The sequence below is a fragment of the Coregonus lavaretus genome, assembly GCF_964263955.1.
Source record: "Coregonus lavaretus genome assembly, chromosome: 24".
NCBI classification, from domain to species: Eukaryota; Metazoa; Chordata; class Actinopteri; order Salmoniformes; family Salmonidae; genus Coregonus; species Coregonus lavaretus.
The window spans coordinates 15,195,149-15,248,955 of NC_140011.1; the positions used below are offsets into that span (position 1 = coordinate 15,195,149).

The 53,807-nt window shown below is 42.9% G+C and overlaps 1 protein-coding gene across 5 annotated transcripts; it reads right to left on the reverse strand.

Moving 5' to 3' along the window:
* Positions 1-3,579: 3,579 nt before the first annotated feature.
* LOC311100108 (phosphatidylserine decarboxylase proenzyme, mitochondrial-like) lies at positions 3,580-47,574 on the reverse strand (the record flags this gene model as incomplete). Of its 5 annotated transcripts, XR_014609797.1 has the most annotated exons (9): positions 3,580-5,149; positions 5,238-5,976; positions 7,223-7,383; positions 15,178-15,327; positions 15,618-15,765; positions 21,560-21,796; positions 44,021-44,196; positions 45,049-45,119; positions 46,060-46,438. XR_014609797.1 is itself a non-coding variant. In XM_084140861.1 (8 exons), the coding sequence occupies 8 exons, from the start codon at positions 47,502-47,504 to the stop codon at positions 5,752-5,754; spliced, it is 1,272 nt and encodes a 423-aa protein (XP_083996987.1). In that variant the 3' UTR covers positions 3,580-5,751. The 5 variants fall into 5 exon arrangements, 4 of the variants coding, with proteins under 4 accessions (XP_083996987.1, XP_083996988.1, XP_083996989.1 ...); XM_084140861.1 differs by lacking the exon at positions 46,060-46,438 and adding an exon at positions 47,401-47,574 and having other exon boundaries at positions 3,580-5,976; XM_084140862.1 differs by having other exon boundaries at positions 3,580-5,976.
* Positions 47,575-53,807: the final 6,233 nt, after the last annotated feature.

Genomic DNA, 53,807 nt, shown 5'->3' on the forward strand with positions numbered 1-53,807 from the left:
ATAATCACAGGTACAGTATGTCGTTTGTTATTATTAGTCTCTAGTCTTGTGTTTGTTGTATTTGAGACTTGTTGGGTTGCAGGGAGTGTTCTATAAACACCACTCAAGTTAAAACCATGATACTACAGTTAACTTGAACAGGATTGCCGACATAGCTACCGGTATGGGTATTGTTGAATTTAGGTTTAGTTCCAGTGTTACATTTACCTGGTTCCATTTACCTATTTCTTCTACTTTCACCCAGAACCTTTACATTTGTATGCTCAACAAACATTCCTCTTAGCAATGTTTGTTAAATGAATCAAAGTGAACACACACATGCAAATACACACAGTCTTGTCTAACTAACCTTGTGGGGAGACAACTCAGTGCCATTCAAAATCCTATTTTCCCTAACCCAAAAACCTAACCCTAGCTCCTAACCCGAACCCTAAAACTAACCCTAGCTCCTAACCCTAATTCTAACCTTAACCCCCTAGAAATAGCATTTGACCTTGTGGGTCAAATATCCTCAGTTGGTCCCCCACATTCTTTTACTATTCTTGTGGGGACTTCTGGTCCCCACAAGTATAGTTAAACACGACCGCACACACACACACGTGTCATGATTTTGTAAGATAACAATTCTATGGCCCTTTGTTTCCCTCAAGTGGTTTTACTGGTCAATGCTTTTCACTTTACAGCAACTAAGGTTTGGTACTTTTTTTGTGCATTTATGCTATTGAGTATGTTAGTCTACATATATTTCAGTTTTTCACTTTCAGAATTGGTCTCAAATTCTGGGAGCTACACTACAAGTATGTGGACACCTGCTCATCAAACATCTCATTCCAAAATCATGGGCATTAATATGGAGTTGGGCAATTAGGCCTAGCTCGCAGTCTTAGATCCAATTCATCCCAAAGGTGTTCGATGGGATTGAGGTCAGGGCTCTGTGCAGGCCAGTCAAGTTCTTCCACACCGATCGACAAAGCATTTTTGTATGGACCTCGCTTTGTGCACGGGGGCATTGTCATGCTGAAACAGGAAAGGGCCTTCCCCAAACTGTTGCCACAAAGTTGAAAGCACAGAATCGTCTAGAATGCCATTGTATGCTGTAGCTTTAAGATTTCCCTTCAATGGAATTAAGGGGCCTAGCCCAAACCATGAAAAACAGCCCCAGACCATTATTCCACCTCCAAACTTTAGTTGGCACTATGCATTGGGGCAGGCTACGCGCTTCAGCACTTTGCGTTCCCGTTCTGTGAGCTTCTGTGGCCTACCATTTCACGGCTGAGCAGTTGTTGCTTCTAGACATTTCTACTTCAAAATAATAGCACTTACAGTTGACCGGGGCAGTTCTAGCAGGGCAGAAATTTGACTGACTTGTTGGAAAGGTGGCATCCTATGACGGTGCAATGTTGAAAGTCACTTAGCTCTTCAGTAAGGCCATTCTGCTGCCAATGTTTGTCTATGGAGATTGCATGGCTGTGTGCTCGATTTTATACACTGGTCAGCAACAGGTGTGGCTGAAATAGCCGAATTCACTAATTTGAAGGAAGGGGGATCCACACTTGATCCGGGTGTTCACACTTGGTCCCTTTCTGCAAATTTGTGTACTCTGTGCAGTTCACTGAATTTTTTGTGCAGTGTGACCTCTCCAAAGACCCCTAAAAAGAGTGCCCGAAGGGAACCGAACTGAGACCATCTTGAGGTGATCAGAGTTCAGCTTGCTTGAATTCTGCAGTCTGGTTCCCTTTTTTAGCACACTGAACAAAGCTCCCCAGGTTCTCGTCATTATTCCCGCACCACACACTAGACTACTGCAACACTGTTTCCCCTGCCATAAACCCTCACACTAGACTACTGCAACACTGTTTCCCCTGCCATAAACCCTCACACTAGACTACTGCAACACTGTTTCCCCTGCCATAAACCCTCACACTAGACTACTGCAACACTGTTTCCCCTGCCATAAACCCACACACTAGACTACTGCAACACTGTTTCCCCTGCCATAACCCCTCACACTAGACTACTGCAACACTGTTTCCCCTGCCATAACCCCTCACACTAGACTACTGCAACACTGTTTCCCCTGCCATAAACCCTCACACTAGACTACTGCAACACTGTTTCCCCTGCCATAAACCCTCACACTAGACTACTGCAACACTGTTTCCCCTGCCATAACCCCTCACACTAGACTACTGCAACACTGTTTCCCCTGCCATAACCCCTCACACTAGACTACTGCAACACCGTTTCCCCTGCCATAAACCCTCACACTCGTGCCACAAGAGAGAGATGTGCAGGTTCACAGAAAAAAAGTGTGCAGTTTTGGGATATTGATTAGCGATTGGAGTTTTTAGTTCAGATTATTTATTTGCAATATGTGATCTATAGGCTAAAAGCTTCATAGGCTGCTTATTCGATAGTGGGGTTTGAATTGTGTGAGAAGACACAATATTTGGTGAGAATCACAACATAGGTACAAAATCAATTCTAGCTCAGTTGGTAGAGCATGGCGCTTGCAACGCCAGGGTTGTGGGTTCGTTTCCCACAGGGGGCCAGTATGAAAAATGTATGCACTAACTGTAAGTCGCTCTGGATAAGAGCGTCTGCTAAATGACTAAAATGTAAAAATGGAAGTAGCCTACATTGGGTGTACAACTTTCAATTACATAATTATTTAAATCTGTAGTTATTATTCTGCTATTTATTCTGTTATCAATAATATTTACATGTTAACAGTATCTTATTACAATTATGTCTCACCTTTTAAGTAAATGCAATCGATTAGCTTTACAATTTAAGTAGGTATATCAAGCTGTCCGTTAACACGATCTGATGGAATGGCTTATCTTGCACTTTGTAAAAACCCAGAGTGCATTGAGTGAATGTTGGAAAAAGACCTTGGTTCCTTTCTAAACATAGCAATGTGAATACAAAGGGGACTCGGACCACTAAATCGGTGAAGTGAACTGGCAAAAGAGTTGAGTCCTCATTCAAAAGCAAGGGCAGTGTGAATACAAAGAGAACAGAGTTATTTTTCTGTTTTACCCCAGAGTTCACTTTAAAGAGGACTGAGATCAGTTCTTTTAAAAGAGGACTGTGAAAACACCCTCACAAACACCGCTCAAGCTCAGATAGCTCAGCCGCCGTTAATCGCACAGGCTAATGGTTGGTATCAGCGGGTGCAGAAGAAATAGAAGAATACATTGCAAAAAAGAAGTCTGTAGCTCAAACACAATGTTTAAAAGGGGTTGGAAGCACTAAAACACACTGGTGTGCCCAGGAGAGCTTAGTGCAAGTTGTTTCACCACACTATTAGTCAGATATTTCTTGATCCTTCTTACTATCAACATTAGGATAGGGGAATCTGATCCTAAACCTGTGGTTTAGGGTAACTTCTACCTCAAGCTAATTTACATACCAGACCATTGCTCCCATTACCCAAACATTTTTCCTTGTTGTTCTCCAATCAAATCACTCCTCTAACATTAATATCGAGCGGGGGTTAGCTCCAGAGATCAACTCTAATCCTGTAATGTGTGAAGTAAATTTTCTCATCACACGCCTACACACATACAAAAACAATTTTTTTAAGAATACGCAAAAATTTATTAGACATGTTTTCTTGCTTCTAAAAAAAATGTGAGATTAAAATCTATGTAGTGTTGAATGAGTCACATGATTCAATTATATTACAATGTACATATAAAAACAAGTATGCAACAGGCAGTGGCCAGGCCAGACCCTGGCATTTTGGTTTCTGTATGCGACACTATTTGTGGAACGATGACGTAGCCAAGGGGTTTGGTGTCACAGGCATCTCCCCGGTCCATCATGTCTGTGACCCCCGCTCGCCATACGCTAGAGGTCAAAGTTCCTTTACCGAGGGGTCAGAGTCAGAGGAGGTCTCTACCCCCTCAAACAGAGCAATAAATAGTTCAGCAGCAGAAACACAAAGCGCCAGAAAGTCCACATTTGTTCAAAGCATTTTTTTTTGAATACATCGAAAAACAATAACCAAAAAACACTGCATTTTTGGCACTACTAGAAAATCTAAACAGAAATACAGAAAAAAATATAGCTTTAAATAGCTCAGCCCTGGGCATCTGAATGTTCCGCCAAGGGTGTCACAGTCGTTAGTATTGATATCAGCATACGTTTTACAGTCTTAACAAAATATTTTAGCCCAACTTATTTTAATATTATCACTGGCAGATACCTTCTAGTTTAACAACTTATTCCAATTCAACCGAACAGCAGAAGACAAAAAGTACCAGTTTGCACATTCTCTCCCATGATCCTACCACCCGTGCTGCACGTAGGCATGGGTTTGTTTTTGTAACGATGGTCAGATAAAAGGTATGGCTCCATTCAGAGGAATACATCAGGATTTAGTCCATTCATGAATTGGGTTAGATTAACACACGTTATAAATCATCATCATCTTCATAGAAATCACTGTAGTCATCACTTCATTATCATATGTTAAACAATGTCTAATCTAAATGTGACATACCCCTTTTAGCAGTCATTTAGGGTTACAGGAGCAGTAAATTGGCAGCAGGCAGCACTACTAGCTACCACTAATGATGATTAATAATGCATGGCTGGGATGGCAGAGATCATACACCATGAGCTTAATACAACAGGGTTGCATTCATTAGGGCACACCGTAGCAAAACGTGTTTTTTTTTTACCAGATACCAAAAATAAGCAGTTCCTATTGGCCCAAGTCCAGGTACTCCTGCCTGGTTTCAGACAGTTTTCTTCTGGCGGGTGCCTAATGAATACGACCCAGACACATTTGACTGGGAGGAATCGTAACAGTATTTACCTCCATGACAGGGAGGGGGGAGGGGAGGTCCACATAATCATCCCAACACAAGCACCTTCTCTGGGGATGGCAGAAGAGGGAGAGCCAGCAGTGCGGACGGAGAGTGTGTGTGAGAGACAGAAGGCATTCAGTATCAGAGTGAAGGAGGGAGGGAAAGAGGAGGAGAAGGAAGGGGGTAGCTGTGTATATCGTCTCTGGTACATTCCTTCGTGGTGTGTTTACTGTAGGTGTGTATATTGTATAGGGAAGCCTGTCCACATGATAGTGGCTGTGTGTGACAGGGGTTACCCTGTGTGTGGCTGTGTCTCGCGGCTCTCTAGCCTGGTCCCAGATCTGTTTGGGATGTATGGCCAACGGTTATAGGAGTTGGGCTACACGGCACTAAGCAGATCTGGGACCAGGCTAGTGCTGCTCGTGTCTGAAACCTCAGAGGAACTCCCCATTGATGAGGAGACCCCTGACAAAAGGCAATATGGGTCAAATGTATCTAAAAAATAATTTTAAAAAATAGGTTAATAAAATGTAACTAATTGCTGTAAACTATCTTGCTTTTGCTGGTCTATCTTACTGTTGTTGGTCTAGGTACTGGTTCTAATCAATTGTCAAAATAAGTAAATAGTTAATTGAAATTAGTCGATGGAATGGGGAGACCCCCTTGTTGGTAAAGCAACAGTGGTGGCTTGTGAGTTTTCGCTGTGAGTCAGTCAGTGCATCGTATGGATAGCCGTACGTCTTTCAATTTCAATGTACAGTACAGTGCATGTACTGAATGTCAGTGTATGAATGAGTACGTGTGTGTCAGTCAGTTTGCAAGTTAGCCTGTACGCTTCCCCTCAGATCTGTACACACACGTTAGCGTGTCCATCAGTTTCTTTTAGTTTAGCCGTTTCCCCCAGAAAGTGTCTCTGGTTAGCCATCTTGGCTCACATAGTCCCCAGGGGTTCTCCGTAGCGGATCTTCTGGCCAGCCTTCAGGTTGAAGGTGAAGTCGTGCGGAGCCTCGAAGAGCAAGACGATGGTGGAGCCCAGGTTGAACTCTCCCAGGTGCTCCCCTTTCCTCATGCTCACGCCCTCCTGGTTGTTGTTGGACAAGTAGCTGAAGTCGTTGTACGAGCCTTTGCTGTAGCGCGGGCTGTTGGTCCGCAGCTCCTGGTGGGGGGGGGGGGGAGATCAGTTTAGTAAATATTTGAGGAGAATAGTTTAATTGGACTAATCCCCATTAGACTATGAGCAGTGCAGCTGAATGAGGTCATATCCTCCTGTTGTGTTGTTGACTACGCCCAGGTTGAAACAGCTTGTATAACTGGCCTCCTCCTCGCTCTTCATCTCATCGTCCCTTCTCATCTCGTCTTGCCTCTCCTTCCCTCCCAATCCCCCCTCCTCTACTTTTTACTCCCTTCCCACCTGGTCAAGGAAAAATGTAGGGCCTAATCCTATACCAACTGAATCTGGAATCCTATGACTAGGGTCCAAAAACTAGGGAGTTTTTCCTGGTCATGTCACAATGTCACATGATAAGGAGAAACTCCTGACCCCATCTATTTCAGATGAAACAGGAGACAGCAGGCTGCGCCAGCAAGCAGAACGTCCGTTTATTGCCCTCCTCTCTGTTTACTGTCACAGGGAGGCAGCCCAGTGGAGGGTTGAGCCAGAGGACCAATCGCATTAGCCTGTCTGCAACCGAAGCGGAGATCCTATTGACCTCTAACCCCTACAGTAGGGAAGTGTGAGGGTGGGCTTTTAAAATGTCCACGTCATCCTAAGCCTCTGGTCTAATCAATGGGAGTCTACGGGACATCAGTCAGTTTAAACACAGTGAGTGGGAAGATTAAATAGGCCTACCGGTGTGTGTGTCGGCAGCTTAGGGAAATGGCCTGACGTAAAGGTATGTGAGACAGGAAGCAGAGGGAGCTGAAGGGAGTGAAAAGAAGTGGAACATGGCTCAGAGAGACAAGGGGTCAGTAACCCTGAGTCAGGCTGGCCCACTCGCAGATTTATGTCACACTGACTTTGTACTGCATGTACTGTTATGTCCTAATGGGTTAAGCAGGTGACCTTTGTCTCTGTCCTCACATTATCAGAGAAAGAGGTCACCATAAGTAGTACATCTAACGCCAGTTAAAAACATGTGTACGTACACTATAACTACACTGCTTGTCAATAGTATATAATTGTGGTGTAAATACATGTTTAAGAAACAATAGTGGGACCACTAACTTCGTTGCTCTCATTCAGAACTTCCTCTATGTATGGACAATGTCAAGGTCCCTAAATACTATGACGTGGAGAGACATTGATGCTGCACTATGCACCAGCCGGCGCAAAATGGATGAGTGAGTGAGTAAATACTAAGGCAGTACCAGAATAGGTTCAGACCAGTAAACAGCCAACCAACCTTGTCAAAGTAGATGCGTATGGAGCCCACGTTGGTGGCTCCTACGGCGGTGAGGGAGAAGAAGCCGTGCGTCCACTCTCCGCTCAGCACCACCCTCTCGTTATGGCAGAACAGTTCTTTGATCCAGCGAGCCACGCCAGGGTTCACTGACATCAGAGAGCCTGGGAGGGACACAGAGAGGGAGCAGGAGGTAAATACACAGGTATACCGACACAGATACAAAACATGAGGTATAATACAAACACCGCAAGCAGCACTGTACATCCAGTGGCCAGTTTATTAGGTACACAACCCGGTTACGGAAATGGTTCGCTGCTACAGAACATGAGTCACGTGGCTGTGGCTTGCTATATAAAGCAGGCAGACAGGCATCGAGGCATTCAGTTACTGTTAGATTGAATGTTAGAATGGGAAAAACAAGTGACCTAAGTGACTTTGAACGCGATATGATTGTTGGTGCCATGCGCGCCGGTTCCAGTATCTCAGAAACGGCTGGCATCCTGGGCTTTTCACACACGACAGTGTCTAAGGTTTACTGAGAATGGTGCGACAAACAAAAAACATCCCGTCAGCGGCAGTCCTGTGGGCAAAAACAGCTCATTGATGAGAGGTCGAAGGAGAATGGCAAGAATCGTGCCAGCTAACAGACAGGCCAAAAAGATGCAAATAACGGCGCATTACAACAGTGGTGAGCAGAATGGCATCTTGGAACGCATGACTCGTTGGTCCTTGTCACGGATGGGTTATTGCAGCAGACGACCACACCGTGTTCCACTCCTATCAGCTAAAAAAAAAAAAAGCAGCTCCAGTGGGCACACAATCACCAACACTGGACAATTGAGGAGTGGAAAAACATGGCCTGGTTCGATGAATCCCGGGTCCTGTCAGGGTCAGGATTTGGCGTACGCAACATGAGTCCATGGCCCCATCCTGCCTGGTGTCAACGATACAGGCTGGTGGCAGTGGTGTAATGATGTGGGGAATGTTTTCCTGGCAACGTTTCCATGCCCCGAAGAATTAAGGCTGTTCTGGAGGCAAAGGGGGTCCGACCGAGTACTAGATGGGTGTAATTTATAAACTGGCCACTGAGTACAAAATATGATTTTAGGACTGTGCCATTTCAGATCAGATAGGAGTGAGTGGTAGGTGAATGCATGGCGAGTGAGTATGTAGAAGGATTATGATCAGAGGCGTCATGCACGTGCCCCCTCAGATTTGTCCTGTTAATATTTAATTTAGGTTGTTTCTCTGTAATACTACTAGGCACCTAATTTTATGAAGTTGGCTTTAGCTAGCCCAGATTGGGAACCTATCGCCCAACATCGTAACTACCTACCAAGAAGCCATTTCAGCCTATCTATCAATCAAGTTAGTTTGTCTTGATTTTGAATTTTAAAAGACCCCTAAAAAGGTATATCATTTATTTTAGATATAGAGATATATATATATATACACTGCTCAAAAAAATTAAGGGAACACTTAAACAACACATCCTAGATCTGAATGAATTAAATAATCTTATTAAATACTTTATTCTTTACATAGTTAACTGTGCTGACAACAAAATCACACAAAAATTATCAATGGAAATCAAATTTATCAACCCATGGAGGTCTGGATTTGGAGTCACCCTCAAAATTAAAGTGGAAAACCACACTACAGGCTGATCCAACTTTGATGTAATGTCCTTAAAACAAGTCAAAATGAGGCTCAGTAGTGTGTGTGGCCTCCACGTGCCTGTATGACCATTTTTTGAGCAATATATATATATATATATATATATATATATATATATATATATATATATATATATATATATATATATATATATATATATACTGCTCAAAAAATTAAGGGAACACTTAAACAACACAATATAACTCCAAGTCAATCACACTTCTGTGAAATCAAACTGTCCACTTAGGAAGCAACACTGATTGACAATAAATTGAACATGCTGTTGTGTAAATGGAATAGACAACAGGTGGAAATTATAGGCAATTATACCTTCAATGCTGCAGACATTTTTTGGTACCCTTCCTCATATCTGTGCCTCGACACAATCCTGTCTAGGAGCTATGGACAATTCCTTCGACCTCATGGCTTGGTTTTCGCTCTAACATGCACTGTCAACTCTTGGACCTTATATAGACAGGTATGTGTCTTTCAAAATCATGTCCAATCAATTGAATTTACCACAAGTGGACTCCAATCAAGTTGTAGAAACATCAAGGATGATCAATGGAAACAGGATGCACCTGAGCTCAATTTCAAGTCTCATAGAAAAGGGTCTGAATACTTTTCTGGGGGGGGTTTTCTCCAGAAATTTGCAAACATTAACAAAAATCTGTTTTTCGCTTTCTCATTAAGGGGTATTGTTTGTAGATTGATGAGAATAAAAAAATTTTTTTGAATAAGGCTGTAATGTAACATTTGGAAAAAGGGAAGCGGTCTGAATACTTTCTGAAGTGTGTGTGTGTACAGTGGGGAAACAAAGTATTTAGTCAGCCACCAATTGTGCAAGTTCTCCCACTTAAAAAGATGAGGCCTGTAATTTTCATCATAGTTACACGTCAACTATGACAGACAAAATGAGAAAAAGAAATCCAGAAAATCACATTGTAGGATTTTTAATGAATTTATTTGCAAATTATGGTGGAAAATAAGTATTTGGTCACCTACAAACAAGCAAGATTTCTGGCTCTCACAGACCTGTAACTTCTTCTTTAAGAGGCTCCTCTGTCCTCCACTCGTTACCTGTATTAATGGGACCTGTTTGAACTTATCAGTATAAAAGACACCTGTCCACAACCTCAAAACAGTCACACTCCAAACTCCACTATGGCCAAGACCAAAGAGCTGTCAAAGGACACCAGAAACAAAATTGTAGACCTGCACCAGGCTGGGAAGACTGAATCTGCAATAGGTAAGCAGCTTGGTTTGAAGAAATCAACTGTGGGAGCAATTATTAGGAAATGGAAGACATGGAAGACATACAAGACCACTGATAATCTCCCTCGATCTGGGGCTCCACGCAAGATCTCACCCCGTGGGGTCAAAATGATCACAAGAACGGTGAGCAAAAATCCCAGAACCACACGGGGGGACCTAGTGAATGACCTGCAGAGAGCTGGGACCAAAGTAACAAAGCCTACCATCAGTAACACACTACGCCGCCAGGGACTCAAATCCTGCAGTGCCAGACGTGTCCCCCTGCTTAAGCCAGTACATGTCCAGGCCCGTCAGAAGTTTGCTAGAGTGCATTTGGATGATCCAGAAGAGGATTGGGAGAATGTCATATGGTCAGATGAAACCAAAATATAACTTTTTGGTAAAAAGTCAACTCGTTGTGTTTGGAGGACAAATAATGCTGAGTTGCATCCAAAGAACACCATACCTACTGTGAAGCATGGGGGTGGAAACATCATGCTTTGGGGCTGTTTTTCTGCAAAGGGACCAGGACAACTGATCTGTGTAAAGGAAAGAATGAATGGGGCCATGTATCGTGAGATTGATTGAAAACCTCCTTCAATCAGCAAGGGCATTGAAGATGAAACGTGGCTGGGTCTTTCAGCATGACAATGATCCCAAACACACCGCCCGGGCAACGAAGGAGTGGCTTCGTAAGAAGCATTTCAAGGTCCTGGAGTGGCCTAGCCAGTCTCCAGATCTCAACCCCATAGAAAGTCTTTGGAGGGAGTTGAAAGTCCGTGTTGCCCAGCGACAGCCCCAAAACATGACTGCTCTAGAGGAGATCTGCATGGAGGAATGGGCCAAAATACCAGCAACAGTGTGTGAAAACCTTGTGAAGACTTACAGAAAACGTTTGACCTGTGTCATTGCCAACAAAGGGTATATAACAAAGTATTGAGAAACTTTTGTTGTTGACCAAATACTTATTTTCCACCATAATTTGCAAATAAATTCATTAAAAAAATTCTGGATTTCTTTTTCTCATTTTGTCTGTCATAGTTGACGTGTACCTATGATGAAAATTACAGGCCTCTCATCTTTTTAAGTGGGAGAACTTGCACAATTGGTGGCTGACTAAATACTTTTCCCCCCCACTGTATATATACATACATTACCAGTCAAACGTTTGGACACACCTACTCATTCAAGGGTTTTCCTTATTTTTACATTGTAGAATAATAGTGAAGACATCAAAACTATGAAATAACACATATGGAATCATGTAGTAACCAAAAAAGTGTTAAAACAAAATATATTTTAGATTTTAGATTCTTAAAATAGCCACCCTTTGCCTTGATGACAGCTTTGCACACTCTTGGCATTCTCTCAACCAGCTTCACGAGGTAAGCACCTGGAATGCATTTCAATTAACAGGTGTACCTTCGTTAAAGTTAATTTGTGGAATTTATTTCCTTCTTAATGCGTTTGAGCCAATCAGTTGTGTTGTGACAAGGTAGGGGTGGGGTGGTATACAGAAGATAGCCCTATTTGGTAAAAGACCAAGTCCATATTATGGCAAGAACAGCTCAAATAAGCAAAGAGAAACAGTCCATCATTACTTTAAGACATGAAGATTAGTCAATACGGAACATTTCAAGAACTTTGAAAGTTTCTTCAAGTGCAGTCGCAAAAACCATCAAGCGCTATGATGAAACTGGCTCTCATGAGGACCGCCACAGGAATGGAAGACCCAGAGTTACCTCTGCTGCAGAGGATAAGTTCATTAGAGTTACCAGCCTCAGAAATTGCAGCCCAAATAAATGCTTCAGAGTTCAAGTAACAGACACATATCAACATCAACTGTTCAGAGGAGACTGTGTGAAATCAGGCCTTCATGGTCGAATTGCTGCAAAGAAACCACTACTAAAGGACACCAATAAGAAGAAGAGACCTGCTTGGGCCAATAAACACGAGTAATTGACATTAGACCGGTGGAAATTTGTCCTTTGGTCTGGAGTCCAAATTGGAGATTTTTGGTTCTAACTGCCGTGGCTTTGTGAGACATGGTGTGAGTAAATGGATTATCTTCAAGACCGTTGGAAAAGCATTCCAGGTGAAGCTGGTTGAGAGAATGCCAAGAGTGTGCAAAGCTGTCATCAAGGCAAACGGTGGCTATTTGATTACTACATGATTCCATGTGTTATTTCATAGTTAGAATGTAGAAAATAGTAAAAATAAAGAAAAGGCCTGAAATGATTAGGTGTCCAAACTTTTGACTGGACAAACACACACACACACACACACACACAACCGTTCAAAAGTTTGGGGTCACATAGAAATTCTTGTTTTCGAAAGAAAACTCAACATTTTCTGTCCATTAAAATAACATCAAATTGATCAGAAATACAGTGTAGACATTGTTAATGTTGTAAATGGCTATTGTAGCCGGAAACGGCAGATTTTTTATGGAATCTCTACATAGGCGTACAGAGGCCCATTATCAGCAACCATCAGTCCTGTGTTCCAATGGCACGTTGTTTGCTAATTCAAGTTTATCATTTTAAAAGGCTAATTGATCATTAGAAAACCCTTTTGCAATTATGTTAGCACAGCTGAAAACTGTTGTGCTGATTAAAGAAGCAATAAAACGTCCCTTCTTGAGACTAGTTGAGTATCTGGAGCGTCAGCAATTGTGGGTTCGATTACAGGCTCAAAATGGCCAGAAACAAATAACTTTCTTCTGAAACTCGTCAGGCTATTCCATTGCGAGAAATTGCCAAGAAACTGAAGATCTCGTACAACGCTCTGTACTACTCCCTTCACAGAACAGCGCAAACTGGCTCTAACCATAATAGAAAGAGGAGTGGGAGGCCCCGGTGCACAACTGAGCAGGAGGACAAATACATTAGTGTCTAGTTTGAGAAACAGGCGCCTCACAGGTCCTCAACTGGCAGCTTCATTAAATAGTACCCGCAAAACACCAGTCTCAACGTCAACAGTGAAGAGGCGACTCCGGGATGCTGACCTTGGCAGAGTTGCAAAGAAGAAGTCCAGTGTGTGTTCTTTTGCCTATCTTTATATTTTCTTTTTATTGGCCAGTCTGAGATATGGCTTTTTCTTTGCAACTCTGCCTAGAAGGTCAGCATCCCGAAGTCGCCTCTTCACTGTTGACGTTGAGACGGGTGTTTTGCGGGTACTATTTAATGAAGCTGCCAGTTGATTTCCTGTGAGGCGCCTGTTTCTCAAACTAGACACTAATGCATTTGTCCTATTGAAATGTTTTGTGCACCGGGCCTCACAGGTCCTCAACTGGCAGCTTCATTAAATAGTACCCGCAAAACACCAATCTAAGATGGGAAAAAGAACACAGACACTAGACAGAGGAAGATTGGAAAAAAAGTGTTATGGACAGACAAATCGAAGTTTGAGGTGTTCAGATCACAAAGAAGAACATTTGTGAGACGCAGACCAAATGAAAAGATGCAGGAGGAGTAATTGATGCCATCTGTCAAGCATGGTGGAGGCAATGTGATGGTGTAGGGGTGCTTTGGTGGTGGTAAAGTTGGAGATTTGTACAGGGTAAAAGGGATCTTGAAGAAGGAAGGCTATCACTCCATTTCCCAACGCCATACCCTGTGAACGGCGCTTGATTGGAGGCAATTTCCTCCTACAACAGGACAATGACCTAAAGCACAGCTCCAAACTATGCAATAACTATTTAGGGAAGACGCAATCAGCTGGTATTCTGTCTATAATGGAGTGGCCAGCACAGTCACCGGATCTCAACCCTATTGAGCTGTTGTGGGAGCAGCTTGACCGTATGGTACGTAAGAAGTGCCCATCAAGCCAATCCAACTTGTGGGAGGTGCTTCAGGAAGCATGGGGTGAAATCTCTTCAGATTACCTCAACAAATTGACAACTAGAATGCCAAAGGTCTGCAAGGCTGTAATTGCTGCAAATGGAGGATTCTTTGACGAACGCAAAGTTTGAAGGACAATTATTATTTCAATTAAAAATCATTATCTCTAACCTTGTCAATGACTACATTTCCTATTCATTTTGCTATATATTTCTATTCAAACTCATTTCATGTATGTTTTCATGGAAAACAAGGACATTTCTAAGTGACCCCAAAGTTCTGAACGGTAGAGTGTGTGTGTATATATATTCTGAAGTGTTATTTTTTGTTGTTGTTGATGTTTTAGACACTAAAACTATCTCCATATATACTTCCATAAATTGTTCTAACTGGTACCGGGGGGACCTTCAGACGAGTCTTGTGAGGCGTCCTAGAACAAAACAACCGACATTTATGTGTTTCGTAAGAGGGGTCATATTAGTGTGTAGCCCAACAGACAGAAGTTGGCAGAAGAGGCCGTACCAAATTCAGACGAGTCCCGTGATGCTTGTGGGGGTCATAATAGTTTTTAGGCCAAACCATTTGGACACTACAGACGTTTTCGCGAGAAGACAGATTTTCGGGATGTCTCATGATCTGACAAACACCGCTCTAGCTCTGCCACCTTTCACCGCAGATGCGGAAGGGCGATATCGGCGGACGTGGTGGATTGAAACGCAACCCATGCAAAAAAACATATTTTAGACGGATTTTGATGGGCATTTTTTTATCATGTTAGATTTCTGCGTGGCCGCGGAAATTGTAAGAGAAGGGTAAAAAAAATAACCACCAGTCAGAATGATAGACAACAAGAGGTAGTCTTAGATATGCAGAAAAAAGTACTTTAAATAAAAACAAATTACATAGAATTAACCATAATGATTATGGCTATAGATTGCAGGAAAAAGCTGTTTCAGGTTTTTGAAAAATAATATATTCTCCAATTTACCACCCCCAGCCATCCTCACATACTTTGTGCCTCCACAGGTTTTTCGGGTGCATGACGCCCCTGATTACGATGTGTGAGTGTGTGTGTCCTGAACGTCCTGGGATTGTCCTAGCGTAGCGGAGTAATTCTGGTGTTTATATAGGGCAATTACAATGTCGAATGTATGAGCAGGACAGTCCTAATAGTGCACTGACCAGGGAAGTGTCTTCTGTGGGCCACCCTCCAGTCTGTGGGGGAGTGGAAGCAGTGGTAGTCTCCTGGAGCCAGGTACACCACACAGTGGAACAGCTCATTCCCCTCCTTAGTCACCAGCAGATCCTGGAATGAGCTGGGGTCCTCTTCATCTGGGAAAACGCACATCATTGTCAGCAGGCAGGGTGGTAAGGTGCGTCATACAAACCAATCCTAAATCCATAGCCTCTGATCTAGACAAACCAGGATTAGATGGGTCTAATTCTGCTAAAATGAATAAAAATTATTGGGGGCAAGGTGGGTCTATTAGGCCTAAAGTATCAGTTATACAGTATTTACCTACCCAATCCTTTGAGATCAACAAATCTCAAGGGGATTAAGGGTTGAATTAGGATTGGGCATTAGATCCCATTAGACATTAGGAAAGGGAAGAGGTACTCACTTGATGGCTTGATGGTACTGTTGATGGCCTCAGCCCAGGTGTGGGGTCCCAGGAAGGTCTCCAAAGAGTAGGTGACTCCTTTGACTTGCTCCACCTCACAGTTCCGCACCCGCCCAAAGTGCAGGATCTTCCCATCTGCTGGGCTGATCTGAAAAAAGTACTCAGATATTTATGGCTTCAGCCAGGGATCTACTCCTCTATGTCTATAATATACAGTCCCTTCAGAAAGTATTCATACCCCTTGACTTACATTTTACATTTTTTATATTTTAGTAATTTAGCAGACGCTCTTATCCAGAGCGACTTACAGTTAGTGAGTGCATACATTATTATGTTTTTTTTGTTTTTTTTCCCCATACCCCCCGTGGGAATCGAACCCACAACCCTGGCGTTGCAAACGCCATGCTCTACCAACTGAGCTACATCCCTGCCAGCCATTCCCTCCCCTACCCTGGACGATGCTGGGACAATTGTGCGCCGCCCCATGGGTCTCCCGGTCGCGGCCGGCTACGACAGAGCCTGTATTCGAACCAGGATCTCTAGTGGCACAGCTAGCACTGCAATGCAGTGCCTTAGACCACTGCGCCACTCGGGAGGAGTGGCGCAGACTTATTCCACATTTTATCTTGGCCAGGTCGCAGTTGTAAATGAGAACTTGTTCTCAACTGGTTTACCTGGTTAAATAAAGGTGAAATAAAATAAAATAATTTTTTTTGTTGAGTTACAGCTTGAACTCAAAATAGATTAAATATTGTTATCTCACTCATTTACACACAATACCCCATAATGACAAAGTGAAAACATGTTTTTAGAAATGTTTGCAAATTTATTGAAAATGAAATAGATCTCATTTACATAAGTATTCACACCCCGGAATCATTACATGTTAGAATCAATCACCTTTGGCAGCGATTAAAGCTGTGCGTCTTTCTGGGTATGTCTCTAAAAACACTGCACACCTGGATTGTACAATATCTGCACATTATTATTTTTACAATTCTTCAAGCTTTGTCAAGTTGGTTGTTAATCATTGCTAGACAGCCATTTAAGTCTTGGCATAGATTTTCAAGCAGATTTAAGTCAAAACTGTAACTAGGCCACTCAGGAACATTCAATGTCTTCTTGGTAAGCTACTCCACTGTATATTTGGCCTTGTGTGTTAGGTTATTGTCCTGCTGAAAGGTGAATTTGTCTCCCAGTGTCTGTTGGAAAGCAGACAACCAGGTTTTCCTGTAGGATTTTGCCTGTGCTTAGCTCTATTGCATTTCTTTTCATCCTAAAAAAACTCCCTAGTCCTTGCCGATGACAAGCTTAAGCACATTTTTACTCCTGAACTTATTTAGACTTGCCATAACAAAAAGGGGTTGAATACTTATTGACTCAAGACATTTCAGCTTTTCATTTTTTATAAATTTGTTAATGTTTCTAAAAACATAATTCCACTTTCACATTATGGGGTATTGTGTGTAGGCCAGTGACACACAAACAAAATTGAATCCATTTTAAATTCAGGCTGTAACAATTGTTTTGGGGGAAAGGTCAAGGGGTGTGAATACTTTGAAGGCACTGTACCTTTCACACCAAGACGTTTTTCAGCCAACTTTACCAATGCCGCCAACTTTTCGCAGCCTTTTCTTTATATCTGCTGGTAACAAAGCCTGTACTTTTATTTCCACCATCATGATTGCTTTATTGTATTTAAAAGTCCTGCCAACCCCTCAGTATAAACATTGCCTTTCATATTACAGTCTGACACGCATTAAATCATGAACATTCTATTGTTGTCTGACATCAAACTTGTCATTGTCAATCAGAAAGCGTCACAGAAATGCTTTTAATGCATTTATTCTCTCCATTTAAATGTATGTAGTTCTATCCTTGAGCTGTTCTTGTCCATTGTCACATAAATACTTTGGCATTTAGCCTGGCACACACTGCCATTTCATTTATTTATTTATTGACTTTGACAGATAAACATATAAAGGGCCGTATATTTAGCAAATAAATGATGGGTTACTACGCATATGTTTCTAACTTAGCCTACTAGCGATTTGTAGTTTCTGTCTTTAGTCAAAATAACTGTTGGAAAGAGCAGATTCTATAGCAAAAAAATTAGGACATGGGCTCACAAAAATGAGGCTCCATTTCAAAATAAAACGTTTGTTATATGACAGTGGTTCCACACGTTCTAAATATCATTTCTATTTTATTCTGTTATATTCCATTATATTAAATCTTACTATAAATTATAGGCCCTGTGTGTTGACTGATCAGGGCATGGGAAAGTAAAGTGTGTCTCTTGTCTGTTTAATTAACAAAATAAGAACTATTTTGCAGTCTTTCCAGTTTGCAGTCTTTGCTAGTTTGCAGTCTTTCCAGCTTCAGTTTGAAGTGACTGTGTTAGCTGTGTTGTTGTCTAGCTCCTCTGAACAACAGTGTCCTGACAAGTGAGCACATTTTCTATGCCAGGCGAAATCGCACCTCATTAGCGCATTGTTATGGATGTCTCCAAATAAATGTCACTAGAAAACAGCTTAAACAAATGCAAATGCAGCTACTTTCCTGTTATTCTGGCTGCACTTTTTGACGTGACTGTAAGTTAGCCGTAGTTGGCTAGCTAGCAAGCAAGGGATAAGAACGTTGCCAGCCAGTATGGAGCAATTCCATAGTAAGGTCAACCTGAGCATGAAAAAAACAAAATAGCTTATTTCCTAATTAAACTACTTTCATATTTACCTTGAATGTGTGTATTTTGAAGTAATGACTACATTTGGCCTTTATATTTGCCAAATTGAACGTTATTGTTACTACAAAGTAGGATACAAAGTCTCAAAATAAGTATTTTCAGTCAATTTCATAGCTTTTGGCAATGGCTTACAGAACTTGTTTTGGTACTCACATCAGTCTCCCTGTGTTTCTGACCAAGTCAGAAGGTAAATTAAACTTTTTTGTCCATTGAGTGCTAGTATAGAATTCTACAATCTAGTGGAGATAGAATGCTGATTTGAACAAGCAGTGTCACATCAGTAATGTTTTTGAGGAAAGGTTGTTATTGTGGAGGCGTTTTCGAGTATGATTGTATGCAAACTTTCTGTGCAAAGCTAACTTTCATCAAGGGCTTAGGTGATGTATAATTGGTTTCCTTTCTTTGTCAGTACTCATTTTAAGCGTAACGGATGTGACCGTTACGGACGCTTCATAACATGATCAATGACTCACTTTACTTCCTTGAGTAAGTACGGGTACCCCCCCCAGTGACAATATTGGTCTGTATCTGTCTAGTTTGGCCTGCGCAAGGTGATTTACGATCTGACAAGAAATGTCTACGAAAGTGCAAACCCTGTAACACTGGTAAGTTAAAATTCAATGAAACTTTTTTTTAAAAACAATTTCATGTAACGAAAATGAAGTTGAACCCTTCATAGGAAAGACATCAACATAATGACATGTCAATACATAGTAGAGATGAGTGAGGAATGAGTCCAGCTAGCTCAAATAAAAAAGGGAATGAAATGGGTGTATCAATCCCTGAGTCTAGGGTTAGAGGTATACACTGAGTCTACAAAACATTAAGTGACATACATGACATGCTGTACATTCTATGACATACACTGACGAGGTGAAAGCTATTATCCCTTATTGATATCACTTGTTAAATCCACTTCAAATCAGTGTAGATGAAGGGGAGGAGACAGGTTTAAGGATTTTTAAGCCCTGAGCCAATTGAGACATGGATTGTGTATGTGTGCCATTCAGAGAGTGAATGGGCAAGACAAAAAATATAAATCCCTTTGAATGGGGTACGGTAGTAGGTGCCAGGCGCACCGGTGTGTGTCAAGAACTCCAACGCTGCTGGGTTTTTCACGCTCAACAGTTTCCCGTGTGTATCAAGAACAGTCCACCTCCCAAAGGACATCCAGCAAACTTGACAACTGTGGGAAACATTGGAGTCAACATGGGCCAGCATCCCTGTGGAACGCTTTCGACACCTAGAGAGTCCATGCCACAACGAATTGAGGCTTTACGCTGCTGCTACTCTGTTTATTATTTATGCATAGTCACTTTAACTCTACCCACATGTACATATTACCTCAATTACCTTGACTAACCAGTGCCCCCGAACATTGACTCTGTACCGGTACCCCCTGTATATAGCCTCCTTACTGTTCTTATATTTTACTGCTGCTCTTTAATTATTTGCTTTTAATTTTTTACTTATCTATTTCTTACTTAACACTTTCATTTTCTTAAAAACTGCATTGTTGGTTAAGGGCTTTTAAGTAAGCATTTCACTGTAATGTCTACACCTGTTGTATTTGGCGCAGGTGGCAAATAACATTTGATTTGATCTGGCTAGTGTGGCTTGACCGGACTGGGTTATGTGTTGTGAAGCTAGCCACAATAAGGATTAGCCACAAGTGGAATTTGCGCGTCACCTTCAAAATAAAAGTCCCTATTTGAAAGTGATGCAAATGGTTACAATATCATATTTAGACTAGATAATGTTAAACACGGTTGGAGTGTTGGAATGTGGAGCAATGGAATTAGGTATCAGTCTACTCGGTGACACCCACAGAACACAACTGTGAAGAGTTTACACAAATATTAGCATAGTAACGCTTATTGCGGGAGTTTGACTGTGGGAAATCACCTCCCCAGTCAGCCTAATGTGCGTATTGACATTCATATTGCACTGTACAGCCTTACCTATGGATTGGGGATAAATGAAATGGGGTATCAGTCTACTCCGTACACAAGTGCTTTTTTCCCTCCAAAGTCCTCCCCGGAGTTATGAGACTCCAAAACATCCACATATTGTTTTCCTCTGGAATAGTGTTCAATACACATAGTAGGTTGCCTGGTATAATAATTGTTGCTCATTTCAGTGGTTTCAGAGTCCTGCAATAAGAGCTATGATGCGAATGAGCAGACTGATACCCCATGTCATTGATCCACAATCCATAGGTAAGGCTGTACAGTGAAATAAGTATGCCCCAATGCAATTCTAAAGTTTAATACATCAACAGTGTGATTTCAACAGATTGTCAAATTAACAAAGTATTTGGTTGAATTTATATAACATTTCAACATCGTTTAGCACTATCTATTCCATTATGGCATGATTCCACTATTTGTGTTCATTTGCATCACTTTCAATTAGATACTTATTTTGAAGGCGAACCAAATTCCACTATTGTGGCTAGCTTCACATAGGTGGGTCAGACCATCATTAAGCAAATACGAACTGTCTTATAAATCAGGGGTATTTTAGATGACACCTAGCTAGACATTTAGCTACTGAAACAGATTACGTAGTTTTGGGTATGCTCATAATCATTAAGGACTTGGGAGTTTTTCAGGATGAAAAATAAACTTAGTGGAGCTAAGCACAGGCAAAATCTTAGAGGAAAACATGGTTCAGTCTGCTTTCCACCAGACACTAGGAGAGTATTTCACCTTTCTGCAGGACAATAACCTAAAACAAGGCAAATCCACACTGGAGTTGCTTACCAAGAAGACAGTGAATGTTCCTGAGTGGCAGAGTTACAGTTTTGACTTAAATCTACTTGTAAATCTATTTGAGAATCTATGGCAAGACCTGAAAATGGTTGTATAGCAATGATCAACAACCAATTTGACAGAGCTTGAAGAATTCAAAAAATAATAAAATGTGCAAATGTTGCACAATCCAGGTGTGGAAAGCTCTTAGAGACTTACCCAGAAAGACTCGCAGCTGTAATCGCTGCCAAAGGTGCTTCTACAAAGTATTGACTCAGGGGTCTCCGCATTTCATTTTCAATACATTTGCAAACATTTCTAAAAACATGTTTTCACTTTGTCATTATGGGGTATTGTGTGTAGATGGGTGAATTCTGAAACAAAATGTGGAATAAGTCAAGGGGTATGAATACTTTGAAGGCCCTGTACACACGCACACTCACCACGCAGTGCGAGTCGCACACGGGCCGGACAGCCGGTTTGAGTTTCCGTCTAAAGAACTCTCCCAGGTTCCTGTATTGAATTAGGTCTTCCACAGCTGCCTCCTGCATGTTGACGCCAAACGTCCAGATATACAGACTGTAAACTGGCTTCCTCAGCCAGGTCGGTAGCTCCACCTGGTTCAGGCGACCCCAGGCCCGAGACAGCAGCCGTGTTGGGATGGTCTTGTACAGAGCAACCTGGGCCAGGGAGGGAGAGACGGTTGGGTTAATCTACACATAGCTACACTGCATCCTGGCTTCTCCCAGACCTGTTTGTGCTGTCTGGCCAAGTCCTATGCTCATTGTTGCGCAAAACAACTATAGGAGTTGGCCAGACTACACAAACAGATTTAAGACCAGGCTAACTGCTTCTCTACTGGGAGAACTCTACCAGGAGAAGCTAGTACCCTGGCAGTCGAGGCTATAGAGTTGCCTAGATCACTAAGCTTGACAAGAGTATTACAAGTATTTGCCACCCACATCACTACGTCAACTGCATCAAGGCCATGTGCAGGATATGTAGCAAGCGAGAGGTGGACAGGGTTTTAACGCGCCTGAATAGATCAAACTTTTGCACACCTGAAGTACTGTCTTCATTTACAGGTGCCTTGTAGAAGCCAAACGTGAACGTTAGAACTCGCACAGACCATGTACATTTGCAAATTAAACTCTTCCAGAGATGCAAAGTTTAAGTCGCATAGAAAGCCATCTAGTCACAGCTTTACAGACACAAACTGCACTCACCAAAACAAGGCCAAGTCTGAGCAGCAGCGTCGGTTTGAGAAGCAGCATCAAAAAAACGAAACTTAATTGAGTAGCCAATTAAATCCTGTTCTATCCGAGTTATCTTCATATCCATGAGATGTGACCAGTAGCTGAAGGAGGCGCTTGTCGCTTGACTTCTCTGCATCGTGGCGGCAGGCAGCGGCCACATGTGTAGAAGAACCTCCATCTGCTACTCCGAGATGCTTACAATGCGAAGCAAGAAATTCAGTGTGCAAGGATGTGAATGAAGTATGACAGAGCTGTCTGATGATCTCACCTCGCACCTCTCCTAGCACCTGCAAGCAGTCAGGTCTCTTTAGAATCTCCATCTACAGAGCTCCAGATGGTTTGCCGCTTGATTTGCGACTGCTGCTCGCTGGCATCATGGATGGCTTCTGCATAGTTAAGTGGATTAGTCAGCTTCTGGACCAGCTTAGCTAACCCCCCCTTTAAAAATGTTGCGAATCGGACCCGTACATGTCCTACAAGAACTCATCTGATATTATGAACTGGGTGGTTTGAGCCCTGAATGCTGATTGGCTGAAAGCCGTGGTACACCACGGTATGACAAAACATGTATTTTTACTGCTCTAATTACATTGGTAACCAGTTTATAATAGCAATAAGGCACCTTGAGGGTTTGTAGTATATAGCCTATATACCACGGCTAAGGGCTGTATCCAGGCACTCTGCGTTACGTTGTGCATAAGAACAGCCCTTAGCCGTGGTATATTGGCCATATATCACACCCCCTCAGGACTTACTGCTTTAATATAGTTGGGGTTTAATATGCACAACTTGTTTAATTTAATACAACGCCAATACTGACATATGTGGAAGCGAGCCTTGTGTTAATTCTAACTTGCTGACTGTGCACTTTAGGGATCGGCCGCCTAGGGGATCTCCCACCCCTTATCCCTGCCGAACAGCTGAAGCCCTTAACAATATTCCATCTCAAATCCAACGCGGCTACGAATAGACCGCCGGCACATTAAAAGATGCAATAAAATAGCTATTTCTTTACATGGCCTCAGATACGAGGTCAGGATAATACACATAGAACATCAGATTTCAAATAAACCTGCAATAGAATAGGATTTTAACAGGTAGGTAGGAGGGGGTCTAGAAAAGCCATTTGACCCAAATTGTTGACGGCAGGATTAAAAACCTTCAAGCTGATCCGAGTTCAGACTGTAAACAGAAAAACAAAAACGGAGAAATACAGGAGCTTAACATTGCCGATAGAAATAAAATGTATAGATCGAGCTGACAAACTGATTCAATGTGCATGATATACTTGTGTCTGTTCTACAACATTTCTATCCGAATGTTCTGGAACGTTGCGCACCCTCCTGAATTAAAGCCACACACAGGTGTTGCCTGCGGAGTCTGGATCCGCCCCACATAACTCATAGGCAGTTAGGTCCTGTAGCTCTAGAGATAGATCACAGATCTTGTCCAAACTGCAGAAAATAGATCCGCTGAGAATATTGGTGGCAGACAAGTTCTAGCTCCATGATTAAGTCCCATTTGATTAATGGTCCAAGGGAGGTGGAATAGATCAACATTTTATTAACATTAAATGCTTATTGGCTGATAAGTGAGAAACCACATCCACTCACTCGCCCCTTGACCGTGACAGCGTGAGCGAGCAGAGCAGGAGAACAAAACATTCCTCTGTTATTGTGTGGACCACACAAAGGGCCTTTGATAGGCGTTATGATAGAGTCTGTACAGAGATCAGAGCTCTGCAGGTCCATATGGGTCTGGCCATCTGTGACGGTGGAGGAGGGGGGTGCACCTCACATCAGAGCACCTCTAGCCGAGAACACCTAGGGCCACGACGCAGGGGAAACAAATTATGTTTGGTAGGAACTAACGACCATAGGGGTTATTCGAGTGGATTTGAATAGTGCCTTTTCAAGTGTTCAAGCTGTGCTTTACCTTGTACGGGAGGAACTGGTATCCTACTCCACTAGCATTATATGACTTGGTACCTCTGGATGCTGAGATTGACTTTCACACACACAAACCCACAGACAAATGCTGTTGCAGCTTGTTAGTAGGGAAGTACTCACCCTGCTTGTTGGTCTCCAGCCAACCTTGGCCAGGGGCTTGAGTGCGTCGAAGGTCAGGAAGTAGTAGAGGAAGCTGAGCGGCCATGAGCGCAGCCGCAAGATGGGCCGGGACATGCAGCTCAACTGGCCAAGACGACGCCGCAAGGCCAACTGAGGGAACTGCAACCTGCGCAACCATACAAAGCCCTGGGTTGGCACAGGTATGGCAGTGTACACAGACAGAGTCTCAGACTCACGCAAACACTGACAGACAGGACAGACTCACATTCAGACACCCACAGACTCTCTCAACCACGCACACCCACAAAGCACGTGAAAAATGACAGAATGCACATGCTTGTGTCTACGCAAGGACACGACATAAAGACGTGGGTAAATACACGTATAATGGGAAAAACTCAATGACACAACCGCACAAACAGAAATAGCTGACAGCTCCCTCTTACTTTATACTGTTCAAACACAATCACACAACACATTCCTATCGGGAAAGAGGCTACTGTACGTTCACACGTTGACTGCACATCCTCCCCAAACTCTCCTCAACCATGCAGATGATACTCTTCGACAGTATCGCATCTAAACCCCCACATGGATAGTTTCCTAAAAATTCATCATGTATTAATATTTCATACAGAATCCACTCTACTCTTCAGACTGCTTTAAGTCAAGTTAACTGTCTCCTTAAAATATCCTCATTTCTAACTCCCATCCATCCAGATCTCAATATGCCATGTTAGAATTGCTCAAAGATAAATCCATCACTTTATTCTCTTAGCCGTAGCCGATAAATGCGGAGAGGGATTTTAATGACAAACTCTGTGCTCTCGAAGTGTGGGTGGCAAACACACAGCTAAAAATGCATAGAAACAGCATATCCACCCAACAGCCAAATCCATCATCTGTGCATGACTATGCCTGGCTGCACTGTATAAGTCTATTAAAATAGGCTTCAGTGGTGGTTGTATTGTCCTGACTCTGTACAACAGGAACAACTAGGGCAGCAGTGATGCAGAGGTGGACTGGACTCTAAGGGGGAGGCCAATGTTACCTCAACAAGGGGGTCAAACAAACGTGTTGTTTAAACAGTATGGGCTAGATTAATTTTTAAAATGTCCGTTTGTCGCATTGAAGTCAAAAGGCCTGGATAACAGTTGAGTATAGAAAATATGCTATGTAAAAACAATTACTCTTTTATTTGGAAATAGGAGTTACAAACGGACAATAGCCTACAACGCAAGTGATAGCTATCGGTGTTCTAGCTAGGTTAACTAAAAATTATGCCAAAAGAATTCAGTGTGTATGGCAGGTATAGCCAAGTGACACGGAGGTGCTCCGCAAAGTCCAGAATTGAGAGAAGAGAAAGAGGTATAATACAGGCTAGCTGTATAGCCTCTGTGGGGCTATCTATAGGCCTAAAGAACACCTGTCCACTCTAATCAGGATAAAGGCAAAGCATGAGGCCAAAGCCATGCATGGTTTAGCCAATGACACCCTAACGGACATCCGTCAGTCAGCAGCACCTTAACACTAATCACTGGCACACACACACACATGCTGCCAGCTCGAGAGGACCCGTAGGCCAACAACCCTAATGACAACAATGGAGTAGGGCTGGAAACGTTCAATTGTCAAACAGTTGACCCCGACGATCTCTCACGCATGCACACACAGAAGCACACAGTCCAGAGACACACTGACATGACACACACTCAAGAGAAATACACACGCAACAACAAAAAATGGTCTAGTGACTGGCAAACAGCAGTCAGCTCCTGTCGCTCTGCTGTGTCGTCTATATTCATCCCTGTGTTATCATAGACCTGTTTGGCCTCTGTGTTGAATCAGATCAATTGAATGGTGCTTCACGGGCTGGTGTTGATGCCCCCTTTGTGAAACTGCAGCCAGTGCTGAGTGATCGTCTCCCAGCACAACCATTCACAGACACAACACTGCCAATATTGTTCCACTATCTGAATACACATGTATCTGAGGATGGCCTTCAGATCCGGAGCAGTGTGTGGAGCTGTGCGGTTCAGTGGGTCCGCACAGACAGCCGCACACACATCCCCATCACCACATTTTACTGTCTAATTTCTCAAGGGTTTGATCACCACAACACGCCAGTCATTAAAGAAAAGGCTATCATTAACACATCTGAATGATCCACAGCAAGAGATTTAAGATACGCCCGATTCTGAAAATCTGGAATGAAAATTCCTGATTCATCAGGGAAAATCCCATCTCTGATGACTTTGGCTACACGGATAGCCGGGTACGGGATGACTTCCACTGAGGCATGCTGCTGATGTGGCTGTAGGGTGCTGTGCGTAGTGTACTGGAGATCGACTGCTCTCCTCAGTCACCGCTGGCTGGCAGGCCTAGTTTGGACTGCAGAGCGTTAGACTGGGCCACTCATCCTCGCTAAGCTCTAAACAGGACAGCAAGGTTTACTACACAGCCTGGGACAACAGCCTATAATTAGATTTGTGCTAATGGAGCTAATATAGCTTTAGGGCAATTCCACAGTAACGGAATTGCGCCGAGACTCCGATTTTTCACTTAAAATGTATGCCAAACAAAAACCATGCACAATGACTACTTTTAACAATTGACACAGAACATTTTACAAAAACACATTTAAAATGGAAGAACTGTGCAGATGCCAATTTAGGTCAAACACGTTTTTTTTTTTTTATGTGTCCACGGTTTCCAAAAACTCTTAAATATCTGCTCCAAATTAAGATTCAAAAAGATGTCTGCAGAAAGAATGGGGTGTAAGCTATGACATGACACATTGACTTTGAAAAAAATAATTGCTTTTGGTTATTGAACTACTGTAAGTGAAGTGAATTTACACCCGGTAACAGAATTGCATCGTGGGTCCCTGAACTGTATAACACAGAAATGCATAATTATGGATATGAATGTAACTCTTTATAGCGATGTATACTAAATTAGGTACAAAAAGGGTAGAAATATTATTCTACACACAAACAAGACAACATTTAAATAATCAGACATGTATGTTTCACAAGGTTGGACATCAAAGTACAGCAGAGTATAGTTCAGTACAACTCTAGTGAGTTCTACTATACTGTACAAAACTATACGCTGCTTTTCTTTACTGTACTCTGCTGTACTATACTCCACTTTTCTTTACTGTACTCTGCTGTACTATACTCCACTTTTCTTTACAGTATTGTACTGTCCAAACTTGTGAACCCAACTGTTTGTGACTACTAGGATTTTCTATTGTAGCCAATTCAATTGCAGAAATTCCATTACCGTTTTTTTCCTGAAATTCCGTTAAAGATTTGGTAACAGAATTGAGTTTTAATCACTTAATAATTAAAATCAACAAAATTGATATCAGTAAAAACACAAACTAATTGATAGACCTAACTTTACTTGTTACTTCTGTGAACTTTCATTATCCTCCCTCATGAGGGAGAGAAATTAGAAAATATCTTAAAGATACACTATATACACAAAGGTATGTGGACACCCCTTCAAATTAGTGGATTCGGCTATTTCAGCAACACAAGTTGCTGACAGGTGTATAAAATAGAGCATACAGCCATGCAATCGCTATAGACAGACTAAATATGTGTTGATATTAGTAGGCAGGGGTCTTTCCTTTAAATTGATGGTGTTTTTATGTATTTCTAATACCTTAAGACTTTTTGGTAGATGCTTTCTAAGACCACTTTTCCATCTGTTTGACCAGAAATCAAAGCCTTTGCTTATTCCTAATAATTAGGATGGAAAATGGTTGAAAAAATAAAATACTTTAACTTCCCAAAAAAGCTTTAATTTGACACCCAATCTGACATGCTTCTATGAAATTCACTTTGGTGCTCATGGGTCCTTTTACGTGGAAATGAACCTTAAAGTCGTTCATTTGATGTAATTGAATCTCAATTCTCATACAAGTCTACCAGGGCAGAATAATTTAAATATGATTTACCGTAGCCTGTCATATGCCTTGGTTTCAGCAATCGTAAAGTATAGCTTAAAAACAACCCAGCCAACCGGATTAATGCAATAAAAACCAACACGTAAAGAATACACTTCTATAATTGTTTTATTTCCCGGCTGTACTGTCTCCCTCCACAACACAAAACGCACACTCCAGCAGCACCCCCCCCCCTCTTCCTCAATGCAGACACATATTAGCCAATCACTGGCTGCATAGCATTCTCTCTCTCCTGCCTCTAACGGCTCGCTCTATCTACATTAGCAGAATCTCTCAGCCTCCACAAAGCTCTCTAAAACTCCATCTATCCCTCACTGCTTTCAGGCCCACTTCCGAGGTAAGCCTGGCTAAATGGCTGCAAAGGGCTGGCCCTGGCACAGATACATCGTTCCCCCTTAGACTGGCCTGCCTGGACGGGGCTTATGGGCATTACGCTGCAATTAGGCCAAACAGAGGCTTTGTGCTGCCTGGGACATAGAGGGAAAAAGAGAAAAGGATCGAGAAAAAGAGAGCAAGAGAGAAAGCCCGGGCTTTGGGAGAGTGGACCGACTGTGCCCACTCAATATTTCACCCCCTCGGCTCACGGTTGTCCCCCTGCTCATGTAGCAGCCAGGCCACAGCTCAACAACGTACACACAACCCCCCACTCACAAACCATAACTGCTAGAGCTTCAATCTCACAGCAGAACATCACATTAATAATCCCCTCTATGCTCGCTCTATTCATCCCTCTCTCACTTGCCTTTAATCCATCTCCCTCTCTTACGTACTGTAAACAATCACTCTATAGGCTAAGTATCATCGATTCTCTCTCCGCGTCCGTCCTGTCTTTGTCACGTCCAGCAGGCATGTTATACACATGCTAAGGCATCCTGTGGTCATTAATCTCTTGTTCTCGCTCTCATTCTCTCCCAGCATACCTGAATCGGTTCCTGTGGCTGAGTGCCCGGGCCCCCTGGCCTGAGATGTTTCCGGCGTTGCCTCCCCCCTGCTCCCCGGCAGCTCCTGCGGAGCTGATTGTCCGGAGCCGACGCACATCAACCCTAACTCTGTGGAGATTGTAGCAAGACGGAGGGCTGTGCAAAGACCTGCAGCATCTCACCATTTCCCTGAGCTCTGCGCTGCTGCACGCCACAGGCTCCTGTTCTGACACATGATCACTGAAGGCGTGGGGGGGGATTACAGACGCTTCTCTCTCACTGGGGCTGCCGCTCTCTCGCTCGGTGTGCGCACTTCTGTGCTCTTGCTGGATCTCGTTCTCTCGCTCCACTACTCTCAAGCCCAGCCCCCTTCTCTGGTAGGACGGATGTGACGTGGGGGGGAGGGGGTAGGGGGGAATTGGTTCGCTCCTCTTCTCTCTCGGTCTTCTCGCTCTCAGGGGCCTCTGGCAGTTATTTTGTACTAGAGAATGGGCACCTTCTGGGTGGGGTGACTTTTTCACGGCTGATCTGAGAGGAGCTGCAGCAGACTGGTGAGAGACTGAAGGAGGACTGTTCTGCCTGGGGGGAGGGGCAGCTTGATGATAGAGAGAAATAATACAATACCTTTTGTAGCAATTCCTAGGTTGTTGATGTAATTAATATTTGTTGGTCCATGGTGTGTAATGAGGAGCAACCAGACGCTGCACTTGACACATTTATGAAATTGCTTACCCCCCTTACTAATAAGCATGCACCCATTAAGAAAATGACTTTAAAAACTGTTAAATCCCTGTGGATTGATGAGGAATTCAACAACTGTATGGTTGAGCGGGATGAGGCAAAATAAATGGCAAATAAGTCTGGCTGTACAACCGATTGGCAAACGTACAGCAAATTGAAAATCATGTGACTAAACGGAATAAAAGGAAGAAACTACACTATGAAACAAAGATAAATGACAATGAGTCAAAAGCTTCGGGGCACCTTAAATGAAATTTTGGGTAAAAATGCAAACTCTGCTCCATCATTCATTGAATCAGATGGCTCATTCATCACAAAACCCACCGATATTGCCAACTACTTTAATTATTTTTTTAATTGGCAAGACTAGCAAACTTAGGCATGACATGCCAGCAACAAACACTGACACTACACACCCAAGTATATCTGACCAAATTATGAAAGACAAGCATTGTAGTTTTGAATTCAGTAAAGTAAGTGTGGAAGATGTGATGTACAGTTGAAGTCGGAAGTTTACATACACCTTAGCCAAATACATTTAAACTCAGTTTCACACAATTCCTGACATTTAATCCTAGTAAACATTCCCTGTCTTAGGTCAGTTAGGATCACCACTTTATTTTAAGAATGTGAAATGTCAGAATAACAGTAGAGAGAATGATTTATTTCAGCTTTTATTTATTTCATCACATTCCCAGTGGGTCAGAAGTTTACATACACTCAATTAGTATTTGGTAGCATTGCCTTTAAATTGTTTAACTTGGGTCAAATGTTTTAGGTAGCCTTCCACAAGCTTCCCACAATAGGTTGGGTGAATTTTGGCCCATTCCTCCTGACAGAGCTGGTGTAACTGAGTCAGGTTTGTAGGCCTCCTTGCTTGCACACACACTTTCAGAAATTGCTTCCATGGATGAACCAGACTTGTGGAGGTCTACAGTCTTTTTTCTGAGGTCTTGGCTGATTTCTTTTGATTTTCCTGTGATGTCAAGCAAAGAGGCACTGAGTTTGAAGGTAGGCCTTGAAATACATCCACAGGTATACCTCCAATTGACTCAAATGATGTCAATTAGCCTATCAGAAGCGTCTAAAGCTGTTTTAAGGCACAGTCAACTTAGTGTATGTAAACTTCTGACCTACTGGAATTGTGATAGTGAATTATAAGTGAATGAATCTGTCTGTCAATTTAAAAAAAACTGATAAAAATACACCTTATGGAACAGCGGGGACTGTGAAGCAACACAAACATAGGCACAGACACACATGGATGCGTTGTGGTTATGTGGTAGTAGAGTAGGGGCCTGAGTACACACACTTAATATGTAGTGAAACCTGTTGTGAATGTATAGTAACATTTTTATGTATAACTGCCTTAATTTTGCTGGACCCCAGGAAGAGTAGCTGCTGCCTTGGTAAGAGTTCAGTTCCTACTCTATTAGTCTCTCAACCAACTTGTCTTGACCAAAGAGGGAGGCGGTCCCTAAAAGCAGGAAACAGGAACCACTTCCTTCCTTATCTGAAACACTGACGCTACAGACTACGTATCCTGTGAGATGACTTATAATAAGTTACTGTAAAGACATAGGAACTGTCCAAATAAAACTTCATTCTGTTTATCCCTAAATTCACTTAGGTTTTTGACCACTGTTTACTGTAACAGTTCCCTATTAAACATTCTCTCTTCTGTTTACCTAGATTACATTGAACAATTTCCATAGTTACGTATTTCAGATAATGCTTTATACACAGTTAATCTGAAAGTATTGAGTTTTTCCTTATTTAAAAAAAGAAACTCAGAACCTTACCTTCTCTTTGTGTTTTTTTGTCTGAAGTGCGAATACAATTGACAAAGAGGAAGTCTCTCACTGGGGAAGGGGAAGTCTCTCACTGCGTGCTAGTTAAAGGTGAAGGCTAGTCAGGTCCCTCTACTCTCTCACAACAAAGTGCTGCATACTGGTTGAACACAAGCCCTTTAAGAGAGGGTGGGCGGGCAGATATCACATTCAAAAGACTATCATTGCTGGGTGATGTCATCAGAAAAAGTAGCCTGGTTGTCCAAACGCACAAATCTACTGTAGGTGTACAATATCTCATCAAGTTTACAGCGAGGCTAACTTAAAAGCTACAATCTTTAATTGATACAATAAAGTGTTCTGCTGTGGATACAAGGACTGACCATCCATGATATCAAATGTATAGATTTAACCATGTTGAGGCTATACAGAGTTTGTTTACATTTACGTTGTTTCCAAACATTGGAGTAAAACAGCTTATATTTTGAGTTCTGATGGGGTATGACAGTTGAACTAACCTCATGAAGCATTTATAAAAGTTATATTCTTCAAGAATTAATGGGTATATATATATATATCTCATTAATTTATCAGTACAAAATGGATACAGCAACTAAGGATTCTTTAACAATTTGGGGTGATGAACTGTGTACCGACATGCATATTGATATAGGCTGAGCAGAGATGGAAAGCACCACAATTAGCCTATTTAAATATATTTATATATTTGGTCATTTTATTTGGATAGTCTGGATTTTTCATCTATAGATCATACTACTAACAAACTATCTGTTGATAAGCAACTGCTTGCCGGTTAGGTTTAAAATAACGGGTAGGGTAAGGGTTAATGTTAAGTTTAGGGATAGGATAAGGATAGAGCTAGGGTTAGTAGATATAGTTGAAACGTTACTGATAGTCTGTAAAGCATCTACAGATGGACTATCCAAATAAAAAGTGTTAAGAAATATTTAAAATATTCTAAATGTATCCATCCACATTTATCCATACTACATGCAAATGTAAAATAAGTTATACAAATACCTCAGTGGCACTATCTTTACAGCCAGATTTAGCAGTTCCTCTTTGGGTAGAGACTAGAGAGTGAGACAGACAGTGAATGCTCCTATCCATGTAGCTGGCTCAGAATGCTGCGTGTCTTTGGCTTGTCGGAGGGAAAATAGAGGGCCCCTCGCCAGTCTGCTCATTACCATTCCATTCACGTCTCAGCCCAAATTCACCCGGAGAAAAACTCAGGCCATTGTTAGGAGGGGATGTGCATTCGTGTCTTAGGAAAGCATGGGCCAAACTCTCTGTATGTATTTGTTCCAATGTGTTGTGTCATGATGAGTGTGTTTACTAGGGCTGGGCGATAAACTGTATTTAAAAAAAAATAATAATAATTTCTATAACGATATATTAATGTTTTATTTGTCACATTTAATAATTGGCAATCATTAATTTGTATCGCAATCAGAGATGGGCAAAATATGCATCAAATTGTATTTTGTTACAAATACAAGATACTCTAAAGACCAACGAATCAAAACAAAAACACTTTTACAAAGTATTGTATTATATAGAAGCAAACCGGATGGACATCATGAAAATGATCGGAGAGGTTGAGAGTAGAAGTAGTTCAGGAGAAAGAACAAAACAAAAATGTAATTACTGTAAAATTGACTGTGTCCATAAAATGTAGATGGTGGGTATGGGCTGGAAGTAGAGGCCTAGGTGTTGTTGTTCACTAGTTTACTCCAAGTGGGGAAAGGGTGGCGGGGTTGGAAAGTAATAAAGGGGAATATACTGTATATATATTTTTAAGGATATGCATGTATGTATGCATGCATGCATGTATGTATGCGTGTATATATATATATATATACATATACATACACACACACACACACACATGGGGGATTGGAAGTGATGCTGACAATTACATTGATGGAAGTTACAATCTGCAATATTAAGCTGCCCCCCCCCCAAAAAAAAGTATTGTTTTAAGATCAAATAAAACCATAAAAACATATATATACACACACACACAGTGGGGAGAACAAGTATTTTATACACTGCCGATTTTGCAGGTTTTCCTACTTACAAAGCATGTAGAGGTCTGTCATTTTTATCATAGGTACACTTCAACTGTGAGAGACGGAATCTAAAACAAAAATCCAGAAAATCACATTGTATGATTTTTAAGTAATTAATTTGCATTTTATTGCATGACATAAGTATTTGATACATCAGAAAAGCAGAACTTAATATTTGGTACAGAAACCTTTGTTTGCAATTACAGAGATCATACATTTCCTGTAGGTCTTGACCAGGTTTGCACACACTGCAGCAGGGAATTTGGCCCACTCCTCCATACAGACCTTCTCCAGATCCTTCAGGTTTCGGGGCTGTCGCTGGGCAATACGGACTTTCAGCTCCCTCCAAAGATTTTCTATTGGGTTCAGGTCTGGAGACTGGCTAGGCCACTCCAGGACCTTGAGATGCTTCTTACGGAGCCACTCCTTAGTTGCCCTGGCTGTGTGTTTCGGGTCGTTGTCATGCTGGAAGACCCAGCCACGACCCATCTTCAATGCTCTTACTGAGGGAAGGTGGTTGTTGGCCAAGATCTCGCGATACATGGCCCCATCCATCCTCCCCTCAATACGGTGCAGTCGTCCTGTCCCCTTTGCAGAAAAGCATCCCCAAAGAATGATGTTTCCACCTCCATGCTTCACGGTTGGGATGGTGTTCTTGGGGTTGTACTCATCCTTCTTCTTCCTCCAAACACGGCGAGTGAAGTTTAGACCAAAAAGCTCTATTTTTGTCTCATCAGACCACATTAACTTCTCCCATTCCTCCTCTGGATCATCCAGATGGTCATTGGCAAACTTCAGACGGGCCTGGACATGCGCTGGCTTGAGCAGGGGGACCTTGCGTGCGCTGCAGGATTTTAATCCATGACGGCGTAGTGTGTTACTAATGGTGTTCTTTGAGACTGTGGTCCCAGCTCTCTTCAGGTCATTGACCAGGTCCTGCTGTGTAGTTCTGGGCTGATCCCTCACCTTCCTCATGATCATTGATGCCCCACGAGGTGAGATCTTACATGGAGCCCCAGACCGAGGGTGATTGACCGTCATCTTGAACTTCTTCAATTTTCTAATAATTGCGCCAACAGTTGTTGCCTTCTCACCAAGCTGCTTGCCTATTGTCCTGTAGCCCATCCCAGCCTTGTGCAGGTCTACAATTTTATCCCTGAGGTCCTTACACAGCTCTCTGGTCTTGGCCATTGTGGAGAGGTTGGAGTCTGTTTGATTGAGTGTGTGGAGAGGTGTCTTTTATACAGGTAACGAGTTCAAACAGGTGCAGTTAATACAGGTAATGAGTGGAGAACAGGAGGGCTTCTTAAAGAAAAACTAACAGGTCTGTGAGAGCCGGAATTCTTACTGGTTGGTAGGTGATCAAATACTTATGTCATGCAATAAAATGCAAATTAATTACTTAAAAATCATACAATGTGATTTTCTGGATTTTTGTTGTAGATTCCGTCTCACAGTTGAAGTGTGCCTATGATAAAAATTACAGACCTCTTCATGCTTTGTAAGTAGGAAAACCTGCAAAATCGGCAGTGTATCAAATACTTGTTCTCCCCACTGTATATACACACACACACACACACACACACACACACACACACGTATACACACACAGCTGTGGAAAAAAATTAAGAGACCACTGCAAATGTTTCTTAAATAAGCATCTCTACATATATGACAGCCATTCCATTCCAGTGTCTGTTGAATTCCAATACAGGCACACCTCATTCTTCTGAATTAGGTACTGATTAGGTGATCACATGAACCAAATCTTATTTAACGAGGAAAAGTATAAAAAACACTGCTGTGGTCATCACTAGCCTCTTGCAATAGGACCAGCTGGATGGCAAAAACAGTGCTAATAGTACCTCAAAAGTAATATTAAATCAAAAAATAAACTATTGACCATGCCAAAAAGAGTTGAAAAGAAGGGGTCAATTCTGGCTTTACTGGCAGAGGGATACAGTGAGCTTCAGGTTGCTTCCATCCTTAAAATTTCAAAGACGGCGGTTCATAAGAACAAGGTCAAGCAGCAGACATTGGGGACAACAAAGCTACAGACCGGCAGAGGGCGAAAACAACTACTGACCGGGATGACCGCCAACTCATTCGAATGTCAGTCAACAACCGTAGGATGACATCAAGTGACCTACAAAAAGAAGGGCAAACGACAGCTGGAATGAAGTGCATGGCGAGGACGGTTCGAAACAGGCCCCTAGGGGCAGGGCTGAAGTCTTGCAAAGCTAGAAAAAAGCCCTTCATCAATGAGAAGCAAATAAGTGCCAGGCTGAGGTTTGCAAAAGACCATAAGGATTGGACCATAGAAGACTGGAGCAAGGTAATCTTCTCTGATGAGTCCAATTTTTAGCTTTGCCCAACACCTGGTCGTCTAATGGTTAGACGGAGACCTGGAGAGGCCTACAAGCCACAGTGTCTCGCACCCACTGTGAAATTTGGTGGAGGATCGGTGATTATCTGGGGGTGATTCAGCAATGCTGGAATCGGGCAGATTTGTCTTTGTGAAGGACGCATGAATCAAGCCACGTACAACGTTGTCCTGGAAGAAAACTTGCTTCCTTTTGCTCTGACATTGTTCCCCAACTCTGAGGATTGTTTTTTCCAGCAGGAAAATGTGCCATGCCACGCAGCCAGGTCAATCAAGGTGTGGATGGAGGACCACCAGATCAAGATCCTGTCATGGTCAGCCCAATCTCCAGACCTGAACCCCATTGAAAACTTCTGGAATGTGGATCGTCACAAGCCATCAAACAAAGCCGAGCTGCTTGAATTTTTGCGCCAGGAGTGGCATAAAGTCACCCAACATCAATGTGAAAGACTGGTGGAGAGCATGCCAAGACGCATGAAAGCTGTGATTGAAAATCAGGGTTATTCCACCAAATATTGATTTCTGAACTCTTCCTAAGTTAAAACATTACTATTGTGTTGTTTAAAAATTAATATGAACTTTTTTTCTTTGCATTATTCGAGGTCTGACAACACTGCATCTTTTTTGTTATTTTGACCAGTTGTCATTTTCTGCAAATAAATGCTCTAAATGACAATATTTTTATTTGGAATTTGGGAGAAATGTTGTCAGTAGTTTATAGAATAAAACAAAAATGTTATTTTTACCTAAACACATACCTATAAATTGTAAAACCAGAGAAACTGATAATTTTGCAGTGGTCTCTTTATATACACACACATTTTTTTTTAATTTTACCTTTATTTAACTAGGCAAGTCAGTTAAGAACAAATTCTTATTTACAATGACGGCCTACACCGGCCAAACCCGGACGACGCTGGGCCGCCCTATGGGACTCCCTATGGGACTCCCAATCACGGCCGGTTGTGATACAGCCTGGAATCGAACCAGGGGGTCTGTAGTGACGCCTCAAGCACTGAGATGCAGTGCCTTAGACCGCTGCGCCACTCACATATAGTTGAAGTCGGAAGTTTACATACACCTTAGCCAAATACATTTACCCAGCATGGCTACCACATCATTCTGCAGCTATATGCCATCCCATCTGATTTGGGCTTAGTGGGACTATCATTTGTTTTTCAACAGGACAATGACCCAACACACCTCCAGGCTGTGTAAGGGCTATTTTACCAAGAAGGAGAGTGATGGAGTGCTGCATCAGATGACCTGGCCTCCACAATCCCCCGACCTCAACCAAATTGAGATGGTTTGGGATGAGTCGGACCACAGAGTGAAGGAAAAGAGGCCAACAAGTGCTCAGCATATGTGGGAACTCCTTCAAGACCGTTGGAAAAGCATTCCAGGTGAAGCTGGTTGAGAGAATGCCAAGAGTGTGCAAAGCTGTCATCAAGGCAAAGGGTGGCTATTTGAAGAATCTCAAATATAAAATATATTTTGATTTGTTTAACACTTCTTTTGTTACTACATGATTCCATGTGTGTTATTTCATAGTTTTGATGTCTTCACTATTATTCTACAATGTAGAAAATAGTAAAAAAAATAAAGAAAAACCCCTGAATGAGTAGATGTTCTAAAACTTTTGACCGGTAGTGTACACTCACACACACATATATACATACATATACATTATATATATATATATATATAAACACATACACATTTTGGCCATATCATCCAGCCCTAGTGTTCACACTTCATTGTGTGCGTCTGCGTCCAGGTGTGTTTGCGCGTGGGTTCACAATCAGTATGTCATGATGACAATGCTGGCCTTGACAGGGACCACAGGACCTTGCTAAGTCACTTTCTGATCGTTGCATGTTGTACTGAACAGTTCAAAGGGGGAGCAACCGAAACCCCACCATGTTTGCTGTTCCATTTTTACATAATTTGCAGTCAGGGAAATTCCCTAAACCAATTCCCCAAAGCAGCCAATGAGCTTACATTTCCACTGTGAACCTCACCCCACACTCAACGTATTGCAAAGCCCTATTGAGCAAGTCTGCTGGCCAGGCCCCCAAAGAGTACACTTCACAATAAGCAAGATTGTATTCGTTTTGGTGAATAAATAATCACCCTTTTGTAGTGACAGCAAATAAGAACACCAAACTGTCAGTTTACATAAGATGAGTTCCTTCTTTAAATACAAAAGTGAAACGTTTTAAAAAGGGATGTTTTGTCAGGTACAATTTTGTCAAAAGCAAGTCTCTCGCTTAACAGTACAGTAATAGGAAAGTATAAGACACTAAAGTCCATAAATAACTCTGAATAAAAGCACTGATTCTACAGAGGGAAAGAGAATAGAAATGTCCTCATATTAAAGCAATAGCATTTTATTTGGTGTGTTTAGCATGCCTCTAACATTCTGAATCATTATCCACAATTCATTCAGGATTATCTGTAATCATGGTAGCATCCACATTAATGTAGAAGTGTTTAGAGACATATTCTATTCTTATTTACAATAAACGTGACTCCAAAATGACAACACATTACAGTTGAAGTCGGAAGTTTACATACACTTAGGTTGGAGTCATTAAAACTCGTTTATCAACCACTCAACACATTTCTTGTTACAAACTATTGTTTTGGCAAGTCGGTTAGGACATCTACTTTGTGCATGACATAAGTAATTTTTCAAACAATATTATTTCACTGTATCACAATTCCAGTGGGTCAGAAGTTTACATATACTAAGTTGACTGTGCCTTTAAACAGCTTGGAAAATTCCAGAAAATTATGTTATGGCTTTAGAAGCTTCTGATAGGCTAATTGACATCATTTGAGTCAATTGGAGGTATACCTGTGGATGTATTTCAAGGCCTACCTTCAAACTCTGTGCCTCTTTGCTTGACATCATGGGAAAATCAAAAGAAATTAGCCAAGACTTCAGAAAAAGAATTGTAGACCTCCACAAGTCTGGTTCATCCTTGGGAGCAATTTCCAAACGCCTGAAGGTACCACGTTCATCTGTACAAACAACAGTGCGCAAGTATAAACACCATGGGACCACGCAGCCGTCATACCGCTCAGGAACGAGACGCGTTGTCTCCTAGAGATGAACGTACTTTGGTGCGAAAAGTGCAAATCAATCCCAGAACAGCAAAGGACCTTGTGAAGATGCTGGAGGAAACAGGTACAAAAGTATCTATATCCACAGTAAAACAAGTCCTATAGCGACATAACCTGAAAGGCCACTCAGCAAGGAAGAAGCCGCTGCTCCAAAACCGCCATAAAAAAGCCAGACTACGGTTTGAAACTGCACATGGGGACAAAAATCGTACTTTTTGGAGAAATGTCCTCTGGTCTGATGAAACAAAAATAGAACTGTTTGGCCATAATGACCATCGTTTTGTTTGGAGGAAAAAGGGGGTTGCTTGCAAGCCAAAGAACACCATCCCAACCGTGAAGCACGGGGGTGGCAACATCATGATGTGGAGGTGCTTTGCTGCAGGAGGGACTGGTGCACTTCACAAAATAGATGGCATCATGAGGAAGGAAAATTATGTGGATATATTGAAGCAACATCTCAAGACATCAGTCAGGGAGTTAAAGCTTGGTCGCAAATGGGTCTTCCAAATGGACAATGACCCCAAGCATACTTCCAAAGTTGTGGCAAAATGGCTTAAGGACAACAAAGTCAAGGTATTGGAGTGGCCATCAGAAAGCCCTGACCTCAATCCTATAGAACATTTGTGGGCAGAACTGAAAAGGCGTGTGCGAGCAAGGAGCCCTAAAAACCTGACTCGGTTACATCAGCTCTGTCAGGAGGAATGGGCCAAAATTAACCCAACTTATTGTGGGAAGCTTGTGGAAGGCTACCCGAAACGTTTGACCCAAGTTAAACAATTTAAAGGCAATGCTACCAAATACTAATTGAGTGTATGTAAACTTCTGACCCACTGGGAATGTGATGAAATAAATAAAAGCTGAAATAAATAATTCTCTACTATTATTCTGACATTTCACATTCTTAAAATAAAGTGGTTATCCTAACTGACCTAAGACAGGGAATTTTTACTAGGATTAAATGTCAGGAATTGTGAAAAACTGATTTTAAATGTATTTGGTGTGTGTAAACTTCCGACTTCAACTGTATTTACCATTCATTTCTATAGGGCACAAAATAATCTGAAACAACCAAAACAAAACAGCAAATGCATCCAAAAAGTTTGTAGTCACAAGTTTGATGTAATCATTGCGTGATAGGAATATGGGATCAAATACTAAACTTTTGACTACTAATACACATAAGTGAATTTGACACAATACATTTGGTCCCTTAAAATGGAGGGACTACGTAAAAGAGTGCTGTAATTTCTAAACGGTTCACCCGATATGGATGAAAATACCCCAAAATTAAAGCTTACAGTCTGCACTTTAACCTCAGTCATCCTATAATTTCAAATCCAAAGTGCTGGAGTAGAGCCAAAACAACTAAAAATTATCTGTCCCAATACTTGGAGCTCACCATTTTCTCATAGCTTTCTCTTGTCCCTCTGCAGCAGACATGGTGAGCAATTAAAAAAAACACATTGAATCGCAATACAAATCAAAGTATCAAATCACAATACATACAGCGCATTCGGAAAGTATTCAGACCCTTTTCCACACGTTGTTACGTTACAGCCTTATTCTAAAATGGTTTAAATTATATTTTTTCCTCAATATACATACAATACCCCATAATGACAAAGCGAATACAGTTTCGATCTTTTATACATTTGCACAAAAAAAATCCACCAGAAATACCTTAATAAGTATTCAGAACCTTTGCTATGAGACTTGAAATTGAGCTAAGGTGCATCCTGTTTCCATTGATCAACCTTGAGATGTTTCTACAACTTAATTGGAGTCCACTTGTGGTAAATTCAATTGATTGGACAGGATTTGGAAAAGTACATACCTGTCTATATAAGGTCCCACAGTTGACAGTGCATGTCAGAGCAAAAACCAAGCCATGAGGTCGAAGGAATTGTCTGTAGAACTCCAAGACAGGATTGTGTCGAGGCACAGATCTGGGGAAGAGTACCAAAAACATTTCTGCAGCATTGAGGTCCCCAAGAACACAGTGGCCTCCATCATTCTTAAACAGAAGAAGTTTGGAACCACCAAGACTCTTCCTAGAGCTTGACGCCGCGGCCAAACTGAGGAATCTGGGGAGAAGGGCCTTGGTCAGGGAGGTGACCAAGAACCCGATGGTCACTCTGACAGAGCTCTAGTGTTCTTCTGTGGAGATGGGAGAACCTTCCAGAAGGACAACCATCTCTGCAGCACTCCACCAATTAGGCATTTTTGGTAGTGGCCAGACGGAAGCCACTCCTCAGTAAAAGGCACATGACAGCCCGCTTGGAGTTTGCCAAAAGGCACCTAAAGGACTCTCAGACCATGAGAAACAAGATTCTCTGGTCTGATGAAACCAAGATTGAACTCTTTGGCCTGAATGCCAAGCATCATGTCTGGAGGAAACCTGGCACCATCCCTACGGTGAAGCATGGTGGCAGCATCATGCCGTGGGGATGTTTTTCAGCAGCAGGGACTGGGAGACTAGTCAGGATCGAGGGAAAGATGAACGGAGCAAAGTACAGAGAGATCCTTGATGAAAACCTGCTCCAGAGCGTTCAGGACCTTAGACTGGGGCGAAGGTTCACCTTCCAACAGGACAACAACCCTAAGCACACAGCCAAGACAACGCAGGAGTGGTTTCATGACAAGTCTCGGAATGTCCTTGAGTGCCCCAGACAGAGCCCGGACTTGAACCCGATCTAACATCTCTGGAGAGACCTGAAAATAGCTGTGCAGCGACGCTCCCCATCCAACCTGACAGAGCTTGAGAGGATCTGCAAAGAATGGGAGAAACTCCCCAAATACAGGTGTGCCAAGCTTGTAGTGTCATACCCAAGAAGACTTGAGTCTAATCGCTGCCAAAGGTGCTTCAACAAAGTACTGAGTAAAGGGTCTGAATACTTCATTAATCAATTTTAGAATTAGGCTGTAACGTAACAAAATGTGGAACAAGTCAAGGGGGCTGAATACATTGTATAGAGTCGCAATACATATCGTATCGGCACCTAGGTATTGTGATAATATCGTATCGTGAGGTCCCTGGCAATTCCCAGCCCTACCTTTTAGGCTATCACTTGGCCTCAAATGTACACATTGCCTTATGCCTAGTGCCTACACACTTGCAAATGCAATACCACAACCTGGGCTTTACCCATGCTAATTTGTGCTAGAAGAGATCTATATTGCTTCATGTATAGGCTACATTATCTCTATCTTATCTCTCTACAGCCCCGCGATCCTCTTGAACGTCATGTTGGTAAATGCCCTGAAGGCTTTAAATGGACCGTTACATAAATAAGACAGAATAGGTGATTTGAAAGTCTGACTTGTACAGTATCTAACACACTTATAGTAAGAAGATTATCACTACAGAAAGCGGGGAAAAGCCACTGATACGGCATGTAAAACAGGTTGATAACCTATGCTTAGCCCATCTGATCTGTCTGATCTGATGTTATGGTAGTTATCTCCAAAGACATCACCTATGCCACTAGGCTCTCTCCCATGTTAAATAGCCTAAGCAAACAATCAGCTATGTGGAGCCTGTTGTGATTATTCCTATGACACACAGATATAGGACCTGTTGTGATTACTACCGTCACAGGACGTGTTTTACTCCTATGACACTAAAACACTATGGACTCTTTAAGAACACGGTGACCCTCCTCACTCGTCACTATTCCAACAGTAAAATCCCACAGATTGTGCTTCAGTATCACTTCTGGATTAGGTTCGCTAATCCAGCTGTTCCAAACAATCTTGATTAGGTCAACAACTTGTAGGGCATTAGAGGCCCAAAGTGAGGAACAAATAGGCCTAGTTCTGCACTCAGAAAGAAAGACAGAACTAAAACGGAGAACATAAACTGATGAAGCCAACATATCTGGCATAATTCGAAGCAATGATGCAGTTGATGTGATCTCAGCAAACAATATTTAGCCTACATAGGCTAAACCATAGGTGCAACAGAACTGAAAATGTGAAAGCAATTAATTTAGCAACAGATGCTCATCTTGAACACGAGGGTAGGTACTTTCCAACTATTGGGGAAGGAACAGAGTTATGGCGACACCCCAAACATATTCCCTGTGGATCCACAAAATACAGACATCGCAAAACAGAGCAACAGAACACAGACAATGCCAGCAAGCAGGAAGAAAAGAAAGAGCAGCATCATGGAGGAAGGACACATATGGACAGAGTCCGACGGACAAAAACATACGAGCTCAATCATACATAATACACATCCTTTGAGTCTTAGCTCTGTACACACTTCTCAGCATCCAGAGGTATCAAACTTGAGGTTTTGAGTTGGTCTTACATGGAGGGACTGAAAAACCACGGTGCTCAATCATACCAGGGGTGGATTTTCCTTGCTGGTGAGTAGCCATTTGAGTAAGCTACTCAAGTTCAACCAGTAAACAGTGCGCTGAATTAGTGTTGACAGCAAGCATAAGAAGACGTGATATTGCTCTCCACAGTACCCATCCTGGTACCTGGGACCATGACCAGGTCCAAAGACAATAGATTGACATCAGAAGTTACCCTACCTGGGTGTCATTGGCGATGCGTGGAGGCACCTCGATGCCAATCTTTGTTAGCTCGCGGTCCTTGTAGCGGCCGTACTGGTCGTATCCCATGTAGCCTCCGCCGGTGGCGATGAGGAGGGGAAAGGGCCTGACGTGAGCCTGAAGGCCTAGAGAGGCTGCACTGAACCACCCTCGCCCTGCACCATGCACATACACAGAGGTTTATATTAGGAACAGCATTTCCCATAACAAGTCTTGCATATATATTTGATCATAATTCTTATTGTAGCCTAAATGTCCACTTCATGTTACTTTAAATAAAACATAGAACAGGGTAGACTAATTACTGAGTTGAGACAATGGCCTAAGCTACTAGCTGGATAGTGATATAGTTTTGACTCATTAAATTATGTCATTATGTGTGTCAGTGAAAGTTCACCATGTATGTTTTTACTGATAAAGTAGCTGCTACTGCCCCTAATATGAATAATGAACAGACCAGTGCTTCACAATCCCACAGCCATGGTTGTGGTGGCAACCCTAGAATACCTCTACCTAATAATTTGCCTAAATTCTTGCATCGATGCAAAATTCTTGCAAACACTGAAACCATTGTGGTGTAATCCATTACTGAAAAACGTTTAAGATGCAAATGTCTGTTCAAGAAAATAAACATGACTTTGCCATAAGAATACCGCAGCCACTGATTGATACACCTACTAAGGCCATTGGAATGTTGGTCCTACAGTTTGCGGCTCACTGTCTCTGAATTTGCTACCTTGGTGTCAGAGGTACGATGTCGCCCCTGTGAGGCCATTGGAGGAATGCACTTGTATGAATCTGAAGGTGTTTTAAAATAAAGTTTGTAAGCAATACAAAAGGGTAGAACGTAGTAAAGTGTGTTCACCGAGTGTGTTCATCTTATTAGCACAGAGACTATTGTGAAGGTAGCCTAGGAGTGTGTGACAGCCTCGGTCACCATTATGTAGGTTGTAAAAACCTGGGTCTGGTCTGGGACTGTTGCGTGAGGATGTCAGTGTGAAACTCACCACCGGATAATGAATGCCATGGCCCCTGCTGAAACTGTCGGGCTCCTTGTGCTCTGAGGAGGAGCGTGTCACTGCAGACAGACCAAGAGAGAGAGAAGAAGCACATATTGTAAATATAATGTATATATTTCAATAACTACCCCAATACTATATTAAGAGTTCCGACATAGAAAATTAAATGTGTAGTGTAATGCAAATGTACCCAATGAGATGGCCTCCAAAATGTAATTTCTTACTTGTCTGTGTCAAACTTATTGGCATTATGACACAATACCCAGACCAAAAAGCATTGCAAACTATACCAAAAACAGAGGAGTGGCTGTTTGACAGTCAGATGAGAAGTCAGAAAGGAACAGCCACTCTCCTGTTCAGGTTGGACATGTCTGTAAGGCTAATAATACTAGGGCACCTGCCAGAAACAGCTCTACACCAGAGCATATTATTGGTGCAATAAAGTTACTTTCTCCTTTGCCTGGCATAGTGGTGCAACTACTAAACTGAGAGACACTGTCATTGACAATTTAACATAGACAATGCAGAATCAAAAAGTAAGTTGGTGTGGTATACTTAAGCCATAAGGCACGAGGGGGTGTGTCTGGATACAGCCCTTAGCCGTGGTATACTGGCTACATACTACAAACCTCAGAGGTGCCTTATTGCCGTTATAAACTGGTTACCAACGTAATTAGAACAGCAAAAAATTGTTTTTGTCATACCAGTGGTATATGACGGCTTTTAGCCAATCAGCATTAAGGGCTCGAACCACCCAGTTTATACATGTCTATAATAGACTATATTGCTGACTAGTAGATGTATTGACACGAGTAACAAGACATTGGCATCATAAAATAAGAGCTTGCTAGTTAGCTAGCTGGCTAGCTAATGTTAGCTGCAAGAATTTATGAAATGAGCAAACCAGCATTCATTTTCTCCCACCAAGACAGCTACTGTATATTACGACTCTTCCAATAGTGTGTAGCTACCACACATTGAAATAGTAACGTATATTACCTGCCAGATCTCCCTGCAGTCAGATGCAGCTGATAAGAGCACACCTTTCCTAAGGACGCTGCCATCGTGAGTGTGTAGAACGCTAGTGTTCTTCTTCTTCAAAGTTATGGCAGACTACACCTACTGGTGTATTGCCGCCATCTACTGTACGGGGTCTTCTTTTTAAATATTACTGCGGTCTTCAAACAAATGCTATAGGTGCATGCCGCCACCTACTGTTTTGGCTGTATATCAGCCCAAATAATTAAAATAAAACTACTCAATGTGTTCAACTGTCAACGCCCATCCCTACAGGAAGAGCATCTTCGGACAAGCTTTGCAATGTTTCGCCAGTGAAGTCCTGGAAACCCAAAAACCATTCAGCCGCAGATACTACTACGTCCAGTTTCTTTTACTTTTTGTTCGTTTGTGCAGTACAATTAATCACGTGCAATAAACACCATAAAATCCACCTTCACGATCAGCATATCAGTTTCCCTCAACTGTTGAACACTGAATCTCCAAGTCTGCGGAGCATCCGCCAACATATTTTCAGCTCCCTTCGCTCCTTCAACTATTTCACGTGCCTCTGTGTAGGAGACCTGCTGTATAGCCCTGACCCTTGCCACTTCATATTCCTTTACCCTAACCCCGCACTCCGGGGAATTGGGAATGTGGTTGCCATCACAATTACAATAACGAACCTCCTCAGATTTTTCAACAACACTCCTTCGGCACACACTAAATACATGTCCATACATTTTACAATTCCGGCAAAACAGCTTGGACAAAGCTCTCACCGCATATCTAACATACCCCACCTTCACATGTGAAGGGAGATATTCTTCGTCAAACATCAATAATACCGACAGGCTTTTATTTATTTTTTTACCCCCACCTCCCCACACAGTTCAGCCAGCGTGTTCCAACTACTCCTGGTATGCTCCTCGTAAACCATGAGGCCTCCACATCCAACGAGACGCTGACCGCTAGTGTTAACAACCAATCAGAACTCGGTATTGAGGAAGGCTTCGTCTTCACAAGACGAATATTAATTCTAGCTGAAGGTCTTTGTCGCCACCTAATGGAGTGCGTATACGGTAACACTTGAACAACACAATCTCCACAGTCTGCGGAGCATCCGCCGCCATATTTTCAACTCCCTTCGCTCCTTCAACTATTTCACGTGCCTCCGTGTAGGAGACCTGCTGTATAGCCCTGACTCTTGCCACTTCATACTCCTTTACCCCAACCGGGCATTCTGGTGAATTGGGAATGTGGTTGCCATCACAATTACATCATCGTACACCCTCAGATTCTTCAACAACATTCCTTCGGCACACACTTGATACATGTCCATACCTTTTACAATTCCGGCAAAACAACAGCTTGGACACAAAAGCTCTCACCGCATATCTAACATATCCCACCTTCACACGTGAAGGGAGATACTCTTCGTCAAACATCAATAATACCGACAGGCTTTTTTATTTTCCCCCATCCACTACACGGTTCAGCCAGCGTGCTTCAACTACTGCTGGTATTCTCCTCATAAACCACGAGGCCTCCACATCCAAGACGTCCAGAACGCTAGTGTTAACAACCAATCACAACTCGGTATTGAGGAAGTCTTCTTCTTCTTGTTCTGTGGGGTTTTTCGGCGGTTGGCATCCAACGTTAAGGTGCATTACCGCGACCTGCTGTACTGGAGTGTGGGTCAGCGACAGGGAGAAACTAAATCCTATCTGCCAGCCCCGTTGCTCTTAAAACAATAACATATTTGAGACTATATCTAATTACGTTCTACTCAATATACTCTAAACTAATTTCCTGTATCCCCTTATCCCTCATATTAGATCTCAGCCTCTCTCTTTCCCTCTGATACACGCTCCAAAGGACTCTGTTTCCTGGCAATAATCACACTTTCCTGTTGGATGCTTTCCTATCACATTTAAGGTCTTATTAAACTGGCTGTGTCCCACCCTTAATCTTGTAAAAAATAACCTATCTTCTGTCCCTTCCTGCTGTCCTCCCCTCCCTGACTTTCCTCTGTACTTGAAATAAATGCCTGCCCTTAGTATCTCTATTCCACTGCTCCTGCCATCTCTGCGCCATCACTGTCCAGATCAGGCTTTTTGCCTCTGCCTTGCTTATTGAAACACCAACATCCCCCACTACTAAGTGCTTGTTTAGCCAGTGCATCAACTGCCTCGTTCCCCTCCACCCCCACATGGGCTCCGACCCAAGTAAATCTTATCTGTATACCCATCTGTCTAATCCTGCCATGGGTTTGTAGCACCTCATAAAGCAGGTCTTGTCTACTACGTGAGCTAAAGGACTGGAGACTCAACACTGCACATGATCAGAGCAAATAACTACTCTTTCTGGCTTGACTTCCACCACCCACTGCAAGGCCAACAGCATGGACATCAGCTCTGCCGTATATACAGCCAGATGATCAGTAATACGTTTCCTGACTGCCACCCCACATTCCTGCATTACAAATGCTGACCCAGTCTGTCCTGTCCTTTGATCGTTTGAACCATCTGTGTAAATTGCCACAAAATCCTGATACATTTTAGTCATTTAGCAGACGCTCTTATCCAGAGCGACTTACAGTTTAGTGAGTGCATACATTTTTCATACTGGCCCCCCGTGGGAATCGAACCCACAACCCTGGCGTTGCAAGCGCCATGCTCTACCAACTGAGCTACACGTGTCTTAAACAAATCAGATGGATCAACATCCTCCCTATCTTTCTGTAGTCTCTCCAACACTTCTAGATCAACTACTGGAGGCGGGAGTAGCCATGGTGGATTTACAGGAATAGCTACCGTTGGACTAAACTCCCTTCCATACAGTCCCATCTCCTTCGCCTGGGTATTACCCACCCACCCAAAGCTTGTGTTCTGTCTTCACTCAGGTTCCCAGCATGCCTGTAAAATCCCTTTCGCCAGATGAGACACCCCATGTCCCTGTAGGTTGACCAAATAATTAATTTCCAGCTGCTGTCTCCTAATCTGCAATGGCATATCCCCCATCTCCACCTGTATTGCAGCCACTGGGGAGGTTCGAAACGCCCCACTAGTCCTTGCCCCTGTATGACATCTAGCCTTTCCAATGATGTCCGGGCTGCCGAACCATACGCTATACTGCCATAGTCTATTACAGATTGGATCAATGCAACATACATGGTCCTCAATGATGAACGCCCCCCACTCCTTTCCCATCAGACAGCGCATCACATTTAGCACCTTCCTACACTTTCCCACCACTCTCTCAATGTGTTCTGCCCAGTCATCCTAGTGTCAAAGTACACCACATGGAACCTGAAGGCACTCACCCTCTCCAAGTTTCTCCATATAACCTCAAGCATACCTCATCTCCCACCTTCCTCCTGGTAAAGAACACTGTCTGACTTCTCTCTTCAGAGAACCTGAATACCCACATTAATGCCCAACGCTCTACCTCATCAATTGCTTCCTGTACCTTCCTGACTATGTAAGGCACATTTCTTCCCCTCTTCCATAAGGCCCCATCATCTGCAAATAATGACCTCCCAATATCCGGCCGTACCTGAGAGTAAACATCATTGATCATGATTGAGAACAACAGAGGACTAATCATGCTCCCCTGCGGTGTACCGTTATTCACCAGGTAGCTGCCTGATAGAGACTTCCCCACCCTCACCTGATTAGACCTTCCAAACAGGAAATCCTTTATCCAGTTGTATGTTCTTCCTCCTACCCCCATAATATCAAGCTTGAATAACAACCCTTCCTTCCACATCATATCATACACCTGCTCCACATAAAAAAAGACAGCTGCAACAGTTTCCTTGTTCACCTGAGCCTTCCTGACCTCTGCTTCGCCTGATGTGGCAATACTAGCTCCCTGCTCTCCAGGAAGTAAGTTAGCCTCTACGTAATCATATGTTCCATAATCTTACATACATGTGATGTTAAAGCTATTGGCAGAGGAAGGAGGCTTGTTGGCCTCGTTGGGTCCTTCCCTGGCTTCCGGATTGGTACCACTACTGCCTCCTTCCAGCTGCCTGGTAGTTTCCCCTACTCCCACACTCTGTTGATCAATACCAATACCTTATCCAGTTTCTCATCACTAAGATGTGCGAACATAACATAGCACACCTCATCTTTCCCAGGTGAAGTTAACCCAGCCTTACCTATTGCCCTTTCACCTCTGCCATGGTAAATGGTGCATTCAACGCATCATTTACATCCTCCCTCCTATCCAGGACGCTCCTCTCTCGTTCTCTCTCTCCCCCTCCTTTGACAAATTTGCAAAGCTATGCACTTGGACAAATGCTTTGGCCATCATCTCTGCTTTCTCCTCATCTGTTACTGCCACATCCTTCCCACTCGTCAACACTGGATAATCCCACTCCCTTCTGACCCCACCCATCCTCTTAATCATCCCCCACAGGTGTCGCCCTTCCAATGGTGTCTGACGGATAGTTCTCCTCACCAGGGCCTGCTTATACTGAATCAGATGTTGGAAGTTATGCGTCCTTTTCAGTACTCTAAATGCCCTGTTCCTACTCCTCACCATTGCCCTACACTCCTCCATCCACCATGGGACTGCTTTCCTCCTCCTCCTCCCTGAACTCTTAGGTATAGCCTCAGTAGCTGCCCCCACTAATGCTGTTCTCACCCAGTTATTCATACTATCCACATCCCCTCTCATATCCACCCGAGCCATCACCTGCTCACTCAGCTCCTGAAACTGATCCCACTTTGCCCTTCCAAACACCCACCTGCCTACTCCATTCACTGACACCTCCTCCTGTGCATACTATGGGGTAATGATCACTCCCTACTGTCGACTCCTCCCATACCTTCCACTCACAGATGACCTTACCTTACTTCTATCCTGGCCCTCCACCCTCTCCAGCACTTCCAGGTCCAATATCTGACACGGATTATAGTAGTTCACAACCACTAGCACCCCTCCTCTCAACCACACCTCCACCACCACATATTCTCGTTCAATACCTTTGCCTAGCATCCTGTAAGGAAGTCTTTGCTTTATGAAGGTGGCACATCCGCCTCCTCCCACTACATCTCTGTCCCTATGAACCACTACATATCCCTGTATGATAAACTCCACAGTTGGTTTGAGCCATGTTTCCTGCACACAAATCACATCAGGCTTAGCTGGTATATCCACAATGAACTGCTTGAACTCCTGCCCATTAGCCAACAGGCTTCGAGCATTCCATTGTAGTACTACCACCTTAACTAAGATCCAGTAATACATGACTCTACCCTCGGCTGATTGAGGTCATCTCGAACCTCTTCCCATGTCAACCCTGTCATACTCAGATGTCTCCCAGCCGCTTTCACTATTAGCTGAATCCTCTCTGTTTTAGACTCTACTTTAGCAGAGCTATTGATATCTCCTGCTATGAACGTCACCAGCTTTCTCTTATCTATGTATACCATATCGTCGCCCACCTGCCCCATAATCCCCGGTCTAGATGCTCATACCCATCTCTCCCTTGAACCTGTATCTCCCTGGACCTGGACCACCTTCACTGCCTCAGCATATGACATCCTTCTCTCCACTCTCACTTGTTGCACCTCCACTGCCTGCTTCATTGCCTCACGCCCACTATATGCCACACTATGAGCACCCCCACAGCTGCAGCACTTTGGCTGTACACCATCCCCACACTTCCCATACTCCCTCCACACCTGGCACACCTCTTTTTGTCTTTACAGGCCGTTGCCACATGCCCAAACCTCTGGCAGTTATAACATCTTAAAGGCTTTGGTACATAACAACTCATATATCCTATGGTTACTTTATTTGGTAATACCCAGTCCTTGAAGTGTAACAGAATAGACGGGTTATCTACCCTAACGCCACCCCTTGTTGTTTGCAATCTTTGAACATTCACTAAAGCGCATCCTTTCAAGTTGTCGCTTACCTCTTTAGTGCTAACACTCACAGGCACTCCTGTTATCACCCATTTAATCCACTGCTTCCCTGCTTGATCAGTCCAGCTGCTCGAAACCACCTTACACTTCCCTATTTGCTTCACTCTGAGAACTATTTCCCTCTCCGCCATTTCCTTACAGTACACCAACAAGCTCCCATCTCTTAACACTTTAGCATTGACAACTGCCGTTAGCAGTCTTCACCACTGTCCGTGGCCTGCACTACCTACCAGCCAGCTCTAGCCTGGACAATTATTGGCCAGTCTGCACAGCGTGCTATCGACCCAGAGCATATCAGATTTTCTGCCGGAATCACTGAATCACTGGACCTTAACACCGGATCATTGCAACTAGCTAGCTGCAACCAAATGGCTGTTGTTGGCTAATCACCACTGTCCCGACGCACCAGTTAGCCTTGAGCTAGCCTCAAGCCAGGCCCATCTCCCGGCTATCTACCTCTCTGTCCACCGGAGGGCCTCCTAGTGTCGACACAGAGCCCCGCCAATCCATCACGACTGGTCTGCCGACATAATCGTCTGATGTGGTTTCAACAGGCTTCCCGTTGCGACGACCACGAAGATCCATCTGCTAGCCCCGGCCCGCTAGCACGCGTAATCAACAGCCGTGCCTCCTGCTCGCCTGTGCTGTAGCAGCCTACGAACTGCTCCCGGACTTACCTATTGCTGTTCACTGGACCTTATGATCACTCAGCTACACAGCTGATGCCTGCTGGACTGTTCCTTTACACGGTACCCCATCCTGTTTATCTGTTTAGCCTCAGCCCAAACTTTCGTCGCCATTACCAGTTGTTGTCTTAGCCCTCTCGAATAACACCTGTGATTGCGTTATGCCTCTCTCCCATGTCAATATGCCTAGCCTATTGCTGTTTGGGTTAGTTCTTATTGTACTATTTCACTGTAGAGCCCCTAGTCCTGCTCAACCTGCCTCAGATAGCTCCTTTGTCCCACCCCCCATACATGCGGAGACCGGCTCAATCGGTACCTCCAGTGATGCCATCTCTTTCATCGTTACCCAATGCTTAGGTGTACCTCCACTGTACTCATATCCTTCCATATCCTTGTCTGTACATAATGCCCTGAATCTATTCTACAACGCCCGGAAATCTGCCCCTTTTATTCTCTGTACCCAACGCACTAGAAGATCAGTTCTTAAAGCCTTTAGCCGTATCCTTATTCTATTCCTCCTCTGTTCCTCTGGTGATGTAGAGGTTAACCCAGGCCCTGTAGCCCCCAGTATCACTCCTACTCCCCAGGCGCTATCATTTGTTGACTTCTGTAACCGTAAAAGCCTTGGTTTCTTGCATGTTAACATCAGAAGCCTCCTCCCCAAGTTTGAGTTATTCACTGCGTTAGTACACTCTGCCAACCCTGATATTTTAGCAGTGTCTGAATCCTGGCTTAGGAAGGCCACCAAAAATTCAGAAATGTCCATCCCCAACTACAACATTTTCTGTCTAGATAGAACTGCCAAAGGGGGCGGAGTTGGAATCTACTGTAGAGATAGCCTGCAGAGCTCTATCATACTATCCAGGTCTGTGCCCAAACAGTTTGAGCTTCTACTTCTAAAAATCCACCTTTCCAGAAATAAGTCTCTCACTGTTGCCGCTTGCTACAGACCCCCCTCAGCCCCCAGTTGTGCCCTGGACACCATATGTGAATTGCTTGCCCCCCATCTATCCTCAGAGTTCGTACTGCTTGGTGACCTAAACTGGGATATGCTTAACACCCCGGCCGTCCTACAATCTAAACTAGATGCCCTCAATCTCACACAAATTATCAAGGAACCTAC